The sequence below is a fragment of the Solanum dulcamara genome, chromosome 12 (assembly GCF_947179165.1).
Source record: "Solanum dulcamara chromosome 12, daSolDulc1.2, whole genome shotgun sequence".
NCBI lineage: Eukaryota > Viridiplantae > Streptophyta > Magnoliopsida > Solanales > Solanaceae > Solanum > Solanum dulcamara.
Window position 1 is genome coordinate 62288883 of NC_077248.1, and position 60948 is coordinate 62349830.

A 60948-nucleotide genomic window follows, 5' to 3' on the forward strand; every position below is an offset into this window, starting at 1 on the left:
ACTATATTGTTGTTGGTTTTAAGTCCTATTTGAGGGTTCATGTTAAGATATAATTATCTATAGTGATAGATTGATATTATTTATATGCAGGATCATAAATTCTGGAGACATCCAGATGTTTTGTATTCTACAAGTAGGTGGTCGTCATATACTAATCATGACGTGATTGAGAAAATAAAACTTTCTTTATCTGAAAAATAGCTCGAGTTGTTTAGGAATACTTGTTTTGGTTACTTTCTTGACCTTCCGAAATTGACCACACAACTCCAACTTATTAATTGCCTTATGAACAGAGAGTTAAAACACACATCAGATGATGTGTTTTTTGTTGAATTAAATGAGAAGAGGCTATTTTTGGGCTTAGGAAATTTGGGTTAATTACATGCTTAAATTGTGTTAGTGATGGTTGCTCTGTTAATGTTCCAGATTCTCCTTGTCGGTTGTTGAATAATTATTTCCCTGAATAAATTATTGTTCAAAAGAATCATCTACACGAGTTGTTTTTATCAAAAAAATTCATAGATGATGATTTTGCCATTTCACTAGCTATTTTGTTCTTTATTAATGATTTTTTGTTCTCATATGAGAACAATGAATAGCAAATTAGTAATAGAGATTTCTACCTTGTGGAAAGTGGACAATTCAATTCTTACCCGTGGATTTAGATGTCTACAAGAAGTTGCTTGATAATGTGAGGCACAAGCTTAATTCAACCAATCAGTACTATAGATTAGGTGGATTGCCTCTTGCCCCTCAAATTTGGATTTTTGAGTGTTGTTCTAGAGTCGATGAAGATTTAGTTCTTTGAATTTCTGATTCTATTCCAAGAATTTTGAGGTGGAAAATAGTTGCTGAAAGTCCTTGGCAAAAGCATATTGAAAATGACATCTTCATGCCTACGAAATGCAAGGTATCTATACAAAGTTAATACAATTTATGACACATATATATATTATTTCAATTCAAGGTAATACATTTATTTGTTTCTGTATTTTAATTTCAGTTTGAGAGTATAGTGGCGAGTGAAGATAAGGTATCTAAATTGAGGCTTCCTGAACCTCGTGATTACCATTCTGAAATCTTGAAATTGGAGCCGAAAAGATCAAAGCATAGTCTAGATATGTTGACCAGGGAGGTTATAGAGCTGAGAAAAGAACTTGTAAAGGTATAAGCTAATGGCTTTAGGCTTTATCTTTTTCAAAACTGTTATTCTAATATTTGTATTATATTTGATTATATACTAGGCGAATGAAAATCACAAAGCTCTTGAAGAGAAGATAGACTTACAATCTATTCAAATGAAAGAATTTGTGATGAATTCCAACAAACAATTATTGAAGGAAATTTTCTTTATTGTTTGCTAAGATAGATATCAACAGTTCTTTTACTCAAAAAGCAAGGGAATCATCTAACAAAAAGGTTGGCGAGACATTTTTGGGTGGATTAGACTTCAATGGAGGTTCTTTTATGTTTTAAATACATCTATAATATCTTGTTTTGCTTGCTGGCAAGGGACTAAACTAGTAGTTTATTTACTGTTTAGAGTTTTTACTTATCTAAGTTGTAGTTTAAGCTTGAATTTTTTATTCACATATTTTTTTTGTAATATATTTTAATTACACACAACATTTTTTCCTTGTGTTGATGCATCAATACATGTGTCAAGAGGGCATGACACTCAAGTTGTAGAATTAACTCACCATGAAAAATCTCAAGTGTTTAAAGCTTTCGTTAAATTTGCTACTGTTGGGAATTTTGAAAGCAAAATTGGTAATGAAGGGTTTAATACAAATATAATACACATTTCATATACTTTCATTCAACTTTGTTTAAATTGTTCATGTTATTTACATATGAAAATATTGCAGGAATTGCTATTGAACAAGTTTTACTGAGGTTGTTGCTGATATAAATGGTATTAGTTTTATTTTGAGAGTTCAAATAAACTTCTTTGATCTCTAATTACTCTACCTGCTCCTCCCTTAATGCATTACTAAAAGATTTATTTGGTATATAGGAGAAGAGATTGCTGATCTTAATTCAGCTGAGGCGCAACCTAATAATAGTGCAGTTAACAAAGGTGAACTAGATTGCGGTGCGTCTATTGATGCCGATGCGGCAAAGGGTTGTCCAAAAACTCCTCAAACACTTGATGACTACATGTTGTGTGCTAAAGATCTTTCCCAGATCCATAAGGCAGAAACATCATATCTAAGAAAGAAAGCTACTGTTGAGGAAAAGAAAAAGAAAAAGGCATCTACTATTGAGGAAAATAAAAATAAAAAGAAATTCATTATTGATGAAAATAAAAAGAAAGCGACACCGAAGAAGCGTGCAAGAAAAAAAATTCCAGGAAAGTTAATTAAATCTCCTTATATACAGCATTTTGAATCTGGAGAGACTTTATGTGTAACACGTCAAATATTTGAGATAAAACATTCATTTTCACTTTTAATCAGAGTAGATGATGAATCTGATTTGATAAATTCATTCACTTCATGGCTTTATACGGGTACAAAAAAGAGGTAATTTATTTATGTTTGTTGTTTTATATGTCAAAAAATTTCTTTAGTTTAAATGAGTTAACTGACTAAAAAAAAATTTTATTCTTTAAAGGGGAAAAAATCATATCCAGATGTTGTTAATGTCCTCAAGTCAGCATTTGAATTAGGTATTTGCAATGTACAAGCAAAAGAATGGTTTTTCAAATTGGCACATTCTGGTCAAGCATGGAATGATGAGGTTACTTATGTAAACTCCAGTTGAACACTCTCATTTTTTTGAATCAACTTCTTCTCCCATTTTTCTGGACAAGCTTTAATGAGCTCACTGAATTGACTGACACTTGTAACAGATTTGAAGTATTATCTGACACATGACATTATTTTTAATCTTTTGCAGCATCTTGACGTCATTTTTTATTATATTAGAAAGAACGTGAAGTATGAAACCAACAATAATGTTCAATTTACAAGTACTGATTGTCTATTCAAGACAAAGATTGCTCAATCTTATTTTCAACTTTATGAAGCTAATGAAAATAAAAAGAAATTTGGAATCAAAACTTCAGATGCTATTGTTGAGTATATATGCGGACGCCATTTGTTGGCAAGCACCCCATGGGACAAAGTGGATTATATTCTCTTTCCAGTAAACATTAAAGAGGGTTATCATTGGATTTTTGTTGTGTTTGATATTTTTGAAAGGTGTTTGAAGGTGTATGATTCATTTTTGGCTAGAGGGGGTGAATTTTCTGACTCAAAACGCTGTTGGCATGATTTTATCGGTTTTACCATACTACTTGAGTGTGGTCAAGTTCTATGATAAGCATCCTGAATTGAAGAAATCACCTAAATATAATAGAAAAAATGAGTTTGAGCTCATTGAATCTAAGTTCATAACTGAAGGAATTCCTAGACAACAAGAAGATTCATTGTAAGTTTAATTATTTATCAAATAAATGCTATTTTTTGTATTGGTCTTATTAAACTCAATAGTATTTTTATAATGATTTTATATGTTAAATTTTGGTAGGGACTGTGGAGTTTTTGTGGCTGCATTTGCGGAGTTAGTGAGCAATGGTCAGGATATTGCAAATCAACAACTAAGTGCAGACAGTCTCCGAAAGAGGTTTGGGCTCTACTATGGAAATATGCAGTGAAGAAGCTAAAGAGTAACCTTCAAAGTAAAGACGAAAGACCACATAAATAAATAAATGTAGTTATATTAGTTAAAATGTCTATGAAAACTATGTTGTCTAAAAACAGTTTATAGCTGATATATTAGTTAGGTTTTGAAGATTGTTTTGTGTTATCTTTTTTTAAATGATTTTTGTTCATGTAAAATACACTTTTAATATAGTTTTTTGTTCATTTAAAATATATCTTCTTCTTTTTTTATAATGCAATACATAGCTACATTAATGTTAAAGTGTTGCAGTAGTGTTATCAAATTGAAACCTCCATTATGAATTAAATTTGAATAAAAAATAAATTACATACATATTAAAGTTGAATTAGAATAGAATTAGACACGAATGAAAAGTCAATTTAATGAAAAAGCCTTTAGTCATCTATAAAAACACAAAAATGAATTACATACACACTAAAGTTGAATTAGAAGAGAATTAGACACGAATGAAAATTGTAGCTAATGAAAAAGCTTTCAGTGATGTGTTTCAGTAGTGTTATCAAACTAAAACCTGCATTATGAATTAAACTTGAATGAAAAATAAATTAAACTTGAATGAAAAATAAATTACATACATATTAAAGTTGAATTAGAATAGAATTAGATACGAATGAAAAGTGTAGCTAATGAAAAAGCCTTCATTGATCTATAAAAACACAAAAATGAATTAGACTTGAACAAAAAATGAATTACATACACATTAAAATTGAATTAGAAGAGAATTAGACACGAATAAAAATTATAGCTAATGAAAAAGCCTTCAGTGATCATAGACCACAAAAATGAATTAAACTTGAACTAAAAGATGAATTATTGTAGCAAACTAATGACCTAAAACAAACAAAGTTTGTTCTTCATTTCAAATGCCATTCTTTATTCTTAATCCAAAGGCCTAACATTCTTGCAAGTCTTCCTGTTGTGACCTTGTTGTCCACAATTAATGCATGTTATTTTTAATTTTTTGAATCCATCTTCTCTCAATTGCATGTATCTTTTATATTTTGTCCTCCTAGGAGGTCTCTTTCCAAGTGGTGAAAGTACAACCTCTTCAAGAACGTGTGTTGGTATATTCCAGGTGCTTTCATCAGGGAGGGAATTCAAGTGAAACTGGTATGTCCACAATAAATTCTCTCTTATATAGTAATCAGAGCAATATTTTTCATAACCAATGTGTTTTATTGTTAAAACAGCCAAAGCATATGGACATGGCAGCTCATCCAATTGAAATCTCCCGCATGTGCATGTACGTTGTTGAAGATATACCGTCAATTGTGTAATGCCATCAATGTCACGACCCAAGCCTAGGGCCTAGACGTGACATGACGAATGAGGAATCCGAAAGTACCTCAAACAAGCCTCTTAGCATTCTCTTAGCCTTTCATAGGTAATGATGATAAATAAACAAGCGGAAATCATAATAGTAAAGCTTCAACTTACATATGTCCAACAATACCTCTAACTTTTAGAATTAATGGGACTAAGACAAGTCTCTAGCTCACCCTCAATCATAATAGAAGAAATGTCATAGTAAAATATCTCAACATATCATAAGCTAGAAAGATAAAGGAGTATTGTTCTCGGAACATGGGAACTCACCAAAAGTAGTCTTCAATGGAATCTCAACTAGCCACATGGAGGAGAACGAGGAGGAGCACTGGTCCCTACATGGTGATATCATGTAGGCAAAAGAGTATGCGTTAGTACTTTGAATGTACTAAGTATGTAAGGATGCATGAATATTGAGGAAACATTAAAATATTTATGTTATATGGAATATAATGTAATTAATGCATAATAAATCATATAGATATCCTTTAAAATATTCATTTTATGGGAAATTAACCATAACCGACATTTAAGACCATGCGAGCTATTACTTGAATCCAACATAACCCCCTACGTTGGTACGGGAGACTACTTGCCAGATAGAACTCTGTCAACTTCATTCATTTCTTTAACTTTAACTTTAAGGGCTTTCATGGATCCATTAGCCTAAGCCTACAAGGGCTCCTATGTTGGCACATAGTTAATGAGACAAGGGGTTGCTACTAGGATTCTCTTACCGAATTCCATCTCAATGCCTCATTCGGTGCTAAGTCAATCCCACGAAATAGTTTAATACTTCAAAATATTTATAGCATATAACTTGAGAATTCAAATATCATATTCGATAGAATAGCTCATTAAAATATTCGGTAATTCAAATATGCAAAAATTATCCTTATTGCATAAAGAATCCATTATTCATATCATTTCATCCGGAGCGGCATACTGGAAAAAAGAAAGAAATAGGAATTCATCTCTCCCTTTTTATGAAGGGGACCGGGGGAAGAATTCCATTGTCAAAGCAAAGTTCTCACACAATCTCTTGAAAAAATCTTTTTTGGGGGTTCTTTCATTTCATAAGACTCCCTTTTGATCATAGATATTGCTTTCATAAACATTCATTTGGAGTCAAGACTTTCAAGTAAACTTTATTGAAAACATAGTAAAACTAGGTGGGTTCAAATTACTTCAACTTGCAAACATAAATATACATAAATACTTTGAAATCCATTAATTAAAAATCATATTTTAAACAACCCACTATGAATTTCAAGAACCTTTAAATAGATAAATAGATGCATTACTTGCAAACCATCAATTCATACATATGAAATTATGTTGCATCTAAATAGACCAATAATCATTAGTTTAACTATGATTCATACTATTAAGTAAAAATAAGAATTACCATAAAAATATATTACTTGAAATCAAGAGACTTAATTGAAAGAATTTTTGGACTACATGAGTGGAAGAACCCGTGGATAAAAACCCACATAACTTAGAGTAAAGCTTAAAAAAATAAATATAATTTATCATATAATAAAAATAATTTAGACATGAGAGTGGAAGGAATAATCTCATTGAAGCCTTACATACCTGGAATCCGAAGCTTAAGTCGGAACCGAAAGACTTAATGAACACTCTTGAGTCCTAAATTTTCTCCTCGCCGGAATATTTTGTGTACTATCCGGAGTATATGAATCATCGGAATAGTATTTATTCATTACTAAGAAATAAAATTATATTTGAGAATGTGTAAAGAAGTGTATAGAGAGAAGACTTGCTTGAGAAAGCTTGATGAATAAAATGAGAAAATAAGGTGGGTATTTATAGGTGGGAAAGAGGGACCTAACAATAAATAAAATAATTATAAAGAAAATTTTGAAAATTTAATGGAATATATTGATGTCATGGGTGATGTCAAATGGAGGACTATTGATGTCATGAGTGATGTCAAATGTATCTAGATCTTTCCATGGTAGGTGAAATGAGTTATCTTTGACAGAATATTTCTTTTCGGAGCTGCGTTTGAGTAAGATAAATTCCTTATTAGGATTTGGTGTCTCATAAAAATTGTAGCTATAGAAGTATAATTTCATGCCGTTCAAGAATCAACCAATTTGGAGCAACCTACAGTGAGATATGAATTTTCTTCTACAAACACTCTATTTCATCACAACACACTATCTTACAATAATTAATTTATTTGACTTACTTAACCTCCGAAACTTAATATATGGTCTTCACAAAAGTTGTAGGTAATGATGTTATGATTACTCAGAAATTTCAATCACCTAATTTGGACTACTCTATAAAAAGTTATGCCCAAAATATAGAGACTATATTATTTTTAGGCGAGAATTGAAACATCGTATACAGCGTTTTTAGGGGATATTACATTATCTCCCCCTTGGGAACATTCGTCCTCGAATGAGGAAAGACTTAGATTGAGTAGAGTAGAGTGTAAACCAACAACCCATCATTAATGCAATAATGTAATTTAAAATATCGTTTGAAACATATTTCATAATTTTGCAAACATATGACAAGAAAAGTTGAGATGCAAAGATTTCAAGTAATTGAGCAAGGACAACTTAATACCTTAGGTTTGGTTAGAGGGGAAAAGATGAGGGTATTGCTTAATCATATCTGCTTCCGCTTCCCATGTTGCACTTTCTATTTGTTGATTCCTCCAAAGGACTTTAACAGATGCAACTTTTTTGTTCCTCAATCTCTTAACTTGGCGATCCAAAATTTTGACAGGAACTTCTTCATAGGTCAAGTTTTCTTGAATATTCACTACTCTCATACGTACAATGGAACTAGGATCACCCACTCTTTTTTTCAACATAGACACGTGAAACATCGGATGAACCATGGCCATTTCCAATGGTAATTCCAACTCATATGCAACCTTGCCAACGCGTCTCACAATTCTATAAGGCCCTACATACCTAGGGCTTAATTTCCCCTTTTTACCAAATCGAACCACACCCTTCATGGGTGAAACCTTCAGATACACCCAATCGTCCACATTAAACTCAAGATCCCTTCTTCTAGTGTTGGAATAGGACTTTTGACGACTTTGAGCCATTTTCAACCTTTCTCTAATGATCTTCACCATCTCTAAAGAATCAACTACCAAATCAGGTCCCAACAAGGTCATCTCGCCTACTTCGAACCAACCAATCGGTGATCTACATCTTCTCCCATACAAAGCCTTAAACGGCTCTATCTTAATACTTGAGTGGTAACTATTATTATAGACAAACTCGATGAGCGGTAGATGGTCATCCCAATTTCCTTTAAACTCCAACACACAAGCCCTTAACATATCCTCTAGTGTTTGAATCGTCCTTTCAGCTTGCCCATCTGTTTGAGGATGGAATGTTGTTCTCAATTTTACCTTAGTACCGAGGCTTTTTTGAAATGATCTCCAGAAGTGAGAAGTGAATTGGGTACCACGATCCAAAATAATGGATAATGGCACACCATGCAACCTCACCAACTCCCGAATATACAACTTGGCATAGTCTTTGGCACTATAGGAAGTTTTAACCGGTAGAAAGTGAGCTGACTTAGTCATTCTATCAACAATTACCCAAATAGAGTCATGACGCTTCCGTGTATGAGGCAAACCCACTACAAAATCCATATTCATATCTTCCTACTTCCAAGTAGGGATTTCAATGTCTTGGGCTAGGCCACCCGGCCTTTGATGTTCGGCCTTCACTTATTGGCAATTCGTACATTCGGACACAAACCTTGCTATGTCCTTCTTCATGCCACCCCACCAATATAACTCATTTAAGTCTGGGTACATTTTCGTTGAACCAGGATGAATGGAGTATGTAGAATTATGAGCCTCTATCATGGTCAAAGTCCTTAGGCCATCAACATCTGGAACACATATCCGACCTTGATAGTATAACACCCCATCTCCCCCTTGGTAAAAGACCTCTATCCTCTTTTCCTTTACCAACTTCTTTAACTCGATAAACATTGGGTCAAGATCTTGCTTTGATTTAACATCCACCACCAAAGAAGATTCAGACCTATTTTGAACAACCATACCACCATCATTAGTACCACACAACTTCACCCCTAATTTAGCCAACCGGTGAACATCCTTCACCAACTCCCTCTTCCCTTTATCCATATGGGCCACAATCCCCATAGATACTCTACTAAGCGCATCGACAACCACATTGGCTTTACCCGGATGATAGTGCACACTCATGTCATAGTCCTTAAGGAGTTCTAACCACCTCCTTTGCCTTAGATTAAGGTCCTTTTGGGTGAACACATATTGAAGACTTTTATGATCAGTATACATATCCATATGCACCCCACAGAGGTAATTCCTCCAAATCTTTAGAGCAAAAACTACGGCCGCCAATTCAAGGTCATGAGTAGGGTAGTTACGCTCATTCACCTTTAATTACCTAGAAGCATAGGCTATGACCTTGCCCTTTTGCATTAGTACACAATCTAAATCAATCTTTAAAGCATCACAATAAACTATAAACCCTTTTAATTCTTTTGAGAGAGTCAAAATAGGGGCGGAGGTAAGTCGATCTTTTAAGGTCTGGAAACTCTTCTCACACTCATCTGTCCATATGAATTTGGCTTTCTTTTGGGTCAATTTTGTCATAGGAGATGAGATGGAAGAAAAACCTTTGACGAACCTTTTATAGTACCCAGCTAGACCCAAGAAGCCCTTAATGTCTGAAGGAGATAATGGTCTAGGCCAATTTTTGACAGCTTCTATTTTCTTAGGATCAACTTTGATCCCATCACCAGACACTACGTGACCTAGAAATGCCACCTCTTTTAACTAAAATTCACACTTACTAAATTTTGCAAATAATTGTCTATCCCTCAACGTTTAAAGCACAACTCTCAAGTGATTTTTATGTTCTTCCTCACCCCGAGAGTAAATCAAAATATCATCAATGAAGACCACCACAAAAGTATCAAGGTAAGGTTTGAACACCCTATTCATCAAGTCTATGAATACCGCCGGTGCATTCGTCAACCCAAAACTCATCACCACAAACTCAAAGTGACCATACCTTATTCGAAAGGCCATTTTGGGAATGTCACACTCCCTCACCCGTAATTGGTGATAGCCGGACCGAAGGTCGACCTTGGAGAAGTGACTTGCCTCTTGCAATTGATCAAATAAGTCATCCATTCTAGAGAGTGGATACTTATTCTTAATGGTCATCTTATTTAATTGTCGGTAGTCTATGCACATTCGAAGTGACCCATCATTCTTTCTCACAAATAACACAGGAGCACCCCATGGCAAAATAATTAGTCTTATGAACCCCTTCTCTAACAAGTCCTTTAATTGTTCCTTCAATTCTTTTAATTCTGTCGGGGCCATATGGTAAGGAGGAATAAAGATAGGTTAGGTATCGGAGAGGAGATCGATACCAAAATCAATTTCCCTTTGAGAAGGGATACCGGGAAGGTCATCAGGAAAGACATCGGGAAATTCATTGACTATAAGAATCGACTCAAGAGAAGGACTTTTGGAGTTGACATCTCTAACCCTCACAATGTGGTAAATACAACCCTTAAAAATCATTTTGCGGGCCTTAAGATAAGAAATAAACTTTCCTTTTAACCACCGAATCACGACCCTTCCATTCAATAACAGGCTCATTTGGAAATTAGAACTTGACTCGACGAATCCTACAATCTATGGAAGCATAAGATGCATGTAACCAATCCATCTCAAGAATGACATCAAAATCTATCATGTCAAGTTCAATGAGATCACAAGGAATAATTTTATCCAAGATAGACACAAGGCAACCCCTATAGACCTTTCTAGCAATAACTGACTCACCAACGGGGGTAGACACCAAATAGGGCTCTAATAACATTTCAGGTAAAATATCGAATCTATTAGCAAGGAATGGAGTGACAAAAGATAAATTTACACCCGAATCTAATAGTGCATATACATCAAAAGAAAAGACCTTTAAAATATCGGTAATGATATTGGGTGCATCCTCAACCTCTTGTCTCCCATGCAAGGCATAAAACTGGTTGGTGCATTGGATACCTCCTTGGAATTGTTGACCATGAGCAATTTGGCCTTGAGGCCTACCACCACTATCTCTATAATCCTTAGCATGGTGGCCTAGCTTGCCACACTTAAAGCATGCATTGGAGATGGCTAAGCATTTCCCTTTGTGAGTTCTTCCACACTTCTTGCAAGCGGAGAAAGTTTGAGTAGCAATATTCTCTCTTAGAACATTGGTTTACCACTCTTGTCCTTGTTGAACCTTGGAGGAGGAGTATTGGTAGAACCTTGTCCCACAAATCATTGCCCACCTTAGCCTTTGCTATTGTTACCATAATCATACTTTTGAGGGTTAAACCCTCCACCATCCATTCTAGCCTTTTTGAACCCCCTTGATCTCTCTCTAAGCTTCTCTTCTTCAATTTGTTCTGCGTAAGTCATTAACCAAGATATGTCCATCTCTTTGACCAACATGGCCATTTTGCACTCTTTGGACACCAAGCTTGAGACATCGGAAATAAATGTACTCATCCTAACTCTTGGGTCGGAGACCATGAAGGGAGCATACTTTGACAACTTAGTGAATTTGAGAGCATACTCCCTCACGCTCATACTCCTTTGACGGAGGTTGATGAACTATTGGATTTTGGCCTCCCTTAGCTCCAATGGGAAGAAGCGATCTAGGAAGGCACCTTTAAACCCTTCCCATCCTATCGGCCCTATTTCTTCATCCCTCTCAACAACCCATTGTTCATACCAAACTCGAGCCACATCTTTGAGTTGATAGGCCACTAGCTCGGCCTTCACATTTGGTGGCAAGCCCATGATAGCCATAATCCGATACACCTCATTAATGAAGTCTATAGGATCCTCATCTAGTTTAGAACCATCGAACTCGGGTGGATTCATCCTTTGGAAATCCCAAATCCTAGAGGCTGGATTTTGCATTTGGGGAGGAGGAACACTTAGATGCCCTTGGTTGGCTACGACTTGAGCTAACAAAGTAATGACACTACAAAACTCGGCATGGGTTACCCCATCCTCATGATGTGGGGCATTGGGAACTGGAGGAGTTTGGTTCTCATCGTCAACCCATGCTCTTTGAGGTGCTTTTCCACGAGTCATTATTTAGAGAACACAAAATGGGTCGTTAGTTAAAGGAAAGCTTAGGACTCTCTAAGGCATGGTATGAATTTGAAAGAAGTGAAAGTTTTCCTAAACGCCTCATAGTCTCCAATTCATAATTGTGGTGCGCTTCACAACCATAAACAAGACCCTATTCGACGCGGTATGTTGGACTCCAAGGACCATTCAAAACCTCGGGCTCTGATACCAAGTTTGTCACAACCCAAGCCTAGGGCCTAGACGTGACATGGCGAATGAAGAATCCGAAAGTACCTCAAACAAGCATCTTAGCATTCTCTTAGCCTTTCATAGGTAATGATGATAAATAAACAAGCGGAAATCATAATAGTAAAGCTTCAACTTACATATGTCTAACAATACCTCTAACTTTTAGATTTAACAAGGCTAAGACAAGTCTCTAGCTCACCCTCAATCATAATAGAAGAAATGCCATAGTAAAATATCTCAACATATCATAAGCTAGAAAGATAAAGGATTATTGTTCTCAGAACATGGGAACTCACCAAAAGTAGTCTTCAATGGAATCTCAACTAGCCACATAGAGGAGAACGAGAAGGAGCACTGGTCCCTACATGGTGATATCATATAGGCAAAAGAGTATACGATAGTACTTTGAATGTACTAAGTATGTAAGGATGCATGAACATTGAGGAAACATTAAAACATTTATGTTATATGAACATAATGTAATTAATGCATAATAAATCATATAGATATCCTTTAAAATATTTATTTTGTGGGAAATTAACCATAACCGATATTTAATACCATGCGAGCTATTACATTGAATCCAACATAACCCCCTACGTTGGCCGGAGAGACTACTTGTCAGGTAGAACTCCGTCAACTTCATTCATTTCTTTAACTTTAACTTTAAGGGCTTTCATGGATCTATTAGCCTAAGCCTATAAGGACTCCTATGTTGGCTCATAGTTAATGAGACAAGGGGTTGCTACTAGGATTCTCTTACCGAATCTCACCTCAATGCCCAATTTGGTGCTAAGTCAATCCCACGAAATAGTTTAATACTTCAAAATATTCATAGAATTTTCTTCTACAAATACTCCATTTCGTCACAGCACACTGTCTTACAATAATTAATTTATTTGACCTACTTAACCTCTGAAACTTAACATATGATCTATACAAAAGTTGTAGGTAATGATGTTATGATTACTCAGAAATTTCAATCACCTAATTTGGGATATTCTATAAAAAGTTATGCCCAAAATACAGAGGTTGTATTATTTTTAGGAGAGAATTGAAACATCGTATACAACGTTTTTAGGGGATATTACATTCAAGTACTGTATAAACATATTCATTTGTCTCCCTAACCTATGAAAAATAAGAAGAAGTATAAGCAAGAGAGATGTTACAAGTGAATCAGAAGAAAAAATATTAGCAAAAAGAAATTTACAGATACCATACTCTTAATTTTTCCGATGCAGTTTTGTTACGTTGTAGAATTTTTTCATACTTTTTCCAAGGTAAAATTCTGAAAATATTGCTTTTGACCTGTTATTGTTATTCTATTTTTGAACAAGTTGTCTCATGAATTTTAGAAGGTGCAAGACTGTAAGAACTTTGGCATGTCTTGTTCTTGAATTGACTGATTTTGTAATGTTTGATGTCATCATCCAAGTCCTATTTACCTGAGCATGAATACATGACCATTTATTGTATCCAATGTTCAGCAAGTAGTCTTTAATCCTCTTGTCTATCTTCTTAACAATTACCATATGTTGATTAAACTCTACTGTGGTGTATATTTTTTCCTTAGAGTAGAATAATTCTGTTACCTTTTGTTAATTCTTTCTGAAGTTTTTCATTATATTTTGCAACAAGAGCCATATACATGCGAAATGAGGTATTTCATCATAGACAGTTGAAGTTTCCTTAATAATGCTTGCATGTCTATCCGAAATGATACACATCGCTGATCTTTGACCAAATGCCTCTCTTAATTATTCAAAAAAACACCTCCAAGATGCATCATTCTCTGAATCAACAATGGCATAAGCAAGCGGCAGTATACTCCCTGCATCTGGTATAATGTTTAATACTTTTTTATTTCATGTGTAATACACATTTAATACATTGTGCAGACTTTTAATATAAATTAGAATTTCATTTATAAAAGCAGTCATGAGAGCAAGAAAACGTTATGCTTCTCATAATTCATCAACCTAAATATATGTTGGTTCATGTAGAGTGCATAGCTAGTAGGGTACTCTAGACTTCATAATGCGACTAGAGAAACGGACAACATGCATTTCTCCACAAGAAGAGATGGCAAACCATTTAATTTCAAACTATGCAATTGATCAATCTTTTTCCTCCTGATTTGAGGTCCCCAAAACTCTATTTGGTCGATTGGCTTATAAGGCATTTCTTCCTCTTTGGTCCCCATCTTTAACAAAATTATAGTGTGTTTCTTTAGCATTTATAGTAAGGGGATCACCAGTTTCTACTAGTTCAAGGAAGCCTGTATTGGGCATCTTTCTGCAACACCTCCTACCCTAGAATATAAAGAACTATGCTCCAGTTCCCTAGTAGGCATTACAAAGTTAATGCCTTAAATGGAGGCATCAAATAGATAACTTAGATAATGAGCAGAGGCAAGGAGGATGACAAAATGTCTATTGCAATTTAGTAAGACAGCAATAACTGCATAGCATATAATACTGAATGTTCCACAACAAAAAAAAAAGCTTGGAATACAGAATTACATATGTGTCCATTTTCTTGAGAAGAGAATGCAGTGAGTTACAATGCATTAGTATTGTATTCGAAAAGTCTCACCTACTGCATCTAAGGTATTAGCTGTTAGCATTGTCCCTTTATATGCTCATTTTAGAAAAGTTCCATCAATAACTACAATTGGTCTACAATACTCCCATCCTTTTATCGATGTAAACAGAGTCACAAATGCATATAGGAAATGGTCATCCTCTGATTTGTGTAATCTTATATAAGAATCAGGGTAAGTTGCCTCTAGTATGTGAAAGTAACTTGGCAACTTTGCATATGATTAAGCTGAATCACCTCGGACTAATTCAAGAGCTTTTTTTTAGCTCTCCAAGCTTGCATATATGTGAGCCGCACACCATATTCCTGTAACATGTCATTTTGTATATCTCTTAGTGTGTAGTTGGAATCTGGATCAATACATTTGGCAACAATAATACTCCCAACAACTGTCTTTGTTGCTTGTCTTTCCGATAATGAATTATGTAGCAACAAACACGTGTGTTCGCTTTCAAAATCTCTAATAGCGAATATTTGAGATTTATTCACGCTTGAAGCGCGTAAATTCCAACTATAGTTTTCTCCGAGGCATTGTATTGAATAGCTGTTGAAAAAAAATTATTAATAGACAATTAATAATATAAACTAACTTGAATTTGAGTCTTACCATGTTGAGCTTGATCTAAATATATTGAATTAGAAGTGTTTAAAAATGAAATGTCTTTTTAGAGCACTGGTAAGGACATATTTATTTTTGTAAACTTGATCTTCTCAAAAAAAGATTGATTGGGTTAATAATGATGCCTGGTTGTATTTCTTCTTGCTCATCAACTTCCTCACATGATCCAAAACCAATTAACTCTAGTGCATCACCGATACCACTAAATGCATTAGAAAAGTATGAATTATGTGTAATCCTCATGTCTTCTGAAGTGTCTGAACATAATAGTGGAATTAAGGTGGAATCACTCTCCAAGTTGACCGATTCAGTTGTTGTGACAAATAAAGGGTATTTTGACATATCGTTTGGTTTAAATATACACTTTTACTCCCATATCGTTATGAATTTGAATTGGAGGAGACCTTTCATCAATCGTATATCTGATTTCAGCTTCACTTGCTGATGTGTCTATTGCAATTGAGCAGCAATCACAGAAACGAGGCTAGCAAATGTTGAATCAGTATTTATCAACACACCATCTGTAAAGTAATTAATATACTTGTTGCTAGAATTCCATCGGCCATTGAAGTAAAGCAGCACAGCCAGATTAGCCGTGTTTTTCTCCTGGATATTTTATTGTTGAATTAGAAGAGAATTAGAGAATTAGACACGAACGAAACGTGTAGCTAATAAAACCAGCCTTCAGTGATCTGTAGGCCATAAAAATAATTAAACTTGAACAATAAATGTATTACACACACATTAAACTTGAATTAGAAGAGAATTAGATACGAATAAAACATGTACTAATGAAACCATCCTTCAGTGATCTGTAGGCTACATAAATGAATTAAACTTGAACAACAAACGTATTACATACACATTAAACTTGAATTAGAAGAGAATTAGACATGAATGAAATTTGTATCTAATGAAGCCAACCTTCAGTGATCTGTAGGCCAAAAAAATAAATTAAACTTGAACAAAAACTGTATTACACACACATTAAACAAGTAATTGTGATAAACGTAGAAACAAAAATAAACTTTCATATTGAATCACAACTGAATACAAATTGTGTATCGCTAATGAATTAGGTATGCAATCTAATTCAAACCTTCAAACAATTAAACATTCAACCATTCAAACCTTTAAGTTGTCACAGATCTCTACTCAGAAATCACAATTCTTCAACTGATTCAAATTTGCATTCACATAAATTTTGTCATTTTTCTGCAATAACCACCGAATACACATCACTTAATTCTAAAATTGGAGTACAAATGTTGTAGAAAGTCGTGGTTGAGAAGCTATGAAGCTAAGTATTTCCCTAATTTTGGAAAAAATTAGGGGTGAGAAGATTGGAGAGAATATTAGTATAGCAAATTTGGAGAGAAACAAGGGAAGAGAAAATAGCGGGTGAGAGTTTTAGAAGAATTAAGACCGTACTTAATTTAATTCAAATAATTTGCTATATATGGTTAAAATAATTATGTTGCTCTATGTGGTAAATATTTTTTGAATATTGTACATTTAGGTGATTTACCCAATAAAATGGGACAGAATCCAACATGATTTGGGCCGAACCTCAGAGAATATGGGCTAATAATTGCATTTGACCTTATTGTGCATAAAACATAGAAAAAGGCATATTTACTTAAATAATATAGTATATAGCATTAATTATGAATTTTAGTAAATGTTTTGCTTTTATCAAAAATGGCAATACTTTTCTTACTCGAAATTGCAAAAAAATAAAATTTCTTTTTTTTTCTTTTTTTCTCTCCCCTACTTTTCTTATATAAATGAAGTTTTCTCTCTCTCTTCACTTTTTTCCATTTCTTTTTTTCTCTCTCTTTCCTCTTCTTTCTCTTTTCTTTCTTTACTTCTTCTCCTTTTTTTTATCCGTTTTTCCTCCTATCCATTTTTTTCTCTTTTTCTTTCTCCCTCTTTTAGAAATAATAAATAATTATTTTAATTTAAAATATTTAATTTTGAATTGGATATTATAGAAATGATGCTTTTATTATTTTTTAAATTGAATAAATTTTTTATATAAATACATATATAATGCATTTCTAACACAATAAAAAAAATATAAATGATAAGTGTATTACATTTTGAATTCAATATATTATACATATTATAGACATGTTTCAATGCACGTGGTGGATATATAACTAAAATATTTTTAATACAAATGTATTATAAGTATTATATGTGAATTTCTAACATTCTAGTACTAATCAAATTAATTTACGTTCTTAGAAATATATTATATTTATTGAAATAACAACAATTGAATTCATAACAATGTATAGTATTGAATTCTAATTGTAATACATGTTGAATTCAATATATTATACTTTTTATAGAAATGTTTTAATGCACATGGTAAATATATAACTAAAATATTTTTAATACAATAATATTGTCACGACCTAACCCCGTGACTAGTGTCCGAATTGGACCCTCATATACACACCTATTATCTATAGTCAATCGGCAATTAAACATGATATAGGATTTATATGGGAAGTACGTCGTCTCAAACTGTTACTTATATATATATCAAAATCACCTATTTCTTGGGGAGTCTTAATTGTCAAAAATAAGATAACATAATATGTAAGCCGACAAGGCTTCCACTCTGAATGTAAACGTCCAAAAACATAAGTCATACTAGTACACCGGACAACATCTATATACAACTCACTCATGTGTCTACAGACCTCTAAGAGGATTAACAATAGCATATGACGGGACAGGACCCCGTCGTACCCCTAAATACACAAATATATACATTATAAGGATTAGTACCCAAAGTTTGGGCTCCGAGATAATGGAGCACTTCAAACCCGTTGAGTAGAATACTAAGTTAGCGGCTCTCCAAAATGAGTATCTGTACCTGCGGGCATGAAATGCAGCCCCCCGAAGAAAAGGGGTCAGTACGAACTATGTACTGAGTATATAAAGCATAAAATACCGTAAAGGAGATCACATCTGCAATAAAGATTCAGGAGCTAATCACTGTACCTGTTTCTTATGAAATGAATACATGCATATCATCATCATATAACATACCCGGCCCGTTAGGGAACTCGGTGTCACAATTATATCAATATATCGTTATATGTATATATATATATACCATACTCGGCCCTTTAGCAAGGGGCTCGGTGAATAGAGTAGTGTACACTGATACCATACCCGACCCATTATGGGACTCGGTGCCATAATTATATTTTCATATCATCCTAACATCATATTATCATATCACGTACCCGGCCCTCTAGTAAGGGACTCGGTGAATAATATAGTGGAATCCATACATGATAACATACCCGGCCTATTGTAGGACTCGGTGAATAATACCATAATAATATGCACGAATAGGGTATCATTAGCAACCTTGTGTAATTTGATCATTATCGGAGACTTAATGGAATAACCAAAACAGTCCATCATTTGACAACCAAGACAATAGTCATTATGAATCACACCAATTATGGATTATACTAAAATATGAATTATACCACAACATGAGTTATACCAACTAGGATGGATGGAATCATACACATGAGTCAAGACATAACAATATAAATTCTGAAAATCAAGAACGTTAGCCATCCGAGTGTATCTACGAATAAGAGTTTCTTTGGGATTTAAGCATACATCATTCGTTCGTTTCACATGGATCATGCCAAAAGAAGAAAATATTAACTTTACATACCTTTAGTGTTTATACGTATATGCTGTCCAATATTGTCTCAACCTATATTAAAACGTTAAGCACTATGGTTAAGCTATGAACAAGAATAAAACGTACTCTATCGTTAGTAGGTTATTTCTAAAAAAATTGAACAGCACCTCCCCTATACCGCTCACTTTTCCCACTTTCAAACCAGCCATATAATCATCAAGCAACATCAACAATCCAAAATATTGACACAAAATAAGATTTATTATTGACAATAAGCCTAGAATGTTTCCACCCGACTCATGTTACCAAAGCATTAAATTCAGAAAGCCGAGTACCTCAAATTGTATCTAAATTTTGAAAATGAAAACAGCAAAACTGGACTTTATGACCTTCGTGAAATGTTTAGATCTATGTCTTAAGTTTCCAATGCAAAAGAAATCAACTCAAAACTCATTTTCTACAAAGAGATATCATTAAAACACTAACAGCTATATATGAGGGATTTTTCAATCCAGAATCTGAACAGAATTTTTCTTATGATTCATCCTCATTTTTCGACATAATAACAGCAGATATAGACTACAACATAAACATAAGAGTTGTAGGTACGTGTATTATATTTCCAAAACATATTTAATATCTAAAATCGGAGGTCTACACAATGAGATATTCTAGAATTACTACCAGCTACACAATTCCAAAAACGGATTTGAACATTCATAATCTTCATACACCTTATTCCTCCAAATTCAAGAACAACAACTCATCAACAACATCAAAACAATATCAACCATTATTATACATCATCACTAAGATAATTCCATCCATTTAAGCTACCTAAAACAACCTTTTAACCCATAAATCTCAACAAATCACCAAACGAGTTTATAACACTATTTTCTCCGTTCTAATCTGTTAAAACTCTAACTAAACTTGTTAACATTGAAAAGAAGACTTTAATATTACCTTAAAGTTGCAGAGACCGTATTGAATATTCTCCTTATTGATTGATATCTACCTCAAATTGAAGCTAACGCGATGTACAACAATTTTCTCTTCATGAGCTTCGGATTTCGAGACTCGAATTTTGATCGGATTTGGTATTTCTCTCAAGAACTCCCTTTCTCTCTCTCTCTGGAAATTTCCAGAATTGTCTTGGTCTAAAGTATGAAAGAATAGATACAAAAAATTAGATTTAATTTCGTGGGCATTGGGCCTGACCCGAATTAGAATTGGTTGGGCCGAATCCACTATTTAGTTTGGCCTGTCAGACTTAAAATGTCTATATCTTATTACTCCGATATCGTATTTCATCCCACGACCTATGGTTGGAAAGATAATTTCATTATCTACAACTTTAATTTTGAGAGTTTTCCCAAATTCCCAAATTCTAAAGAGGTTGTGGCCTCCCGAAGTCAGCTTACCCGAAACGTGACTTTAAGAAAAACATACCTGATGGCTTCTATTTTAATTTGGCCCAAGGGTCCTTCTTGAGATATATTTTACTTCACATAAATTATTCATATAACTTGACATCTACAACAAATCATGTCCTTTTAAAATTCAAAATTAAAAGTCCTTCAATTTATAACCGTTAGCTTACGAATAATCCAAGATGCAAAAATACGGAATGTAACAAATATATTCCGTTAATAAAAGAAAAATATAATTATAATAGATTTTGAATTCAATATATTATAGGCATGTTTCAATACACGTGGTGAATATATAATTAAAATATTTTTCTTACAATAATATATTCCGCTAATAAGAGAAAAAAATTAAAAATATATATTATAATAGATTTTGAATTCAATATATTATAGGCATGTTTCAATACACGTGGTGAATATATAATTAAAATATTTTTCTTACAATAATATATTCCGCTAATAAGAGAAAAAATAAAAAAATATATTATAATAGATTTTGAATTCAATATATTATAGGCATGTTTCAATGCACGTGGTAAATATATAACTAAAATATTTATAATACAATAATATATTTTAGCACCATTAATAAGAGAAAACTAAAAAATAATTAAAATATATTTTGAAATTAATTTATGATATATATTATAGGCATCTTTCAATAAATGTGGTGAATATATAGTTAAAATATTTTTAATACAAATATATTATGAATATTATATGTGAATTTCAAACACTTCGATACCATTTAAATTAGTTTTAAATTAGAATAATTAATTATTATTTAAAAAAAGAGAAAGAAAATTAAAAAAAGAAAGAGAAAAATAGATAGAAAAAAAGGCACGCAGAAGGGAAGGGGGAGGGGCGGGAGAGGGAGAGAGAAAGAAAGAGAGATAGAGAGAGGAGGTAATGAGGTGATTTTAGTTATTAATTAAGATAAATATACTATTGATCGTAATTAAAAAAAGGCACCCTAAAAAAGGGTAATTATTAATCTAAAAAAGTTCATTTATATAAAAATTCTTAGAAAAAATTACATTAATGCACATTTTATTTTATCATAATTTTTTAAAAATTTCTACCATTTAAAAAATATTCTCTCGAATACATCCCTCTCCTCTCTGATACATCCTTCCCCTCTTGGATACATCTCTTCCCTTTCTGATAAATCCATCCCCTATGTATCCAGATGTCCTATCCCTTCTCTAAGAAATTTCTAGCCCCTCTCTAATACATCCCTCCTCTATGTATTTGGATGTTTGGTGATGTATCCGAAAGTCCAGTAATGTATCCGAAATCTATTATGTAATTTGAAAAAGAGTAGAAAAATAATATGATTAGCTCTTAGTACTATGATATTTATGTAAATTATCCTAAAATAATCTAAATCAATGAAATTTGTTGAATTAATAAACATACGGGTTGTTGGCTTGCGCAAAAATTATTTGGATTGAAATGAGCTATAAAGCGAAATAACTTAATCCTTCAATTCTTGTAAAGTTTTAATTTGTTTGTTTGTTCTTTAAAAAAAATGTACCTAATAAACTTTGTTATGACTATATATATCATATCAATAAGAAAATATTTTTACTAGACTTTTCATAAAGTCAATTTGAACTGCATATCAACTCAATTATTAATGAATTGAAATGAATTGCTATAAACTAATAAATAAGCGAGTCAATAATTAATCTAAATTTTACTAAATTGAGCTAATCACATTTTTATGATATAATTTTACTGCAGCTATTTCAATACTGGTACTTTAGAATTAATCACAATAATGAATCTTTTGTTATAAAATACATTAATTTTACTTCATTCATTAAGTACTCACTAAGGCGATTATACCACATACGTCCTGATTATTTCAGACCATATAATGATCTTTGCAATTTCATTGAGTAGATCTCCCGAGATTTCTTGCATGCTTCAGGAAATTTTAATCCTTCTACATTTTTCATTAAATTTTATTATCAAGTGAACCATAAAAATAAGTTGTAACTACATCCATTAGATATATTTCAAGATTTTTAGGTACAACTAAACTGATGAGATATTGAAAAGTTATTTCATCCATAACCGGGGAATATGTTTCTTCATAGTTGACCCCGGGACTTTGAGAGCCTTGTGCAACAAGGCGTGCCTTGTATCTTACAATTTTATTTCTCTCATTTCATCTTCGCACAAAAATCCATTTATAGCCAACTGGTTTTACACCTTCAGGGGTTTCGACTACAGGTCCAAATACCTCACGTTTAGCAAGTGAATCTAATTCTGATTTAATTGCCTCTTGTATTTCTGGCCAATCACATCTATGTCGACATTTTTCGACGGATTTAGGCTCACGACTTTCACTATCTTGTATGAGTTAATTGCAATATTATATACAAAAATATTATCAACCATAATTTTTGATCGATCTAAATTTATCTCATCACCGGTAGAACTTATTCAAAGTTTTTCATTTACTTGAGTCTCGGGTTCACTGATTTCTTCAGGAATATCATGACTACTCAAATCTTGACCTTCTTCAGGAGGTTCTTGTGTAGTATCATCTTTATTATTCCTCACACTTCTCTTTCTAGGATTTTTATCCTTTGAACCAAATGATCTACCATGCTTCAGACGTGTTTGAAATTCAGAAGCTATGATACTAGTAGATGGTCCTTTTGGACATCAATTCGGATAAGCACATTCATTGCAGGGATATCTGACTTAGTTATCTGTTTCAAATTAGTAAATGCATCTCGCATTTGATTTGCTATTGTCTCTAAATTAATTTTTGCTCTCTTCAAAGATGTCTGATATAGCTGAACCAGGCATTTTGATGATCGGTATGTTCGTGACTAGTGTCTCATACCTCCACTTCTATGACATATACTTTCTGAATTTTTCTTTGGTAAAGCTTCTGACTTTTCACTCTTCTTTTTGTACTGCTGATCATTTCTCGATGCCAGCCGAGTATCATGATTATAATTTCTTCTTCAACCACGACCATGACTGGGCCATGACCTCTTTCTCATTGGTTATAATTTATTTGATTCACTTCAGGGAGTGACAAAGAACCAACGAGGCAACTATCATAATTTTTCATTAGCAGTTCGTTGTGGCGTTCAGCAATCAGAAAGTGAAAACGTTATTCAGAATATTTTTTAAAACCCTTTTCGCGATATTGTTGCTACAAGAGCATATTTGCGGGTGGAAATATGGAGTATATTTTTGAAGTTAATCTTGCTCAGTGATTTTTTCTCCGCATAAATTTAACTGAGTTATAATTCTAAACAAGGCAGAATTATATTCAGTTATATTTTTAAAATTCATTAATATCAAATTTAGCCAATCATGACATGCTTGTGGAAGGATGACCAACTTTAAGTAGTCATATCTTTCTTGTAGATTCTTCCATAATTTAAGAGAGTCCTTTAATGTAAGGTATTGTAATTTTAATCCCTCGTTAAGATGGTGGCGGAGAAATATCATGGCTTTGACACGGTCTTGACTAGATGTCGTATTGTCATCTTTGATGGTGTCTGTCAGGCCCATCGATTCTAGATGTATTTCGGCATCTAGTGCCCATGATGAGTAACCTTTTCCAGATATGTCAAGAGCAACAAATTCAAATTTATAAATATTAGATATTTTAAGAAAATAAAATTCTTACCCTTTTTGTTATCTTCTAAAAATAATTCAAAGTGATGGATCCTTGTGCTTATAACGTGTTATAAAATAAATTAATTTAGCAAATTAAGGAGAAGAGACAATAAGAGAAAGAGAGAAAGAAGAGAATTCAGAGAAAATAAGTGCATCTCTTTTCATTTTACACTGCATTATTTATAGGCAGAAGATAATAATTGGGGGGACAACGATGAGTGGAAGGGAGGAAAAGAGGAAAGAATAAGTAAAAGGGGAAAGGGACGTCCACAAGTGGACATCCACTTTCATAACATCTTTATCTTTGTAGCTACTTTTTGTCTTGTGTTTTAGAGTACAAATTGGAGAAAATAATAATAATAATAAAGCTTCTCACTCTTTAGGACCGTCATGATGGGAGCCAAAAATAAAAATAAAATTACTCACCTCACCAACCACTTTATCTAATCAATACTCTTGATAATATTTTCTTAATACTTCTCTAATCTCCAATTTAAAACATGTTTATATGTTTTTTTTATATGTCACGATTTTCACAACTTCTTATTCCCTACCCGTTCATGGGTTTATGGATTCAGACAAAATTATCAATATCAAAGACGAGTCAATAAAATTTGTGGTCTATAGCAAAATAAAATAAAATATATTAAAAAAATTAAACTCATTTTGTAAAATCCATACAATAATGTGAGACATAAAAGAAATTTCTTGGACTTTCATCTAGGGGTAAGATCACGATATATACTGCATGTGTTAAATGCATGATACTTTGTTTAACTCTGATTGTAGACAAAAGCATGATATTGAAGGGGAAAAGGGCAAAGGGACGGGATTATTATTTATCGAGTTTCGAATGTTATAATGTCGCTTGTGATTGGATATTTCATTTAAAAAGAAAGTGTCACGATTCAAAATTGGCCATGAGTGACACCACACTTAACCTCCTAGGTGGGAGAACCAACGATACAAACCCCAACTTATAAAATATGACAATAACGCGGAAGCTCAATTTATGAGAGTAAGAAGTAATTAAACCACTAAAGTCAATTAGATACGTTTTCCCAAAATCTGAAAGTCATCACTTCAAGGACATCTAATTCTAAAATACTACGTCTGAAATATCAAACACCAGAATAAATAAATAACTTAATGTGTCTGAAAACTAAGGACATCATGCCATGCCCGAGAGAATCCAACACGAGCTAAAAGGAATAGCTCACCCTGAAACCTGATATGCTGGACACTGGTTAGAGTTGAGGTTGAGTCGAAGTCGATGGAACACTCGCTGCACTCCACAAAATAAAATAAATAAAAATACAAGTAAGGATCAATACGGAACAACATGTACTGCGTAGGTATCATCGGCCGACTCAAAATAGAAATCAATATGCATAAAGTAATAGTGGGAAATCAATCATAACACTTAACAGGTGACAACCAACAAGATTAAGATCAAATGACTGAACAATTACATAACCAATCAACAATATTAAGATCACACATAAGGACTCAGGCCTCCACATCACGCTTTTTTAGGAAATGAGTTATTAGAGATTGGGTAGTATTAAGTCAGTTTAATTTGTTTTCCTTTAATATTACCGTGCTGGAACATAACACCCAATCCAAATATATCATGCTGGAATGTGACACCCGATCCAAACATACCGTATCGGAATGTGACACCCGATCCAAATATACCGTGTCGACTCGTGACACCCGATCCAAATATAATTAATTTATCATTCTTTATTATTACATTCTACTTTATTAATAATATTTTATCAAGCCTTCTTTATTCCAGGCACCATTTTTGATAGGACAAGTTCAAGATTATGGATTTCACGGTCTTGAAATTTCAGACCAATCACAACAACACACCAACCATCCAAATCACAACAATTAAATGCATAGTAAACTTCACACATTACTCAATGACTATCAATTTCTATTAAGAGTTTATCTATGATATAGAATAAAATATAACATACCTCAATTGAAGAACGGAAGTCGAGCAAGCTAATCCACCAATGTTTTTCCTTTCTTTGATGCCTCAAAACGTTTCCAATCTATCAAATATATAATATTCATAAGTACACGAGAATGTAGACACCCATATTACTACAATCAACTTTTCAAATATCAAGCCTAGAGTTAAGTCTCAATTTTCTTAAGTATCATCTACCTAATGGATATTAATATAATACAATACACCTAATATTTAATTATCCATCTTAATACGTCAAAAATTGATTTATAATATAATAACAAGGAACGTAAATTTTAAATTATACAAAACAGTACCTAACCTAACTTTGCAGAACCTTAAACCTAATGCTAAAATATATCATCTACACCTAATCATTAGTTAATGATAGAAACTAAAACTTGGTCCCCTCAGAACACCCAAAACAAATAGAACGTTACAATAACCATGGGAAGTTTGCACTTCTAATTTCTCAACCACTTCAATTATTAATATAATCGTACTATGACTATTTATCCATATATAAATCATAGGGATTAGGAATTGGTTTTATATATATATTCCTTTACCTGAAGCCTTCGATTGTTCCTTTTCAGTGCTCGCCACCGCACAAGGAGTTCTTCTCCTTTTTCTTTTCTTTTCTAATCTTTATCTATTACAATTCATAAACCCTATTCTTTTATTTTAATAATTGGTATAAAGTATTAAATAAATTATCAGCCCACTAATTAAATTAGTTATTTAAATTTACCCCTCAACTAAATAACCATTGTTATCGAATAGCCCAAAATACCCGTTAAAATTTTTCTAGATGAGTCTTTTATTAAATAAAAAGTCTTAGTATTCAAAACGACCTAATGGGTCGTTACATAAAGACACAAAAAATTTTATTTTCTGAGGTATGAATCAAATATGATAAAATGAAGTAGTTAATTCAGAGAAATCAAGCTGGAGTAAGAAAGTAAATTGTTAAAACATAAGTAAGAAATTAGTGTATATAGTGTTGGGTGTTAGCCCTGACTTTCCTTGCATAATTGGATTTTCACAAAATCTTTATATTTGACTAATTTTTTTCTTGTATGAAAAAATTTATGGCTCTATAAATAGAGTTTCATTCTTTTTAACTCCATAGCATTCACAATGTAGTCCGAGGGCTTTGAGAATTTTGTTTAGGGGGAGAATTTGTGAGACACTAGTGATACGTTATCACTTGTGTGAACTTCTTTTTATTTTGAGTGAGCCCGTATATTTATTAATTCAACCATAATCTTTAATATTTCTTACCATTTAAAAAAATTCAATAATTCCCTCTCGGATACATCACTCCCCTCTGATACATCCATATCTTATTCTCGAATACATCTCTCTCCTCTCTGATACATCCTTCCCTTCTTGGATACATCCTCCCATCTCGAATACATTCCTCCCCTATGTATTCGGATGTCCTATCCCATCTCTGATACATCTCTATCCCCTCTCTGATACATCACTCCCCTTTCGGATACGACCTATGAATCCACATGTCTGTTGATCTATCCGGAAGTCCAGTAATGTATTCGAAATTCATAAATTTTAAAAAAAATTGTAATTTGAAAAAAAAATAGAGAAATAATGTATTTAGCTTATAACGCTATGAGTTTATGAAAATTATCCTAAAATTATCTAAGTTAATGAAATTGGCACGCCATAGCTATATCCATTTTCATGCTAAGAGAGTAGTATTTAATATCCTGAAACTAAATCCATTAAAATAATTGTACAATTTCAAATTCTTTGTCGCTTCTAAAGTTTTTATCCAATTACTTTTCCAAACTTTTCCAAATTTTCTCCCCAAATTCTATATTTATCTGAATATTTAAATTGAAATTGATAAGATATTTTTTTTACTTGAGGGGGTGGGGTCAGATTATCATACACTGCAATAGATGAATTTTTGCATAGAAAATTGAGGTTGAACACCATAATTGTATCTTATGTGCATCACCATGTATATCAGTATATATTCCATTACATATTCGTCCATGTCCTATATATCATGTGTATATGAGTATTCACGAATCTATATGATATATATTATGATACATGATATACAATGTGATAAACGCATATTGTAATGGTGTTTACAAATTTTTTATATATTTGATATACATTATTATATTATGTACGTGCATCATAATCATGGATTAACCCAAAGTCTCATATTCATAACATTCAAGGACCATAGATCATAATTTTAGGATTCATAAAATAATAATTTTCAAGAATTCAAACAAGAAATCATTAAGAAGTTATTAAAAGTTATTAAGAAATCATTAGACTTAGTTTTCAAGATAGAAATCGTTATTTTCATAATCATTCATATTTTCATCGAGGAAATCTTGTAAAAACTCATGAGGTAAAGTACTATTATGGAAATAGGATACTTTAATGGAGGGTTCTTGGGTTTCATAAAGAATCAAGAAATAATTCAAGAACGCAGAGTCTCGTTCTAACCCTAACTTATTCATACAGGATACTTTAAAAATATGAAACTGTAGTTCGTGGAAAAGAACAAAGTATTGCCACACGTGGAGATAGCCTTACATACCTTAGTGACGAATCTTGAAGAAAAACCTTGGAAGACGAACCCTAGCCTTGGTGTTTCTTGAAGTTCTTGAGCATAGTAATTTTTGAGAAGATGATATGAGGGTTTGATGATAAAAAAATAACTAATTTCTACACATTTAAGGCCATTCGGATAATTTCTCAAAAATTTTAGGATAAAAATATCCTCATAAAAATTCAAAATCGACAAAAATTGATTTTTTGATGTCGTCTGGGTGATGGACCGTCGCTTGAGTGATGGGCTGTCACTCAGGCTATCAAAAATGGCCAAAAAATGACCCTACTGGTCGTATGTGAAGCCCAAGTGTGACAGGCAGTCACAGGTCCCATCACACACTGACAACTTGCAATGTTTTCAATAAATCAGCAATAACATTTTACTCCAAACTCGGATTGACAAACGGTCGGCGATGTTGGAAGGAATTAGACTTATAGAACTTTAATTTGATGGATCATGGGTCAACTAACTCTTCACATTCTGAAAGTTATGGTCATTTGAAGTTGAACCTTATTTGATCTCATGCAAAAACTTAATCGCTAGAGAAGTTTTAAACTTGACTTGGTATTAAATGTAACTTATGACCCTAAACCACATCCGATACACTTTCAACACTTAGAAACGCACCTTAACATACATGTAAAAGTAGGATGTTTTCTAAATTAAAATATGTCAACATCGATTGGGGGTTGTATATAGATATCGATATTCCTTTTATTTTGAGATTTTTTTAATAAAAAAATATAACACATAAGTAATTTTGTATTTTAGGATGACCTAAAAACTATTTTCACTATGGCTTACTAATAAATGCTTACATTGAATATTTTTTTTTAAAAAAAAAGTGCTATTACGTCAAAATTGATTGTTGACTACACTTTTTCTTCCCCCTTTCCCTCTCTATTTCTCTTTCTTCCACTCACCTAATAAACTTTAAAATAAGACGAAGTAATCTTTGCTCAACTTTTCATCTTTCTTTTGTATACATAGTTATACATAAGATATATATATATATACCACATAATAGTTGATTATTCATCATAACAATACAAAATATCATATCAAAAAAAAAACATTTACACTAGACAAGCACTATTGTTGCACGATTGTATGTTAATATACATTTTCAGTAAGAGGATCTGAAGTAATATACATTGTACGAAGCGTCTGAGAAATAAATACACTAAAAATTGTTGATTTGGATACTTTGAGAGGTGTGACACGCTATGAGAAGCACAAATTAAAGTGAAGTCCTAAAGCTCTTCATATTATACCTTGATTTCACATGATAGCCACCCAATACACTGTTCGATCTAAACTAAAAATCATATGATATTCTGATCATACACATGAAAATAGTAATAACTGAGGAATTCAATTGAAAATCATATACGTTTTTAAATCAACTCATGAAACTTTTTTAAATACGAAGATATATGAAAAATAATAATGATTTTCAAATAAAGTTTATTTCCTTTCATGTATATCGTGTACAATTGTATAAGCATAATTCAACACAATCATCTATGAAGCCTCTATATACAAAAAAATATCAAATTGTGGGGACAACTTCCTACTAAGAAAATGATAAATAACATATTAATTACTATGGAATAAAAAAGTGCCTCAACATATATACCTTGGGAAGAGAGTCATGCTAGTCCCGTTTGCTTATCACTATACCTGTCAAATGGGCCGGTTGGCCTCCTAATCGGCCCTCTAAGACCGGTTCATTAAGGATCCGGCACGGGGGAAATCGGATCGGGTATCGGCCCAATACAAAAAAAAAATTTAGCTTATTCGATCTGTTTTTAGCCTTGGACCGATAAGATCGGCCCGATAAAAGATTAGTACCGTCATGGGTCCTACCCGTTAACGATTTTTTTTTTGAAAAAATTTTTGAGCCAGATTTCAAAAAGAGTCATTGGGCCCAACGACCAAATCTGAAAATATGTCAATTTTGTAAAAAATAATAATAATAATTAATTAATAAAAAAAACGATAAATACCTACAACATTTAATCATTTTTCCCACCAACAATCATATAATTCTCTCAATTTCTCAATTATCTCTTGAAGTGATAGCAATCTTTTATTATTTTTTGCAATTAACAACATCAAGTGGAAGTTTTCAGCTTTCAAGTGTTCAACATTTCATCAATTTTATGATTCCAGTATTATCAACCATGACTAGGGATGTGCTAAATTTTTCAATGTCAACTGTTGCATCGAAGAGCACATTTAGTCAAGGAAGGCAGCAAATCGGAGACAATCGACACTCTTTAGGGAGCAATGCCATGAATATTTTAGTTTGCTTCAGAGATTGGATTAGATTAGAGCGTAAGAATAAAGGAAGAGCAGAAGACACGGAAGAAGACAAAAAACTTGAAGAAATAATGTCAATTGGAGATCCTTCGGCACAAGCTAGTCCAAATTATGGATTTGTTGATTTTGAAAATTATGAGGCAATTCATGTTAATGTTAATACAGATTAATTGGAGAAAAAATAATTTGAAATATATAGAAATAACAATTTATTATATACAACTCATTGTAAGTTTGTAACTTGTATGTTTTGAATTTTATCAATATATTAATAAAGTCAAAAAAAATTTCCTATAAATTTTGTATGATTCAATTAAATAATTATTTTTACTTTACATAATCATCTAAGAAAATTAAATTTGTAGTCACTATAAGATTTCAATACTTGAAAAAATATTATTATAATAAATAGTATATGATGAATATATTTGTTATACATTATAAGTATACATAATATATAATGTAAGTAATAGATAGTATATTGTGAGTATATTAAATAAACATTGTATGTATATATAATATAATGTAAATATATTATTATAATACATAGTATATTGTGAGTATATTAGATATACATTGTAAGTATATATAATATATAATGTAAATAATAGATAATATATTGTGGGTATATTAGATATACATTGTAAATATATATAATATAATATAAGTATATTATTATAATAGATAGTATATTGTGAATATATTTAGTATACTTTGTAAGTATATATAATATAACATGTAAGTAATAGATAGTATATTGTGAGTATATTAGATATACATTGTAAGTATATATAATGTAAATATATCACTATAATAGATAGTATAATGTTAGTATACTTGATATACATAGTATGTATATAATAGATAGTATATTGTGAGTATATAGTGAGTACATTATTATAATAGATAATATATTGTGAGTATATTAGATATACATTCTAGGTATATATGCTATATAACATAAGTATATTATTATAATAGATAGTATATTGTTAGTCTATTAGATATATAATGTAAGTATATCACTATAATGTATATTGTGATTATATCAGATATACATTGAAAGTATATATAATGTAAGTATATAACTATAATAGATAGTATATTGTGAGTATATTAGATGTACATTGTAAGTATATATATTATAATATAAATATATACATACTAATAGATAGTATATTGTGAGTATATTAGATGTACATTATAAGTATATATATTATAATATAAATATATACATACTAATAGATAGTATATTGTGAGTGTATTATTATAATAGATAGTATATTGTGAGTAAATTAAATATACATTGTAAGTATATATAATATATAACATAAGTATATTATTATAATAGATAGTATATTGTGATTATATTAGATATACATTGTAAGTATATATAATGTAAATATATAACTATAATAGATATTATAATATTAGTATACTTGATATACATAGTACGTATGTATAGTATAATGTAAGTATATACATACTAATAGATAGTATATTGTGAGTATATTTGGTATACTTTGTAAGTATATATATAATATATAATTAATTATATCACTATAATATATAGTATAATGTTAGTATATTAGATATAGATTGTAAGTATATATATAATATATAATTAAGTATATCACTATAATAGATAGTATATTGTGAGTATATAAATTGTTATAATTACTTCTAAATTAACTAGATAACGATACACTATATTGATGATTGACTCAAATTTTTGAATACATAAACGTTGAAAAAAAACAAGCCCAATGGGCCCGACCCAACCTATTAAGCCCGGACCCAATATCCTTAATGGGTCATGGCCGGGTTTTAAAAATAATTTCACTGTTCAGACCGGACCGACCCAACCCAATAAGGGTCCGATCTGCCTTGGCTCGACACCCTGGTGACCCAAAAAAAGATGGGCCGATCTGACCCGGCCCCGCCCACTTAACACCCTTACTTATCACGTACCACACCTTATCCTGAAATATGAAAAAATAAAAGGGGGCAAAGAAGGTTGAGTACATCATCAACAATACTTAATAAGTATAATTGTCTCTCTCACTCGAAGTTAGTACAAAACTTTTTTTTTTTTTTTTTTTTTTGGGAACAGACCATACACGAGGCTCCCACCTCTCATGCGCGGCCAGGGGTTGAGCCGCTCACCCCCAAGCTGTATTATACATAAAAATAGAAAGATACACGGAGGGGGGCATAAACCTAACCTCCAATCCTATGGTGGTTCATAAGCCGATATTCCTAATAAGGTCAATCAGCTCATCCCCGATACAAGCACACAAAAAAGGGTCCTAGAAACTATGCACCTAAAGGAGAGGACTCCTCTCGATACAAAGAAACTAGAAAAACATAAATAAGGGAGACTCTCCCTTTACATAGTAAAGGAAAAATCTAAATATAAAAGGAGATAATCTTCATAAAAGCTATATATACAACAAAATTTTAGCGTAAACGAAAATCATCAAAGAACATGGCTAAAATTATAACATGGGGAATCACAAACACTACAATTGAGTGATCAATCCAAGGATGCAAAACAAAGTAGTAGATCATGGAGGCTTCTTAATCCGTTTGGTCTTCCTCCGCCTAAAGCTAGGTAGGCCGATTCTATCTAGCATGTAGTATCCTCGAATACCACGAGGTAGCTGCTAGAGGGTAGTGTAGTGGCCTGGAATGGTAAGAGTGTGACTGTGCTTGGAGAGAGCATCCGCAGTGAAGTTTGCCTCCCTGTATACATGTTTGCAAGCAAAGAAGGCAAATAATTTGGTAATATCAACAAGGTCATGAGTTACCTGGTGAAGGCTCCACGGAGGTTTCATCTGGTGACTGATCCATTTAGTGAGCAACTCCGAGTCAACTTCTAGGATAACATGATGGAAGCCCTGTTGAATGCACCATCTAAGCCCATAAGTAGCCGCCTTTAGTTCAGCTTGATTGTTGGTTCCCTCCCCTAGTGGTATGGCGTAAGCGAAGAGGAAATTACCCATGTGATCTCTTACAATGCCACCCCCCCAATAGTCCCCGGATTACCCAACGCGCTACCGTCAGTATTTAGCTTAACGAAACCGAGTTGTGGCTTAATCCATGAGACTTGGGTAATCTTCATCTCATGACTACACTTATCTATGTAGGAGATAGTGTGGATCCAGTTCGAAGGCCAATGGATATAGGGGTATGCGATTCTAAGAAGATTAGAGATGTCCTTGAAAACTGCAAATTATTAGAAAATTGATACAAGTATCACTAGATATAAAAAAACACATTAATATCAAATCACAATTTTTAACACTTGAAATAAAATATCAAGTGTAAGTTCACTTCAATTCAACCTTCTAAACTTTCAAAATAATTATACAAGTCGTTCAGAAAATGATTTAAGTAAATCATTAAATTTTATTTTAATTGAATTGAGTCATTAAAATCAATTTTGTCTTCTTAAGCCTGAGTGTATTTCAATATTTTATATTTTTAACCAAAAATACTACATCAACACTAAGACAATATTAAGATCAACTAGGTCTTCAACCTAGGAACAAGTATCATACTTTGCATGCTCAAATTGTCTCATCGTAGTATAGTATGAATCGACTTAATTAGCCATTCTATTAGAGCATAATACTAGTACCCTCACATGGGGGCACTCTGTTGTAGTTCATATTACTAGGTAGAGAGCTACACTTATATCAGAACATGTAATTTCATGTCCGAAGTCATGTTCGATGAACACAAGTAACTTTTAAATATTTAAATATTTTAAAATAGATTCATAGTCTATTTTAACCACGAGAAATCTATTTTATAAAATCATGACGTCCAATAGCCAATCCAACCCATTTAAAGAGAATTTTATATAAATCTCCTTCCCCCTCTCCCCCCCCATTGTCATTATTATTACTATATGTCGCTCATATATTATTTCTCTCTTTCTCTCTCTCGATTTTAATGACTTTCTGACCTCTCTCTTTTCAATCGCTCAACAACCTAGACCTTCTGATAATATGTAAGTGGGTGTGTTCTCTCTATTTCTCTCTCGCCTCCTTCTCTCCCACCACATTTATTCAATTTATCCGTCAAGATTCAATCACCACCGCCATCATTTGGCTTAAAAGAGTGGTACGAATCAAAAATACATTTATCTGAGAAGGACCATTTTGATAGGAACATACCCCATTCAGCAAACTTAGTGACTTTTAGCAAACTTTGACGATCTTTAACGATCTTCACAATCGTCTTATGATTTTTGTGTGTTTGATAGTTTTGTCTCTTTTCATAGCTTTAATGACTTAATGAACGATATGATGTGCTTTAGCTGCTAAAAATTATGATAAAGTTTAATATTGAAGCTTTAACTCAAATCATAACGAAATCACTATACAAAATATTACGAATAACCATATAAATGATTACAAATTTTATCATAACGAAATAACAATAATTGTATAAAATGATTACAAGCAGTTTTACAGTGCACAGTATAATACAAGCCTATTTGACTAGACAAGTCTCCGGACCTTTCTTCTTTCGCTTTATTTCTACTCTCGCTCCTATGGCTTTTCTTTTGGGTTCATTTCACGGTCGAAGCTTGGCTCTAGCCGATAGGTTAGCAACAATGTAGTTTTAGATTTTACAGTCAAAGAGATTACAAACTAGGTTTCCTACTTTCCGATACTAATTTGATGAGCTCCACTCTTGAACGTGAAGTTTTCTATTTTTCAATAATACACTGCTTCATCTGTCCCATTTTATGTGACTCCCTTTCCTTTTTAGTCTGTCCTAAAAAGAATGTCACCTTACCAATTTTACTTTAAAATTTTCTTTTACCCTTGATGAAATAATCTTCAACCACAGAAATATCTATGAATGATTTTAGACCATAAATTTCAAAAATCTTCATTTTTTTGCTTAAACACCGTGCCAAGTCAAACGATGCCGCATAATATGGAACAGAGGAGTACTATTTATGATTTGGATAAAAAGTTAGTAGGTAGTCGAGTGTTCACTAGTTTTCATTATTATTACTATCTTATTATTCAATTTTAGTGTTATATGTTGTTTTCTTTGCTTCAATTATCATATTATTTGTTATTGTTGCTATCGTTATTTTCTCTATTATTTTTAACATAGCTTCTTCAATACCATAACATTTAAGAAATAATACAACTATCACATGAAATGGTCTCCCACCCGATGTTAGGAGCTTATATTGGAGCACTAACTAAATTCAGAGCGCGCACTACAGGGCTCAATCGAAGATATCGCTCTCAACAAGATTTTTTCCACTTCAAGGACTCAAATCCAAACCACTAATTAAGCGTAAAACAGTTGCATATGTACTTATGTTTTCTTCGAGGAAAAAATAATTCTCTAGGTTATAGACCTTAAAAAAAAAAAAAGGTTGGATAATTAATTTGTTGAGTATTGCGTTTGGATTTCATTTTTAAAAAAATATAAATAAATAAATTTACACACTCACGAAGTTTCGTGAACTAATTTTTTTTTTAAGAAAGCAGTCGCCAAGTGGCGTTTTTTTTAACCACAAATTTTGCCCTCACGAACTTCCTAGCAGTACCCAACACGCGCTTTCCTTCAATCGCCACGTCATCCATCGGGCCCCACAATGATTACGTGGCAACACTTTTCTGGCCCTTTTCTCATAACTCAGTGAGTTAACTCACTAACTCGGTTCCCACCTGTGTCCAACCGAGTATGTGGTTGATATTACGATTTGTAACCCTTCCACTTTCTATCGTTTCGAAAAAGTGCAAAGTAGACCCCACCGAATTGACCTTCAACCAGTTAAATACCGCCACGTGGAATTTCTTGCTCTTGCACTTGCTCTCTTATTCATTTTCTAGCCTCTAATTTATTGAAAAATAAAATAAAATTGAATCAAGTAGGAAAAATAGTAGTGGCTGAGATTTTTTCTTTGAGATTTATGGAAAAAAAAAATGATAAAGCTGTTACCTGTCATAGTTAGTACCTCCTTCTTCATCCTCTTCATCTCCAACTTTTTCTTCTTCTTGCTGGTTTAGCTCTGATTGTTTTCTAATTTCACTTGTTGATTTTTACTTGTGAAATGGTTTTATCGGATCTACTACCATTGTTGAATGAGTTTTCACTTCATGCATGACCGAAACAACAACTAGTGTTTGCATACAATATGGCTTTCTTCGAAGGTATTTTTGTTTATATATCAAATCTCTAGGGTTTTTGATTTTGTTAGATTAGATTAGATTTGAAGTTGTTGATGAAGTTTTGGAAGTAGTGAGTTGAGTTTGTTTGTTTGTTTATGACTGATTTGTTTTTTATTTGATTTTCTGTAAAGGTTTAGGCATCATGCGGTTCGTTTTGGTGAGCAATTCTGGATAAAGGAATTTTCTGTCCACGTCTATGCTGGTGGACTCTGATTTAATAAGAACAATTTTTATTTTTAGAAAATCAAAAATTAATTAGCAGATAGTACTTGCGGTATACTTTAGAAATCTGGAGGAAGGTCTGAGATTTTTTTTTAACTTTTAAATTAAGCTTATATATAATTTTGATATGGAGAAACGCAGGTTTGTTTCCAATGTCTGTTTGTTACATGTTCCTCTCTTTTGCAGTAGTGTTACATTATCAGGTTCTTTTGTACAACACCACGGGTAAACTATATTTGATAGTAACTGATGTTGTGGGGAGAATTGGAAGAAGATTTGTTCTGTATCCCCTGTTTGTCCCTGAGGATTTGAAGCAGAGATAGCTAACTTTGGTCCCTTTATTTTGATGGACCCGTACTCCTCAGGGGAGGAACTTGTTGTTAAGGTCCTTTGTTTTTTGTAAATGACTCTTTAACTTTTGGTTGATAAGCTATTTATACAAGCCTAATGATTGTTGTTGTTTTATGGCAGACAAGGAAACCTTATACAATCACTAAGCAACGAGAGCGATGGACGGAGGAGGAGCACAATAGGTTCCTAGAGGCTTTGAAACTCTATGGGCGTGCTTGGCAGCGCATAGAAGGTCAGTTTATGTTCGTCGTTCATTTTATTTGTTGAAACCACACTATTTATTTTAAGTTTCTTTCTGATTAATATCATTTGTGACAACTGGTATGCACATAATTGATTAGTGCATGTATTTGTGAAAATACATCTTTGTTTGTGCCAAGCCAACTTAATCTGATAACTCTTGTGATGTTTCTTTTGTCATTTACAGCTCAATCCACTGAATATCCCCTCTTTTAGAAATTGGGGTCAACATTCTATTTGTTATGCGTCAATGTATTCTCTTACCTTGAGGCTTTTTTGTGGTTGTTTAGTTATTTTGTTCTTTTGCTATTGTGCAGAACATATAGGAACAAAAACTGCCGTGCAGATCAGAAGTCATGCGCAAAAGTTTTTTACAAAGGTCATTAGCTACCTTTGACCTCATGCTTACTTATATCATTCCCTTGATGGTTCTATGATTTAACTTATTATTGTCCATCACACTTACTTTATAGACTTAGTTATCATTGTTTGCTGTCAACAACAACAACATACCCAGTGAAATTCCATAAGTGGAGTATGGAGAGGGTAGAATGTACGCAGACCTTACCACTACCTCATGGACATTGTTTGCTGTCAATGAATACATATTCTAAATAAATTGATATCTTTCTGTGAGTGATATAAATAATGAATATTAAAACCCTTCGGGGTAGCCCAATGGTTTGGGCTTGGGACTTCCATGTTGGACGTCTCAAGTTTGAAACCCCTTGCCAGCGAAAGCAAGGGGTTTGCTTTCTGGGTCGAGCTCGTCACACCGGGCTTGCCTAGTGTGGGTTACCTCTCCTGTGTGTTTTGTGAGCTATTGCATAGAAGCGGGGTTTTTTATCCTGTGCGCACCCAAAGTGTAGCGGCTGCAGGTTCCTTTGTCATAAAAAAATAATGAATATTAATAGTGGCAATGATCTTCAGTCTGATTACCACCTATCAAAGTAAATATCTCATTCAAGGTAGGAGATGGGAAGAGGGTTAATTTTTGGGACATAAGGGGCGTGGGGATGCTTTATTGAAAGATGACTTTCTAAGCTTACTCAGAATATCTTGCCAAAGTAACTTGACAATACTACAAATTAGGGGGTCATAAGTTGGAGAAACTTTTTGGGACTTGAGATTTAGGAGGAAGTTCCACGTCTGGGAGATGGCCAAGTTGCAAAGATAGTTGGCTCTACTGTATAAGCAAGTTATGGCGGTTGACAATCTCGATACTTTGTGGTTAGGGATAGGGAAGAATGGTATGTTCTCCGTTAAGTCTGATAATGAGAAACTTTTGGGCAAGAAAGAGGAAGTTTTCCTTTGTAACTCAATTTGGATACCTAAGGTGCCGAGGAAGGTGTGTTTTTTATTTGATTAGCTACTAGAGGGGAGATCTCGACGGCGGAGAATGTTGAAAAGAGGAAGGCTGTTTGCGTTAGCTGGTGTTATATGTGCAAGGAGGCGGGAGAGAACGTGGATCATCTTTTTCTTCATATGGTCATGGTGGGATATGTTTGGGTGGTTTGGTAATTTTGGGACAATGCCAAGAATTGTTGTTCAGTTGAAAGAGTGGGAGAAGGAGTAGAAGACGTAGATCATGGAATTTGATTCTTTTAGCATTAGTGTGGGTGGTGGGGAGAGAGAAATAGGAGAGCTTTTGAAGGGTAGAGTTGAGCTTTTCTCCATTGAGAAGTAGCCTACGGTCCCTTTTTTAATGGGTGCACCCGTAGAGTTGCCAATCGTATAGAAGATTGGGTGGAGTTTGTATAGAATCATCTCTTTTCGTAGATTCTTACCTTTTGGTATATTACTTGTATACGACCAGGCCTTTGATCATGTTTATAAATGAAAGTAGCTTTACTTGATAAAAAAAATAGATTGTTCGTTGATACAAAATTATACAATCAGTTTTATAAACTTACATTTATGCAATTTTAGCAAAATCAGCTTAAAGGAAGATGCATGTTAACTTACATTGCTGTAGCCTCCTTCCAAACAAGCTCAACAACGCTCCACACATCCAATTCAATTCAATCCACACAATTATGATCGATTTCTATCAATTTGAGTCAAGTGAAAGTCATTTCAGCTCATTTAGAGTTTACGAAGTGGCTACAAGCGCCTTCGAATCCAAGTTCGACTTTTTCATAAACCACACTTGATAAGTCACACCCAACAATTATTAAGCTATTGGAATCATTAGAAACAATATTCATCTCATTTCTCAACTATAAAGTACTATTCATCTTCTTCAACCAACACGCAACAATGTCCATTAATGGTAGAACCTAGGCTTCATTTATTACCACTTTCCAACCATCAATCAACACCATTTATATCATTTACCTTCATAAATAACCTTAAGAAATGAACTTGGAGTGGTGTAATCACCTTAGAAGACCAAATCTTGAAAGATCAAACTTTTGGGTGTTTTTGACCAATTTCAAAGAAATCTATAGATTTGAGGTCGAATGATGTTATTACAAGTGTTAAGGAGTAGTATTTAACCCAAAAGTACTCCAAAAACTTGCCTTGGTTGGTAGGGAGTTGCTCTTGGTCAGATTTGTGATCCAATGAACTCATTGCAAAGGGAGTCTTTTGTGATCAATGTTGTTATGCTAGATTTTATTAAGGATAATTACTTGAGAGAGAATAGTCCTAACTCATTTAGGGTGTTAAAATGAGCTAAAATTCCATCCATGGAGGATTTATATGCTGTAGCAGTCGGGGGGGGGGGGGGGGGTTTTTGTGGTAAGGCGCAAGTATCTCTGTTCTGGCAACTTTTTCAGCCAACTTTTCACGCCTTTATGCGCTTAAGCGCGGCCCTTTGACTGTATTGCTACCCTTCGGCGAAAAGGCCATAAGTCTATGTAGGAATATCCAAATGATAAACGGTTCAACCGTCGGAAATTAGTCTTCAGGGGCTACAATTTAGTGTGTTACTCATAGCCGAATTCCATAAATATTGGGAGTAGTGCTCGTTTAAAGTTAGACCTTGGGCAACTCTTTCCATGTTTTGTTTCTGTTGACCTTTCTACCCCTCCAAATCCTTCGAACACACACCATAACCTTGTTGACATGTTTCCATGTTTTGTCTCGCACATTTCAGAGTTATCTTAAGCACTTCGTTAATGTTTTTAATTGGCGTGAGTAAACCTCCAAAACTTACAGCGTATTAAACTCTCTCTCCTAAGAGCCTGCAGCTTTTAAGTGGCGGTGGATTCTTGTATTTAAGATGCTTTAGCCAATGCTCTTGGTTTAGATGTTCCTATTCTGCATATGTACATCGTATTGCCTAAAAATCTTTTGGAAGTGACTTGGGTTTTATGATATTAGAAGTTAAACTCAGTATGATATTCTGATCCTCTTTTCTTGGGTTTGTAATGTGCCTTGTCATGTAATAGTATGTATGTGCACGCAAACATTGTCATGATTATAAGAGTAGTCATAGTCTCAAGGTATGTCAAGGCTGAATTATCCATTCTTTTGCACTTTTGTAAAGCTGTTGTTTGTTTTATATCCATCCATGCTTGACACTAGATTTCCGATTAGATTTTTGTAAAGTGTGATAGTATATGAACTCTAACAATGTGGGAACTGTGGGAATAAGTTCAATTCATGGAAAACCACCTTAATGCAATTCATCAATTCCAGTGCTCCACCTTAATGTGCCTGCTTCATGATTCCAACCATCTCTTAGGTAGACAAACTTCTCTTTATAGAGTGACTTGGTTATATTTCAGTCAACTATATATGAGTTGTGCAGGCTCAAGTTAAATTAGACCATTTTCAAAAACTTCTATGATAAAACGGTATTTTATGATTCTGTGCTTTCTTCTATCGTGATTATTTGGTCTCCACTCATGACTATGGTAGATTTGTTCTTACGATGGATCACACTTCCTTCGTCGTCTTTTTACCCAATATCTTTACATTGACAAATAACTCATGGAGTTTTTTTAAATAGAAATATATTCTGCTTCACAGAATAATTGAGCATCAATCTTTGCATTTATTTTTTGATAACCAAGAAAATAATCCTCATCCAAGTGCAAATAAAATTTTAGAAGTGCTTTTCACATTATCCTGATTTCCATTCCAATCTCTGTCTGCATAATCAAGTTCAAATCATCTACACACAATAGATATTCCATAGTCGAGAACTTTTCAAGTATCTCATGAATTTCACTTGGTTCTTGCATGAATGTTGACAGCAACGTTGCTGCCAATGCTCGGTAAATTTTTGTAGTAACAAGGTATAACAACTTGTCTATCAGGCTTCTATGTTGAAGTAACTGCATCTTTTCACATTATTCTTTTTCAATCGTCATTCAGTTCCTGTGGGGTTTCCGCTTCTTGCAGTTCTCCGCTTTGAATTGATTAAGGACATTGCTTCATATTCCTATCAGAATGCATATCTTCTCCTTTATTTGAGATACTTCAATCTCTTGAAAAAATAATGCAGGATTCGCATATCTGTTTTCTCGTAAGTTCTCCCCGTGTCTCATTTGCATTCATTCATGGGGCTGGATTTTTTACTTTAAACCAATCATCTACATAGATGCAGAGAATAAGCACCTAAATCCCATTGATCAAAACATAAACCTTATGTTCAGATTTACTTTATGGAAAACCTTGGGGATTAACATCGTATCAAGATCTAGGAGCTTCTTTTAACCCATATCGCCCTATTCAACCTATAAAAACTATTTTTCTTTTGTAAGAAAAAGAGCTCTATACTCTCCTCCTCTCACCTAGAAACCTTGAGATTGGTCAACATAAATTTTCTTATTGAATCTTTTTTAGATAAGTAATTTCCTCACAAATTCCTAAATACATAGATCTTTTAATGTAACTAAGATGAAGTTGAAATGTCTAGCATTTCTTTTGAGTAGCAAGAAATCAACAATGGAATGACTTCTAGCTGCAATGGGTGAAAATGTCAATAGCAAAGTGCTCTGTATTTCTGGGAATTCTCCTGCCACCAGCCTTTGCTTTATTATCTGCATAGAGTCATTATAATCTAACTACATTTTGTATATCCGTCATAGCATACTCATATCTCTTTCTTAAGGTAGATAAACCAGCCTGATGTTTGTTCTGGTCAATTATGTGTATGCCTTTGCATTGCCTTTACTTGGGCTTCTTCTTTCACTACTTCTGCCACATTTCTGGTTCAATTGTTATAAAGTTTCAAAACTCATATATTTTCTTCAGACTCTCTCATTTTTTTGGAGGAGAAGTTGAATCTGTTGTTGGGTCTTCTTCAACTGGATTGATATTTGAAGTTGAAGGAAAATAATGATGTTACTTCAACATTTGCTTCCTTGCTTGACCTGACCTGCACTTTACATCAAATTATTATTATCATCCTCATGGAAAAATGACATCTTTGTTAACAACAGGTTTCTAGCATCCACATTAAGCAAGAAATACCAGTAGTTTCACAAAACTATAGTTACAACTTGACATGAAATAATCTACACTTTTTCCATCAAATTTGCTGCTTTTTCTCTATATGATTATGAACATAACATATGCTGTCAAAAACTTTTAAAAATAAAATACAAACAGATGTTGTGGAATCTTCTAAGATGACTTATGGTTTCACTCCATTCCGTGTTTTTGGAGTCGCTTTTATCACAACTTTGGTTGGACAACGATTTAGGATGTGGACTGTTGTGTTTGCAAACTACTGGCTAAATTGTTAATCTTTTCTAATTCAACACCGCTACCGCTAGGTAGGGTACCGAGTCGTTCCAGCTCGAGATTTTGCTCGGCTCAGATTCAATCACAGATTAGCTTAATTTATCTTCGTCTAGGTCAGACTGCGGCTAGGCTCGGTAGCTGTTCTTGATCATGCTCTGGCTCAACCGAGTAAACTAGGCTCGACTTGGCTCTGTTGAGTTGCATAAGTATTCATTTAAAAATAAATTCAATTATTAACTAATTAGTAATTGATCTTTTTGTTAATTGATAATCAATAAGTAAATACTTTAAATTTGTAATTTTGTGCCTTTTTATTCTATGTAATTCAAATTTTAATCACATTATAACTTAAGCCTACTTTATGATTGAGGTGAAATATAATTACTTATAAAATACTGATGAAGGTGAAATTATTAAAATCTTAAAGTTGAGAATTGTAAATTAATGAAATCAACTTATTACAAAACTTTTTGAATTTATTACTAATTTATTTTTTGCTTTGAAAGTTCAGTTCTATGTTATATATTTAATTGAGCTCGTCTGAATTTAAGCTCTATATATAAACTAGTATCTTATATAATTCAATGACATACAAATTCAAATATCAAAGCAAACTATTAATCTTGTACTTCCTATGTCTCATTTTATGTGAAAGACTTTCCTTTCCGTTTTCCCAAAAAGAATGGCATTTTTGTATTCGAAGATAATTTAACTTTAAACTTTCCAATTTAGCCTTAATCACATGATTTTATAGCCACATACACGTCTTGACATGTTTGAGGCTACACGTTTTAAAAGGCAGTCTTTGTTTCTTAAACTTTGTACCAGTCAAACACCCTTGCATAAAATAAGATGAGGGAACACACCTTTTCATAAATCCATCATTTTATTGTGAAAGTAATTTTTCTTTTCTTTTCTTACGAAAAACAATTGTGAAACTAAATTTTCATGAAGTAGTAGTGCTGCACGGAAGCAAAAGATAAATAGCCGACTTGGACCTTTTTTTTGGATGAAGTAAGAAATTTCATATAATAGGCATCAAGAAGATGCAATAAGTACAAAAGAGGGAATGAGAAGTCAGCTTGGTACAAAGAGTGCTAAGCTAGAGAAAAAGAGCCGACAAAATCCAAAAAGTTTATAGGGCAAGCTACAGGGGCTAAATTCTGCCAACTATATAACCATATAAGACATCTAGCTTTAAGAGTGGGGCAAGGAGTTAATAACCCATCAAAGCATCTTCAATTCCTCTCTGCCCAGACACACCATGACACCAAAATATACAGGCATGGATCATCTGCCAGATATTCCTCATGGATTTGTATACTTTAATTCGAGACTAACATTTGTAGGCTTCTCTGATACTATGTGGCATAGTCCAGCTCAGTCTAAAAATGGAAATGAACATGTGCCAAATGTCTGCAGCAAACTGGACTTGGAAAGTCGGTAGGACTCAGCTTGGCTTGGTACTATATTAGCTTGGTTGTGCTGGCGATCCTCTCTCATTTTATGCTCTATGTATGCTACTTCTGACGAATGTATTTTTATTTTTATCTAACCTTACATGACTACACATCCATTTTAGCATCCACACCTCTACCACACTCATTTTTTTTGAGGCAATATCTACTACACCCATCTTGTGAATATATTACACTTTAGTGGCCCAACATCACTCTCATATGACATTCTCGGTCTTATAACTGTTATGCTGAACTTGCCTTTCACTTCGGTAGGCATCCTTGTATCACATATCACCCTTGTATCACTTCTTCATTTCAACCATCTTATTTTAATCCTATGAGCAACATATTCATCTATTAGTCCATTCTCTTGAAACAAAGATTCTAATATCTTGTTTGTGTTTTGCCACAACAATTCTGTGTAGTCTCACCTCAACTTGGCTCTTCTCATGCTGACTAAACTTGCAGTAAGGGGTGAGCGTCCGGTATTCGGTCTTTTGCAAGTAGCACTACTCAGCTGCTTTGCTCCTCCTTTCAAAATTCAACCTAAAATAAGATTGAGGTTCTTTTGTGATCCAAAAGCATGAAATTTTGGTCTTTGGCAAGTAGCACAACTCAGCTGCTTTGCTCCTTCTTGCAAAATTGGCAAAGAATGTTCTAACTTCAAAGTACTCATCAAATGAAAATTCTATGTTAAGGTTGGTTCTTGATTCTTTCAATTAACAAACATAGTACATAAATTCACAAGAATATATGTGAGAGAAATATATAAAAGATTTAGTGGGGCTATTCTTGAGGGAAAGTTAAAAACTTTGGAAGAATCTCAACAGAAAAAGTCAAGCGCCAAAGAAGATTTCTGTTCATATGTCTACCATGAAAACTTTAGTATTCGGTAGTACCAGTTACCGAATTAGCAAAACCAGATACTAAAGTCAAGCTCCAAAGAAGATTTCTGTTCATATGTCTGCCATGAAAACTTTAGTATTCGATAGTACCAGTTACCGAATTAGCAAAACCAGATACTGATATTGATTATCAGATTTCGAATTACCATAACTGAATACCATACTGTTTACCAAATACTGAATTACCAAAATCCCCGATTCGGCTTGGTAATTCGGTTTCCAGTGATTTATGCTGCTCACTCCTATTTTCAAACCCTTGCTTTCTAAAGTGTTTCTCCATAGTTCAAGCTTTTTGTTGAAGTTTTGGTTTGTTTCATCAATTAACAAAATACTATCATCAAATAGCATATACCATGAGATCTCATCTTGTATCATGTTGGTTAGCTCACCCATAACTAGGTTAAAGAAGTAGGGCTCAATGTCAATCCTTGATATAGATCCACTGTTGTGGGGAACCCTTTATGTATCTCTTACTATTGTTCTCATGCTAGTAACGGCCTTCGTACATGTTTTTTATGACGTTTATATATTTAATATGAGTTCCTTTCTTCTCCATCCTTCACCAATGATCTTCTGTGATATTCTATCATAGCTTACACTACGTGTAGATCTTTTTCCTTTGCGCGATTAATTTCCAGCAATCTTCTTTGCATGTATATAGCCCCTGTTTGAAATTTACCAAGCATAAATCTACACTTGTTCTCTGTCACTTTTGTCATATTCCCAAGTCTACACTTTATTATTCTTTCTCACCGTATGACTCATGAGTTCAATGCCACAATTGTTCACACAACTTTGAATATCTCCTTTGTTCTTATAATTGAAATAAGAGGTATTTTTCTCCACTTGTCGGGCATCCATCCTACAACTTCTTAGTCTAACATTGAATAGCTTGGTGAGTTGTTCCACTGCAACCTTTCCTAGACACTTCCAAAACTCCAAGGGGATATTACATGAGTTTTTCTAATCCTCATATTTTTCATGGCATTCTTTACCTTTGCTGGCCTAATTCGATGAGTGTAATTGAAGTTTCTCTCATGCAGCATTATATCTTGTCAATACTTGTTAAGAATCATCTTTAATACACTTAACCTAGTTGAAATCCTTATTCTTCTTCTTCCTCGGTGATGCTAGTTTAAACATTTCTTTCTCTTCACGTGTCCCTAACTTTTGGTACAAGCCATCTAAAACTTCCCTTTAGGCTTTACTAATAATAACCTTCTTAGCTTCCTTATATTTTTGCTTGGATCCTAACATGTTAACGCATTTATTACTTTTGAAAGTTTCACAGTCTAGTTCATATAGACCACGTTGCAATTATTTTAGATTGTGCCATTGGGGGAATACAAGCTTAGGGAAGCTCCTGTAGGATTGAGAAAACTTGCCTAGTGAGTCGTGTTGCATTTCAGATTCTAATCCATTTTCCGTACTCCAATCTCGTATCAAAGTAGTCAACTCTGAAGGTTATAAAATAATTTATGTTTCTTGTCAATTTACTAATGAAATTGTATTGTATGGACATTCAAGTGCAACTAGGTGGAGGGTGTTTACCACCTTGGTGACTCGTACCCAGGTGGAGGGTGTTTACCACCTTGGTGACTCGAACCCAGGTGGAGGGTGTTTACCACCTGAGCAACCCTTTCTTGTCACTTCATTGGTGCTGCTTATCAGGGTTAGAATTTGGAGCATGAGTAAATTAATATAGGGCCCAACATCGTCAAACAAGAATGGATGAGTCCTATTCTGATAACATGTAAATCAATGAATCTTGGGCCCAACTAAACCCCATATTTTAGCCTGGGATTGAGTTAGGCTCAATATTCATTTCTTTAGAACATTGTGTGCCTTATTTTGCGTAACACAATCAATATTGATTCATTCATCAATCTTACATTTGTTTTATTCTCATTATAAGTATTCATATACATTTTTATTCATAAAATTGAGTGCATAAGTTTAAAAGTGCTCGAAACATAGTAATATGCCTCTTCACAATATAACATGAATACAAACACCATTTCATATGGTAAGACTTGTAGATGTTTGTCCCCACACACACTTGTCGGCATTAAAATTTTAAATCACATTTGTCATTTGGAACATTTAAATCATGATTTGGGGGAATACACCTTAATAAAGGTTAGACGTCCACTTACCTCTATCCTTAACTAGCAAAATGGCTCTATGAACTCAATAACGGGCTCAATCCAACTACATCATCATAACTTAATCAAGTCATTCATAGGTTATAAAGTTATTTTCTACTATTGGGGAAAGACCTTAGACCATCCAACCACTAATATATGCCCTAGGGTGAGTTTCAACTCATACCTCCAAAATATGGCAAGTATCCACCATATTCAATCTACTCCTACTCTATTAGAGTTAATATATCAATCCAAATGAAGGGATTATCTCTTTCTAAAGACCTTACCCTAAGGGTGGGAGTTGATCCTTAGGTGAAAAAACCTAGTTGGAGTTGGGTGGAAGCTTGCCCAAATAAAGCCCTAGGCTTTGTGTTCTCAAAGCTTATTAGAGTCCTCTACCTTAAGCAAAATGCCTCTTTGTGATCGTAAGGTCTTTTTGTGATCGCAATACTTCCTTGCAATCACATAGCCTAGTTAAATAGCCATAACTTTTTTAGGTTAGTCTAAATAACAAACGATTTAACATGGGAAACTAAATTTCAAGGGCTATAATTTTCATTCGGAAACTATATCCAAATTCTTCCTACTTTAAGAGTTGTATTAATTTCAAGTTAACCCTTATTTGACCAACTCTTCTTGTTCCCAAAGTTCTCGTATAACTCCCAAACATCTTTATTTCAATCCCAACGTCCTTGAGCACATACTTGAGCATTTCCTCGCACCAAAACACGCATTTTTCATCCCCAACCTACAAAGACCATTTATTTGAGCATTACAGACGTAGGATTGAAGTAAGACTTTAGCGGAAAAATTTTTGGGCATACCAATACCAGTTGTTGCAGATTGAATAGGGGAGTCCAACTCCAAAGCTTATCCTATTAGGTGGGAGAGTTTGTTCAACCTATAAACCCTTTTGAACCTGTAAAGTAATGGATCTTCGGCCTAACTCAACCCCAAAAGCTATCTCAAGAGTTGAAGATTGTCCAACTTTCAAGCCATATTAAAGAGACCACTCATCTCTTAAAGGGATGATGTGAGACTTTTCACACACACCTTCAGAATTGGAGATTTGGTGCGTGGCAATTTAATATGGGGGAGCAACATCAGAAATGAGAATTTGGATGAGTCCTGCTCAAAGACCATGTAAAGAGCTGGATCTTGAGCCTAACTCAACCCCAAAGCTAGTTTAAGAAGTGAGGATTGGACAAACCATATTAAATCCCTTAAAGGGCTGATATGGGACTCTTCATAGAACTCTCTTTGCAATGCATTAGGGACTCTATTGATTCATTATAGTTGTTGTTTCTGGAAGACCAATGATCTTGTTGTCCATGGAAGGCGCCACCTTCTTAGATCTAGCCACCACTCCTGGCACCCTCTAGTGCAGTTGGTCATGACTGGAATCACTCTTGGGTCAAAACACTACTCCAGGAGGAACCTTTAAGTTGGTCATGATTGGCACCCAACCTGGGTCAGCCACACCCCGGGCTCTCGATTTGGGCCCAAGCCCTTGTTCTAAGTCATGGTTTTGACGTTGATCAACCGACTTTGGTATGAGGTTGAATTGTGTGATTACCTCATTTAAATTGATCTATTGGAACATTCCCTTAGCTTACTATTTTTTGATGATCTTGTTGCACATGAACTATGATGCTACCTTATTAGTACGTTGAATGTCATTCATGTATATGATTTTAGCCTTGTCCCAAATTTTGTAACAAGTCTGACAAGAAGGAAAAGATTAAATAGCTTGGGAGGAACTTAATGCAGATATTTTAATTCATGTTGTTCAATCAGAAGCCGCAACATCAGTATAGTTTTTTTGCAGGGTCATCATAACCCTTGACCTATGATCCATAATTACATAGAAGTCATTCAGGGAGCATAATCAATATTATTTTCTAACAGTATAGCAGCAACAATAGAGAGAAGAATACAAGAATCTACACTTTTTTGGTGTAGACAGAACAAGTGTGGGGGGGGGGGGATATAGGAGAATTAGTAGATTTAATTGGAAGTATACAAGTTTTCATCTTTTGAATAGGGGCTCCCGTTTTGGTTGTAAGTATATTTTTGTGAAATTCTTAACTTCGCATTTTTTTCATGTGCTAAGTTATGGTTTACTACAATTGATTACCTTTGACTCAAAAAAAGAAAAAAGATTTTCCAAAAGACAAAATTTTCTATCGTCATCCTCCTTAAAATTAGAGCTATTTGAAAAAGGAAACTCAGATAAATGCTGAAGCAAATAACAGCATTAGCCTGCTAGACCAGGGACCAAAGTACTGACGAGGACCTCAACACCAAGATGATGGAAGATTAAGGAAAGAGAAAGAACAAGAAGTGAAATAGAAAGGTAACTAACCAAAGAATTAAAAAAAATGTAGCAGAAGAAAGTGGTGAAAAGAAGAATCTGATCCAAGAAGGTGTTTGTTAGGTTCAAGTTCAACTGATTTTGAGAGTCTACAGATGACGGTTGTCTGGAATGACAGGGAAGCCTATTTGAGTCTGGTTAAGTAGCTAGAAAGAGAGGTCGTTGAAGTTGGTGGCACATGCCAGGGTTTCCATCACCAATGAAGTGGTTGAACTGGGGCGAGCGATGCACACGTGCTTCTAAAGGCAATTGGACTGCTGCTGTTGGAGTCACCAGAGTCTGGGTTTCTTTAAGGTTGGGAGGTGAGACTCGAAATTTAGCTGGTAGTTACAAATTAAAGCATCATCTAGCTTCTTCTTCACAAATCTATGATCTGTTTCAAATGTCTTTTGAATGAAAAGGAAGTTCAATGATGGACCAATACCATGTCTCTGATACCAGTTTAAAAGAATAAGAAATTCTATGAGAGTGAATTGTTTGATTATTCCTTCAACATTTTGAGGATTAAATAGTGTCTATAAATGATAGAAAACCAATATTATATCCCTAAAAAGATCCTACTTATGTATTTACAGGGTATAGAAATTTGGCCTCTGCTTGCATTCTAGTTTTATTTTTCCATATTTACATTCTTGACAGAATCATGAAAGTACATAGCTCTGGAGCTAAATTGATAACCCCAATAGTTGAGAGAAAAGTCATTAAGTTACAATGAGATGATATAACAAGTTCATTTAAGAAATAAAGAGAACCTTGTAAATACATACATTAAGGAAACATTTGTATATGAATTCATTTGTGCAAATCAATCCCAATCATCTACATCATCTACATGCTGTGAATACGACATGTGCACTTCGGTTTCACCCCTGCCATCTTTACTAAGACATATCTCTCATCTCCTTCAAACATTCAATGATACCTATAATACATACTGTCCGTATGATCTCATCCCCCCCTCCCCCCGACAGTGTCTTAACAGTATTAGGAATTTCACCCCAATAAACTTCAATTTTAGATCTCACTGTTTTGTAGGTAATAGGTGGTGATCTACATATTCCCTCATCTTTTAAAGCACCACTTGTGAGGATTCTGTTTTTCTTCATCAAGAGTGGAACTTCGGTTCTTGATTAAGTAAACAGAGCAGGTTTATGCCAAAACAAAATTGCACTAGTCGATCTGGTGTTTCTGATGGATTTCTGAGTGGCAAAACAACTATTGGATTTTAGTGTACTATACTTAACATAGACAAACCCTCTCTTTCCCATAATGGTTTGCCTTATCATCAAGCATCAGAATGCTAAATTTGGAAGTAAAGAAGTCAATTATCTATATATATTCTTCAGTTCCGCGAATAAAATAAATTTTATATTGGGAGAAGAGGAAATCTTAGAAGGGAAAAATGAAAGTTGGAGTCTATGGAAAGTGGATAAATCCGTCAAGAAAATCTGGCAAATGGTACCAGCCTGTATATTTTGGTGTATATTGATGGAGAGAAATAACAGGTGTTTCGATGGGACTTCAACTCCTTACTGCTCATTAAAATCTAAAAGCTTGATGAATCTTTTTAGTTGGGGCAATCTTTCCCCTGTAAATGATGTAATTTCCCTTTTAGATTTCATTAGCTCCCTCTCAATGGCTTAACAGCCTTAAGTTTTTGCTACAGGTTTTAATTCTCAGATCCTACTTGTTCTTTTTGCTTTTCTGGAATTATTCACATTTTTTTATATGTAACTTTCTTGCATCTTCTTGATGCTTTATAATACAACCTCTTCATTAAAAAAAAATAGTGTTAGCCAATTGGACAAGGTAGTTAGATGTTCATTTAAGAGAGGAAAGTTTATGGGGCCGGTTTGGCTGTGCAATTTGCTCAGCCAAACCAGCCCCATTTTTTTTCTTTTAGAGGGATGGGGGTTAAATAACTTAGACCTTTTTAGTTTAGTTAGGGCAGCTGCTCCAGTCAAGAGATGTGTAAGACCTCCGATGCCCAAAGTTGAAATTGAAGAATATTCCTTCCGTTTCAATTTATGTGAAGGTGTTTGACTGGGCACAAAGTTTTAGAATGAAAGGAAGGCTTTTGAAACTTGTGGTCCAAAATAAGCCATAGAAATTTGTATGGCTATAAATCATCTAGATAAGGGTAAAATGGAAAGTTTAATAAATTGTAACTAAATATAGCTGGTGTCATTCTTTTTGGTATTGAATAAAACAGAAAGAGTGTCTTATAGAATTTGGGACGGAGGGAGTATCTGATTGTTTTATTATTTGACTAAATAGCTCCTTCCATTTCTTCTTGGTGTCTACATCCTTGTGGCTCGGAAAATACCTCAGTTCGCTGGTAATTATGAAGGTAGACCTCAACTTTAGAAGCTACAATTATCTTCATTGTCATGTCTTTAATTTCAGACATAAGGACTATCTCCAAACTTGAAACTTCAGCTTTAAGGTTTCAAATTTAATGCTTTCATGCCTTCACCAGGAATTGGAGCTTCTCTAGGGAAAACAAAACTCTTTGATGGCCATTGAGTTCCCAGTTGAAACTTTCACTGGTCAACAGATACTCTTATCCTGGTGGGGACTCTAGAAGTTGTGGTGCATGGTTGGCGAGTGACAAAGGAGGCTGGGAAAGTTAAAGAGGACTCTAGGGTAAAGGGGATCACTGGAGAGGAGTGGGTAAGTGCATGGGAATGGAGAAGCTGAAAGCGAAAAGGGAACAGCTCGTATAGGGTTTGTAATGGGTTGGCAGTTTGTCTCAATCTTGAAGCCTAGTTCTTCTTTCCTTGTTTTCTCTCTGTCATTTGGTCTTTTTGGGGAAAACCAGTGACGAGGGTTAAATAGGATACAGTTGGCATTTGTTCCTAACATCACTGCTATATGACATTTTTAATATTGGAAGTTAATGACTGCTGAGATTCCTAAAATGACAGTTAGAGCGGAGGTATTATGTATTTCCAATTTAGAGGGGAGGTCTATTTAGTTGCACTAAACTATAAGAAGTATAAATAATTTGGTCGTTTTCCTCTGTTTTCTAGTTGCTATTTGATTCATCTGAAACATTTAAATCTCAATAAGAGAATCTACAAAGTAAATAGATTTTCAAAGACGATTAGTTGAAAATGTTTTTTGGATGCAAACTCTCTTAAAAAGGGTGATTTAGAGGCTGCAACTCATAGACATGATTGAAAGCTTCAAATGAAGACAATGACAGAGAATCGTCTATATGAGGCATTTGAGTTTTATGACTCCACAATATGCAGAGACTGTAAGCCCCATGGTGAGAGGTCATTTGGGCATCTGATAACAGTTTTACCATCAAGAGTCTATTGAAGGACCATTGTACCATTTTTCACATAGAACTATAAAACTTACGAGAAAATGTTTGTTGAATATTTGCTTTAGAACTGTTTAAGTTTTTACTGCGGTAATTTTAATAAGATGGACCTAGTCAACTGGTTAGCTCTTTTAATTAAGAGTTGAATTCTCTTTGAATTTTGAATAAATAGTATTTTATAGACTTTTGGAGTTTGGTATTTTCAGCAGATCTTTTTACTTATTTTTAGGTTTAGAAGTTAGTAGTTTTGTTATAAATTGTATTTTTAGATTGCAGTAAAAATATATCAGTCTTTCAACTTTAGTTTATAAGTTTTCTTTCTTGTTTTTCATTCTTTTAATATTTTTATTCGCTTTCTGCAAATTCTTCTTTTTAAAACCAACAATGTTGATACAGAAATAGAGCTATAGACCCATATTTCTGAAATGTATAAATGCTGTTTCCCTGCTGAAGTTTAGGTGTCGTTGGAATGTTTTCACATCTATGTTCTGAGGGTAGTATCTGTGCATTTTCTTTTAAAAACATCATCATTTCTTCTGTGCAATTAAAAATATTATTAAGCGACTTTACATGAGCAGTTTCAGCACCTTGTGTACCACACTAGTTCCTGTGGAGGCATCCAGCTCCTAGCACTAGCCTCTGTTTTACCTTGGCAGCTACACTTGGCTATCAAAATTTTAACCAATGGCATGTAGTTTTGATAGAACTGTTTGATAGAATCTACGGATGATTCAGCTATTATGCAATTCCAATGATTATAAGCCCTGATTGCTCCTCTTTTCATGTTAAAATTCTCCTACAACCATTGTTTTAAGTAACTAGTCTATGGAGTGACATTTTGGTTTCCTAATCTGGTCCAGTTAGAAAAGGAGGCTCTTACAAAGGGGGTCCCAATAAGCGAAGCACTTGACATTGAAATTCCTCCTCCACGACCTAAAAGGAAACCAAGTAATCCTTATCCTCGTAAGACGAGTATAGCAGTTCCCTCATCACAGGTGGGCGCAAAAGATGGGAAATTTTCAACACCTTTTTCTTCCATCCGTGAGGATAGGAACGAACTTGACCTGGAGAAAGAACCGATTACTGAGGTATGGGTTTCTCTTGATCTTGAACATCTTTTACTTTGTTTTCTTTGAAGGCCTAATTATATTCTTGTTCTTAATCAGAAACCTGGCGGTAACGAGAAGTTGAGCAATGTACAAGAAAACCAGAACAAGAAAAACTGCTCCCAGGGGTTCACTCTTTTCAAGGAAGGTGCTTCTGCAGCCTCTCTGTCTTCAGGAAAGTCCTTGCAAACACTTGTGGCACCTACAGATTCATGTGCTTTTAGTGAGTCTGTGCCTATCACCAAAGGAGTGGTTAACCATGATATAACAAATAAATCTTTTCTCACTGTTGAATCCAAAGAGCATCAACAGTCAGATATACTCGATGTCGGACAGTCCTTTCAAGGTAACAGCTCATGTAACACCTTCGACGGGGGGAAATCTTGCCAGTCGGCTGAGAAGTTGGCACAAGGTGAGAAAAAACATCCACCGAATCAGCCAGATCATTTTGGGGAATTCTCAAGAAATGATATGCAAGTGCCACACAACTATCCAAGACATGTGCCAGTGCATATTCTTGATGGAACAATTGGTTCTCAAACAACCCCAGATATGTTTAATCATGAATCTACGAGTCAGCAGATAGATGGGGTCCCGGGGCACCCAAATTTGTATTCTAACCCTGCTTCGTCTGCCACATCTGAGCACCATAGCAATGCTCCACAGTCATCCATTCATCAGTCATTTTCTTGTTTCCACCCCATCTTCACCCCTATTCGTGATCCAGATGATTACCGATCGTTTCTTCAATTATCCTCCACTTTCTCCAGCCTTATTTTTTCTTCTTTATTGCAAAACCCAGCAGCACATGTTGCAGCAAGTTTTGCCGCTAGCTTTTGGCCTTGTGCAAATATGGAAGCTCCAACGGATTCTCCAACAGATAACATCACAAGCCAGATTAACTCAGCTCCTAGTATGGCAGCAATTGCTGCTGCCACAGTAGCAGCTGCAACTGCATGGTGGGCAGCCAATGGGCTCCTACCATTGTGCTCTCAATTTCAAAGCAGTTTTACCTGTGTTCCTACATCAGCAACATCAATGCAAGTGGATACCTGTCAACCTAGAGTAGACAAGAATGAAGGAAGAGAGGGAACTCATAATTCTCCCCATGCTCAGCAAGCCGTCCCAGAATGCTCTGAAGCTTTGCAAGAACAACAATCAGCTTCTAAGTTGCCACCTTCGCCATCATCAGAATCGGAGGAGAGTGAAGGTAGGAAGCTAAAAACTGGGTTAACGGCTACTGATACTGAACAAGGAGCTGCAGTCGAGCCAAACACAAAAAAGGGCGGGAAACAGGTAGATCGCTCTTCCTGTGGATCCAACACACCTTCAAGTAGTGAAATTGAGACAGATGCTTTGGAGAAGGATGAGAAAGGTAAAGAAGAGCCTCAAGAATCTAATATTAATCTTCTAGCTGGAGAGGCTGCGAATCGGCGTTGTAGAAATTTCATCAGTCCAACTGAATCTTGGAAAGAAGTCTCCGAAGAGGTAATGAAAGCTTTGGTTCTTGTAAGTCCTTCAGTGACCATTTCTTGCTTTAACTATTTCTGCTTCTCACCTTTTCTACAGGGACGGATAGCTTTCCAGGCTCTTTTCACCAGAGAAGTGTTGCCTCAAAGTTTTTCTCCTTCACTTGATTTGAAAAATAAGGGAAAGATCATTCTTGAAAAGTTTAAGCAAATGCCAGACGAGAAAATTCAATGTGGACCGCAGTTAGACCTTAATGATCTGGCATCCAATATCTGTTCCAGTCACCAAACAGTGGAAGGCAATGCGTTATTAATTGGCAACAAAGATGTAGAAAATTGCCTACCGATGATAGAACTTGGACAGGTAAGATTGAAAGCTCGCCGTACTGGATTTAAACCTTACAAGAGGTGCTCATTGGAAGCAAATGATAGCAGGGAGACAAGTTCAAACTGTCAGGATGAAGAAAAAAGCTCGAAAAGACTTCGGTTGGAAGGAGAAGCTTCTACTTAGTGTGTGTCAATGTGCAATTCTACTAGGGAACCTGTCTTGTTGCACGGCGAGCTCTATTCTATCCTGTCATTATCTTTTCCCAGTTACGTTGTCTAGTTCTAATGTACACGAAACTTGTCGTGTAGGTGTGTACCATATTATTTTTATGTTCTGTTTTAATTGGACTTACATGCAAAAGGGACTTTGAAGAATGAACTTAAATGTGGATGTCTTCAACAATCATAGCAAATTGAATGGACCTTTAATTGGACCAGTTTCTCTGCAGAATCATGTTAACATATTCCATTGGTTTTTCTGTGCTCTTTTTTGGTTTTGGGGGATAATTGGTTGCATTTCTTTATGAACCATGTAGTTACAAAAATTAATATTCATGTTTCGACTGTGAATCAGATTTAATATTTATCACAATCCACAAGGAAAAGCTTTTCAAATTTTGTAAAAGATGTTACATACTTCTGGTACGTACTTTATAATTGGACTAAATATTGATAGGTCACTTTTTCTGTCTTTTCCTTTCCGTTAGGAAAAATCACACCATATATATGTATTTAAGAGTCAAATTTTGTAAAAGTTATTACATACCTTTTCTTGCCTAACAGCTACCACTGGACCGGAAAGGAGGGGACAGCGAACTTCCTGCCAAGAGGTCAATGTTGCTTGCTAACTCTCAGCCACTTGTTAGAAGGAAGTGTAGCTTTGATTGTCGGGGGAATCAACGGGAAGGAATTTAAGTATTTACCACTTATAACATAAATAGGTCTTAGCATATCTGTATTTATTTAAAATTAGTTTAAATTAATTTCTTTTTAATATATTTATTTAGAACATAATCAATAGGAGATAATTATGTGGAGACAGATTGTTATATTTTTATTTTTACCTTTAATAAGAGATAATTATATGGAGAGAGATTGTTACGTTCTGATTTTTGCATTTATCATGTAAGTTTCAGTTTCTCTTTCTCTTTCTACTTCATTCAAAACAGTTTCTACTCCATTTCAAAACATCTGTGTTCAACACGATTTCAACGGTTCTTCTGAGAATCCAACCCCTTAGAAGAAGAATCCAACTCTTCCAAAAATTACACCTAAGAAGAAGAAAATTCAAGTGAAGAACAAAGAAACCACAGAGAAGGGGAAAAAGAAAGGGGAAGATGTTGGAGTCTCACTCATTCGATTCTCATTCATTCGATTTTTCAGATTCTGATTTCGTAAGTGAGAATAAATCAAAAAAGGCAAGGACTGTGGAAAAGGGGTCATTAGGTTTGATATTAACTTTCAATTGTTTTACATTAACTTTCAATGAAATTGGTATAAATTTGTCTTTCATTACTACATTTAAACTTGTATAATTATGATGTTTTTTGTAGTTCTATTATGTGTATTTTTATTGGACTGTAAATAATATGAAATTGGCATAATATGATAAGTATATAGTAGTTTTTGGAAAAATTACTAGAAAACCCACTTTTTAATAAATAATTACTGATTTTAGCGATACTTTTTATTTATTACCATTTATAGCAATATATAACAATATTATGATATATCTACTATGTATTAAAAGTAAATTATGCATGCAATATAAATGTATTATAAGTGTTTTAAAATATATTACACTTGTTTGGTAAAAAATTGACACAATATATTATAAGTGTATTAAAGTATGTGATAAATTAAGTATCCATGAATAAAACTTGTATTATATGAATTTTATAAATTATTCTCGCTAATATGTATTATAATTGTATTATAAGTGTTCAGTGAAAAAAAATATTATTGCTATAAATAGTAAATATTTTCTTAATGTTGTACATTTATGTAAATTTCCCGTAGTTTTTTTGGTATGAAATTTGTATATAAAATGCATGTAACTGATATGATTACAGTTTATGTATTATAGTTCTAATTTTATGCTTGTTTTATAATTACCTAAAATTGGGTTAAATTGGACTAAACTTGATTTTTTTTGGCATTTATCATGAAATTGAACAGGCTTCGGACATCACCAAGTATCCCACGCCAAAACCAAGAAAATTTGTTCCCAGATAAAGGATGGACTCGTGTGTTTGCTTTTGTATTCTAGTATTAGTGCATTTTTTCTAACAAAACAACAACACAAACTATGTTTTTTTAATTTTATTTTATGTTTTTTCTAAACATTGTTTATTTTGTTATGGAATTGATTTATGAAAGTGTATTTGTTGTTTTATAACATATGACTTCTAATTTAATACAAATATTTTCTGGTATAACATATCTGATTAAGATCTTGGTATGAAATTTATTTAATTTGAACATTTTTCAACACTAAACCCTTTTTACTTCATATGATATTGTCCTGAAATTTGTATACTTTAATCTTTTTCAACATCATTATATTTACACATCATTATATTTCAACATCATTATATTTTGAATATTTTCACCAATGATCATATTTAATAAGCGTGGCTTGAATAGCTAACAATTTTATGGCATGAAAGTATAGTGAGTAATGAATTTTAAAAGGATTTCAACTGTATACACCTGCAAAAATAATTAAACAAAATAATAAGTAATTTACAAGTTCTTATACACATTACTTATTAATCAGGATAATAATTTAAGGTTTCTGTTTATGTGTACAATGTTGATGTAAAATTTGTATATTTTAAACATTTTTTCAATACTGAACCATTGTTCTGTATATGATATTGATATAAAAAATTTATACTTTGATTTTTTTTAACATCATTATATTTACACGTGATTATATTTTAAAATTTGATTATGATCTTTGGTATAAAATTTGTATATTTTGAATATTTTCAACACTGATCATATTTAATAAGTGTGGTTTCATTGAATTTACAAATTCAGACAACTTTAATACTCAAACTTAGTACTTGGATACAAATTACATTCACTGTTATACAAGTTTTATACAAACACTTCTGGAATTTAAATTTTAACTAAATTTCATACAATAGTGGATAAGAACTTGTACATTTCAAATTCAAACAAATTTCATACACAAAACAGAATGTTTTGCACAACTAATTGAGAAAATTAAGGACAGTAAATGTGAATTACTGTTACAACTAAATCAAGTGAATGAGAAAAATAAGGGGTTTAATTCTTGGATTGATGCTAATTTCAGATTTTATGGTAACTAAAATTAATTTTCCTTTTTTATTCTATTTTAATTAATTCTTTATATATTAAAATAATAAATCTCAGGAAGGAGTATATCTAACCGCAACAACTAATTGAGAAAATTAAAGACAGTAAATGTGAATTACTGTTACAACAACATCAACTAAATGAGAAAAATAAGGGGTTTAATTCTTGGATTGATGGAAATTATGTTACTTTACAAAATTTATATAAAAAATAAATTAATTTAAAATCATGGATGAAAGCATAAAATTTGTACTGAAGATAAATAGGGCAGAAAAAAAATGTGCATGAAAAATTAAAGAAAAAATAACTAATGGGGTATATTAAGGGAGAAAATTGTGTGAAACTATTAAGGAGAGATTTAAAAAATAAAACAGATTTAAGAAATAAGAATACTAAATTTTAAAAAAATGATTTTCAAATTAAAAAAACAAATCAATT

The 60948-nt window shown here is 33.6% G+C and overlaps 1 protein-coding gene and 1 long non-coding RNA gene across 5 annotated transcripts; one reads left to right on the forward strand and one right to left on the reverse strand.

Moving 5' to 3' along the window:
• Window positions 1–37309: 37309 nt before the first annotated feature.
• Window positions 37310–57613, forward strand: LOC129876189 (protein LATE ELONGATED HYPOCOTYL-like). Of its 4 annotated transcripts, none has more exons than XM_055951547.1 (8): window positions 37311–37512; window positions 37662–37829; window positions 37939–38137; window positions 38224–38335; window positions 38661–38722; window positions 55121–55348; window positions 55427–56854; window positions 56936–57613. In XM_055951547.1, the coding sequence occupies exons 3-8, from the start codon at window positions 38099–38101 to the stop codon at window positions 57344–57346; spliced, it is 2280 nt and encodes a 759-aa protein (XP_055807522.1). In that variant the 5' UTR covers window positions 37311–37512; window positions 37662–37829; window positions 37939–38098; the 3' UTR covers window positions 57347–57613. The 4 variants fall into 4 exon arrangements, with proteins under 4 accessions (XP_055807520.1, XP_055807522.1, XP_055807521.1 ...); XM_055951546.1 differs by having other exon boundaries at window positions 37662–37687; XM_055951545.1 differs by lacking the exon at window positions 37939–38137 and having other exon boundaries at window positions 37310–37512; window positions 37662–37687.
• LOC129876191 (uncharacterized) lies at window positions 43104–44310 on the reverse strand. Its single transcript, XR_008763332.1, has 2 exons — window positions 43934–44310; window positions 43104–43675 (listed from the first exon to the last, which is right to left on the reverse strand). It is a non-coding gene; the product is annotated as an uncharacterized LOC129876191 (long non-coding RNA).
• Window positions 57614–60948: the final 3335 nt, after the last annotated feature.

Bases quoted from the DNA above. Each gene is read 5' to 3' on its own strand.
- LOC129876189 (XM_055951545.1), top strand. The intron at 37,688-38,223 runs GTGAGCAATTCT...GTTTTATGGCAG, and splicing joins GCATCATGCGGTTCGTTTTG to ACAAGGAAACCTTATACAAT. The intron at 56,855-56,935 runs GTAATGAAAGCT...CCTTTTCTACAG, and splicing joins GGAAAGAAGTCTCCGAAGAG to GGACGGATAGCTTTCCAGGC.